Below are 72,089 nucleotides of genomic sequence, written 5' to 3'. Positions count from 1 at the left end.
GTTGCTGTTTCTCTGTAATCTCTTCAATAAGTGTCGGTTGAGCAGAATTAGCAGCTAAGGTTCTACCTTGTTCACACAAAACAATCTCAACTTCAAATTTTTCAAGGTCACCTAGCAATTCTTTCTGTCCGATGAGTAAACAGGCTAAATTTCCAATCGATTTCCGACTCAATGCATCGGCAATGGTGTTAGCTTTTCCTGGATGGTACAAAATTTACAAATCATAATCTTTTATCAGTTCTAACCATCTCCGTTGTCTCATGTTCAGTTCTTTCTGTGTGAAGAAGTATTTCAAACTCTTGTGGTCTGTATACACCTCACATGTCACCCCATAAAGGTAGTGACACCAGATTTTCAATGCAAACACTACTGCAGCAAGTTCCAAGTCATGGGTCGGGTAGTTCTTTTCATGCGGTCTCAGTTGTTGGGAAGCATACGCAATCACTTTACCATTCTGCATTAAAATACATCCCAAACCCTTATAAGAAGTATCACTAAATATGGTAAAACCATTCGTACCTGAGGGTAGGGTAAGAATTGGTGCAGTCACAAGTCGAGTCTTTAACTCTTGAAAAGCTGATTCTCTCTGATTAGTTCAGTCAAATGATATCCCCTTTTGAGTCAACTGAGTCAATAGTAGGGCAATCTTGGAGAAGTCTTTCACAAATCTCCTGTAATACCCAGCTAAGTCTAAGAAACTTCAAACTTCTGTAACATTAGACAGTCTGGGCCAATTCACTACTGCTTCAATTTTCTGTGGGTCAACTGTAATACCATATTTACTGATCACATGCCCCCAAAACATTACATTATCAAGCAAAAATTCACATTTGTCAGTTTAGCATACAGTTTCTGTTCTCTTAGGGTCTGCAAGGCAATTCTCAAATGATGTTCATGTTCTTCCGTGCTTTTGGAATAAATCAAAATGTCATCTATGAAAACAACTACAAATTCATCTAGGAATGGTTTGAAAATTCTGTTCATAAGATCCATAAATGCAGCAGGTGCATTGGTAACTTCGAAAGACATAACTAAGAATTCGTAATGTCTGTACCTCGTTCGAAAGGCAGTCTTTTCAATGTCACCTGTCTTGACTTTCAACTGGTGGTATCCAGATCTAAGGTCAATTTTGGAGAACAATTGGGCACCCTGTAACTGGTCAAATAAATCATCAATTCGAGGCAATGGATATTTATTTTTCATTGTTACCTTGTTCAGTTCACGGTAGTCAATGCAGAGTCTCAATGAGCCGTCTTTTTTTTTTCACAAATAAGACCGGCGCGCCCCACGGTGAAGTACTGGGCCTGATGAACTTCTTATCTAACAGTTCTTGCGGCTGAACTTTCAACTCTTTCAATTCAATCGGTACCATTCTGTAAGGAGCTTTAGATACTGGCTGTGTACCCGGAATCACATCAATGGTGAATTCAATCTTCTTATCAATCAAATCCCCTGGCAAATCATCTAGAAAAACATCTGGGAATTCCCTGACTATAGGAATACTATTCACTTCAGTTTTAGCATCAGTAGGTACAGTCAATACACAACACAAATACCCTTTACATCCCTTTCTAATCAGTTTAAAAGTTTTCATGGATGAAATCAGATATGGGGGAGGTACTACTCCAACTTCGTTAAACACAAATTCAGGCAGTCCAGGTGGATGGAAAACAACTTGTTTTGTTACACAGTCTATGGTAACATGATATTTCATTAACCAGTCCATTCCCAATATCACATCAAAGTGATCAATATTCAAAGGCAGTAAATCAATACACAAATGAACATCCCCAACAATAATTTCACATGTAGGGTATATATAAGCAGAAGTCATAGATCCTTCAACAGGTGAAGATACAGCTAACAGATAGTTCATAGGTTCCAGTGGTCTATTTAATTTTTGCGAAAAAGCATGCGATACATATGAATGTGTAGACCCCGAATCAATCAGAACATAAGCATTTTGAGCACAAATTGAGAGTATACCTGACACAATGGTCTCGGTATTCTACACATCTCCCGGTACAAGTGCGAACACTCGGCCTTGCCTCATAAGCTCTTTTCTAGTAGCTTTGGGGTTGGGTTTCGGTGGAGCAGTTGATGCTGCTGCGCTTGGTGCAGCTTTACTATTGCCTTGAGCAATGGAAGGGCAATCTTTAACCATGTGGCCTACCTTGCCACACCTGTAACAAGCACTAGAAATTTTATAACAGAACCCTTTATGTCTTTTCCCACATTCGGAGCAAGGTGGTATGGAACCACTCCCCTGACTAGAATTGGTCGTTGACCCTGTATTTTGCTTTTTGTTCAGTGAGTTAATTCGGCCTTTCTTAAACTTAAAACCTTGTATCTTACCGCACCATTCAGTCACTGGTGTTTCAGTCTGTTTTAATGCCTCGATGTTTGACTCAGCCATTATTGCTCGGTCTAGAACATCCATGTATTTTAGTAACTTCAGAACATTTATCCTGTCAAGTATTTCAACATTAAGGTCGCCTTCAACCTTCCTGGCCTTTTTGTAATCAGTATCAACAATATGTGGTGCATATCTGGGCAGTTCAGTGAATTTAGATTCATACTCTACTACCGACATGGTGCCTTGTTTCAGTTGTTCAAACTTAGTCACTTTGCGGTCCCTGACACATTGACGGAAGTATTTCTCAAAGAAGGCTCTCTTAAATTGAGCCCAATTCATGGCATTATTGGTGTCGCGGACCAGCATCCACCACCTTCTGGCCTCCTCTTGCAAAGTAAAAGTGGCCAATAGGACCTTGTGTGCTTCAGAACATAGAAACACTTCAAATAATTTCTCTATTTCAAGAACCCAGGCTTCGACCTTTAGTGGTTCAAGGCTTCTTTGGAATGATGGCGGTTTCATTTTACTAAACTTCTGTGTTAGAGCAATTATGTCATCATTCACATTCGATTCTGGCTGTACCGGAGGAGGTGGGGGCTATTGGTTCTATTGTTGTCTTAAGGCCTCAGGCAGTAGTTCAACTGTTCTTTCTAATCTTGCCATTCTGGCAACAGATGATTCTGTTTCATCGGCATTTCTTGCATTGTCCATTTCACTATATGCAATACAACGATAATAAACATAGGTAGTTGCATACTTTAAACATATTAACACATTATTCATGCCATGGCCACACACACTTTTCAATGCTCATGCAATGCCCTAATCACTTTTCTAGGACATCCTATAGCTCATTTGGACACGTGTGTACGGTATAACTCGTGGTTTAATATCGCTCTGATACCACTCTGTCACGATCCAAACTCGCCCCTATGGGTTTAGCACCGTAACCGGCCAATAATCCGTGATTACCGAAGGCCTGCTTAACAGTAATAACAGTAATACAGAGTACAGGGGCTAGCGAAAGCCAAAACAATAAATGAAAGATGTCCAATGAGCTGTGACAGTCTGTATGCAAAAGGACTTTTCATATATATTCACATTCAGAACAAAAACATTATATACATACATATACAATCATCCAGGACAAGGACCTAATCCCTATTAGAACAGTACAGTACAGTACAGGTACAGTCAGTCTATACAACAATAGAGACAGAAAGGATGAATCTAAAACACTCCAAAAAGCCCTAACTTGAAGGACTTGGAACCTCTCAGTGAGGCACAGTGGTTAGCTTGACAAAAAGGGAGTTAAATCCAATGCTCCTAGCTCCGATCCGGTGCCTGGACACCTATATATATATATATATATATAAACAGTGAGCTAAAGCCCAGTGAATAAAAGTTGTGTAAAGAGGTTAATGTTCTTTCAGTCATTAAACAGTCATATCAGTCATTTAGAAACCATAGCAGTTTTAAGTGGTATATCCAATAGCAAAACAGCACAGTAGGTCTTAACAGACCGAACAATCAGTTGATGGCCATCATAACAGTAAACAGAAGTGGTTCCAACATGGAAACCGACAGAGATCTCTGTGACAGTAGCAGCACAGTAGCAGTATAGTAACAGTAAGTTTCTATGGATACCACGAGTACAGTTCATCAATAGGACATCATTCATTCAGTAAGAAATATCATTTCAAAAAGCAGTACAGTAGATTATTCAGAAAATATTCATGATTGAACATATCTTTACAACATTGTTACTCACAGAGCACTGGGCTGTAAGCGGCTAATGAGCGTCCTCGGATGCCAACCCTACACAGTTACAGAATGAACACACACTAAGTTACACACTTGGGAATCAATGACTTAGTCCCTAACTTGACTTGGTGTGGTTCTACATCAATATCCTCATTAAGATGCCTTAAACATGGCCTAGGAATGCCTAGGATGGAAAGAGGATGCAAAGATGTATTTTAAAACACTTTTCAAAATTTTCAGAAAACAGAGGTCTTGCTCGAGCGTGGATTTCCACACTCGAGCAGACATGCAGACAAAGGATTCCCGCTCGAGCGTGACTTCCTTCGCTCGAGCGGATTGTAAACTACAGTAAAAGTACTTGATGCACAAAAATCACACTCGATGGGCGCTCGACCTCTGCTCGAGCGTGAGACACAAGTCCTCGCTCGAGTGTGCATTTCCTCGCTCGAGCGGACTGTAAACATATGAAAAGTACTGGATACACGCATTTCACGCTCGAGCGTTACTTCTCCCTCTCGAGCGGGATGTATGTACACAAAGTGTACGCTCGAGCGTGAAGTCTTACGCTCGAGCGTGGGTCCAAAATCTGGAATTTCCAGATTGAACCTCCAAGCTCAAATTCAACTTTTAAAACATCAAAACCGATCCTTTTGGGCTAATTTTTTGGAAGACACTATAAAACCCATAATATGACATGTTTCAAAGATCAATTTGCGAAATCAAAGCCCAAAGGTAGTTCAATTGAACACTATTTTTAAATAAACTTCAAGAACAAGCTCAAACATAACATGCATGTATTCAATTGAATTCAAAGCTTCAAATACTTGATCAACTGCAAGTTTTAGCTCAAGAACAGGGTGAATTCATGGACAATAACCCAAATATGGACATGCATGTGAGGATTTTATGAAAACAACCTCAAAACTCAAAAATGTAAACATGTATGCATGATACAAGCTTCAATTCAACATGTTAGAACCAATTCTAGACTCTAGTCACCAAACTTCCATGAAACATGCAAGATACAACTTAAATACAAGTTCAAGAAGATGATTTTCCTACCTTATGTCCTCAATTTCAAGTCTAGAAGCTCAAATATGCAATCTCTCTTCAATTTCTTCTAGTTCTCCAAGCAATTCTTAAAGAAGCTAAATGTAATTATGCTAAGACTATGAGATTTAATTACTATATTTTTCAAAACCTCAAGAAAGGTCAGCATAATTTACCCCTCCGCATATCACCAAAAGCATTTCTCTCACAAGCACTCGCACACACACATCCTTTTTTCTCATTTTTTTCGTTAAAAGGAAAAAATATCATTCAGTTATAACTTCAAAAGTTGTTAGAATGTCATAGAAAAATTTATAATTTTAATTATTAATATTCATACAATTTATTATTTATTTATAATTATTTCTTAGAACTTAAATTGGACTAAAATCTCCCCTAATAAAAACGTGAGAGATACTTCCACAAAACTTTTATGTTTGTAATATTGTTGGCATAAAATACTTGCAACATGTAGGTGTATAAATAAAGTGCTTAACTAGACACCCGTATTAAATTTCATATATAATATAGTAGTATAGACACAAATATTGACCAAGGAAGCTTTATTAAAATGGTGGCAGCAATTAATTTTGAAAATTTTAAGTGAGGGTTTGGGTGGGGTTGGAACAAATTCTAGAGGCCATTAGATGTGGAGGCATACATTTTGGGTAGGGGTCTATACAGTTGGGGCTCTTTTTGCATGTACAAATTTAGCCTATTGACATTCATGGTATTATAAAATGTTGGGTAAGTTATTTCTTTTCCTCTTATTTATTGATTTAAATTTGGTTTTGGTTTTAATTTTTTTAATTTGATCTATACATTTTAAATTTAATTTCAATTTAGTCTTTCCTTTTAAATTGGATGTTAAAATTAATAATTTTGTGAAAAGTGCCACTCTCTTGAATTATAAATGTGAAAAAAATTAACAAAAAAAACTACGTTGGAACTAAACTTAAATTGTGGAAATTAAATTATTCAAATTAAAATAATAAAAACTAAAATAAAATTTAAGTCAACTTATGAGAGTGAAAAAGTATAATTTATACCAAAAAGAAAAGTCATACTTTGATAACAAATCAGGCACAACATTAACTACTTTCAAAAGATCTCTTAAGGACAATCTATGTAAGTGAGGGATAGGTTAGTGTGTTGCCATCAAATAAACTAAACCGTAAAAATGTCTTGCAATGGGGTGAACTAAAACCAGTAGTAGTTGATATTATCAAAGTTTGATTTTACTTCAATCAGATATTGAAGATATCAAAACACAACTTCATCACTGTTTGTTTGTTGAAATGGCAAGGCAAGAGAAACAAGTGCAGTTATGGGTGGTGCTAGCAATCTTCATTGCTATGGCAACTACTGTATACACTGCTGATGATGATAACTTGCACCCCTTTCCACCCCCATGCCGATTCCCATTCCCATTCCGATGCCCATTTCCAATCCCATGCCGACCACGCCCATGCCCACCATTCCCAATCCGATGCCGACCATTCCCATGCCCATTCCCTCCACCACCCCCATCACCACCGCCTCCATCGCCTTCACCACCCCCTCCACCACCTCCGTCACCACCGCCACCATCGCCTTCTCCACCCCCGCCCTCACCCCCACCACCACCGCCTCCGTCGCCTTCACCACCCCCGCCCTCACCCCCTCCACCACCGCCTCCATCGCCTTCACCACCCCCTCCACCACCTCCGTCACCACCGCCACCATCGCCTTCGCCACCCCCGCCGTCACCCCCTCCACCACCGCCTCCGTCGCCTTCACCACCCCCTCCACCACCTCCGTCACCACCGCCACCGTCGCCTTCGCCACCCCCGCCCTCACCCCCTCCACCACCCCCGCCACCGCCTCCATCGCCTTCACCACACTACAGGAAATATAGAATTTAGCGGCGTTTATTTAGCGACGTTTTTTTAAACACCACTGTTTCTAACCTTTAACGACGTTTTATAAACGTCACATTTTATATTGATTAAAACGGTACCGTTTAAGGAATAGAAGTCGTTTTTTAAACGCCTTCACGTGTTACAATAGTATTCCTCCCCCCTCTCTTTAGCTCTGTGAAAATCAAAACCCTTCTCTCTCTCTCTGCGCCCTCATTTTGAATCTGGGAAACATTCAGAGTCTTAGAGATTACGATTCAGAACCCTTCTCGCTCTCTCTCTAAACCCTTCAGTCTCAGAGATTATGATTAAACCTTCTTCAGTTCGGTTTCATCTCAGATCCAGTCTCAGAGTGATTTCGAGTTCGAAGTTCTCTCTTTCTCGATTTCGAAGCTCTACCGCCACCACCATCTGCATCGTTGACTAAGGTGAGCACACCGTCTACAATCTCAGTTTCGCATTCTCTCTCTCTCTCTCTCTCTCTCTCAAGCTCTTCGTTCGATCGATTCTTCTCCTAGGGTTTACATATGTTTAAGATTTCAGATCTGAGTTTTCTCATTCAAAAATATATGTTTGAGATCTGAGATTTCTCATTCAAAAATATGTTTGAGGTTTTGAAATTTCTTACTCTAGTTTTGTTCTTTTGATTGACTCAAAGCTAGATGATGATGTGGGAAATGTTGAAATGGAACTTTTCTTACTTTCGAAGTTTGTGAAATCTTCGGTTTCTTCATGTAGCGAAATACATCTAGATGCAGAACAGGTTCAAGCATAAGTTTAAAATAATTTGGGTTCTGTTTTACGTAGATTTTATATATGGCCAGTGGCCACCAAGAATTTGTTTCTTAGCTTATCGACAAAACAGAAGGAAACAAATGAAAATTTTGTGGATTTTACTGGTATTTTTGGGTGGAATGGAAATAATGATTGTAAAGTATTATTCCAAATTTTTCATCTTATTGGCAATTGAATCGGTATTATTTTGGAACAGAGCAATCATATCGTGGCACTAAAGGTGCTTTTCAAGAGCCAGCTGAAACAGTCTCAGGTTGAACATCAGCTTCGTCGTGAAGTTGAAATCCAAAGTCATCTCAGACACCCTAATATTTTACACCTTTATGGATACTTCTATGATCTGGTATAGTTCATCTAGATTATCAAATTTCACAGCTTTTCCATGTTGTTAATCTGTTAACTTTTGTAGCCAACTGACTAATTACCCTTTTTTTCAACACAATTGTTGCAGAAACGAGTTTATTTGATATTGGAATATGCTGCCAAGGGTGAGCTGTACAAGGAGCTACAGAAGTGTAAATACTTTAGTGAAATACGCTCTGCAACTGTGAGTTTCGACACTATGGTTTTCTTTGTTTGTTTATCTTCTATTTGGCTTGTCATTCTTATTACATATTATGTTTCGGAACCTTCCAACTGTAAGTAAATTTATAATTTTTTCCACCACTTGCATCATGAATTTAAGGGATACACTTCGATGCCACGGGCAACATTGTTGCCATTTTTCATTCTATCTATAGAAAACTTGTCATTTTTTTTTTTTTTTGGGTGCATTGACTGTTATGCATTTTTTTTTTTTTTAGTGGAGAGTGTTGAGCATGATGCAAGTGTAGACATATGGAGCCTTGGTGTTCCACCTTTTGTAGCAAATTGCTCTAGAAGTATTTTAAATTCACTTAGCCTTTGTTGTGGAAGATGATTTGGAGCTTTCTCCTCTATATTGCAAATTTTTAAGGGGTTTGATTGTTAATTATTACTACAATGCTTCAAATTTTAATCCTTCAATCTATGGGGCATCACTGCAGAGACCAAGGTTTGTTCCGGGTATCACTTTCTGACTTTGTTATGTTTGTATTAAACTTGAAGGTATTAGTTTTCAGAAGTAGGCTATGTTTTTTGCAAGAACTAACATTATTAAGAATCTCACTTAAATATGTTGCAGTCTATGGGACTACATAAACATCGTAATGAATTTTCTCTGTGGACCCCAAACATTGGATAGTTGCTCCATTTTGAATTTTGAGTGGCTCCGATTCTTCAATGTGGTCATCACTGGCAGGTTTTGTTCTCTTCTCAAAATAATAAAACCTTTAAAACTTACATGCTATAGGTAGAATTGCTGGGGTTGTAGTTCTCATTTTTATTTCTTTATTTATATAGTCTACACTTAACCTATGAGTTGGATGCCTTAGAGCTATGAAGAGTGTATTGTTTCAACCAATGGTAATGTGTTCTAAAATGGGTTTAAATCCTTTTTTCTCATGCGAAGTTATATAGATATATGCCAAAAACTAGGTGAAAAGTGAGTCATTCCTATCAGAGTATTGACAGGTATGATGGGTAGGACCCATTGCCAAGTTGGATGCTAGTTTTTAATGTGCTTTCCTAATTTTAGGACTACTGAACTTTAAAATTTGAAGTTATATCTAAGGAAGCATTTATTCTTTTTTGCAGTGCAAAACCAAGTTTTTTCCATGATGAAAATCGTGCCCATCTTTTTGAGGTTGAGCCTGAGTCTGGGATGCTTCTTAATACTGATAATGGTACTCCTATGCCTCAGGTTGGTTTACATGTCCTATGTTCTTCTAAAGTTGACAGCATCCTTATCTTCTTTTGTTATGTGTTTTTACAATTTCATCTTCTATTGCCTAGGTGGGAGGTGCTTTAAGGCTACCATTAAAGAGCCTGAATAAGGGTTGTAAAGTGTTCCAGGTAATAAGTTATTTCTATTATAAATCTACCTTGTAAAATTTCTGGAGATTGTATTGTGTGCTTTTGGTTATGGGCATTTTCTCTATGTTGCTAAATTAAATTTAGTGCTTTTGGTAAACACTCTCATCTAATTCTTATTTAAACTTTGTGAAGGATATACCAAGCTGCATTTCAAAATCCATGTAATTCTTAAGAATGCGTGTCTCAGTTCATATTCTCTGAGGAACTGTTACTTGGACACATCTGTCAGATTAACTACTTACGGCGAAGGGATATGTTATATGTATTGATGAATGAAATTGGAATGGGAGTTGTAATAAGATTAATTAGATCCACCTAGGTGTGTTGGTTAGATGGATCGGTCCTAATTTAGATTTAGACAGTGAGAAAGACGATGATTTTGTTGTTCTTATTGTTATTATAGTATTAATAAGAATATGTTTGTTCAATTGCTCAATTGTCACTTGGTTTTGTCTGATGCATTTTTTGACAGGATAGAGAACAATGTTAGTTGTTCCAGAGCTCGAGAAGGAGGTTGAATTCCTTTGGGAATGTAGGGGTACCCGCAAGGTATGGATACAAGTCATTAATTTTTTGGTTAAATGGGATTGAGTGAATCAATTTCCATTGAGACATTGCATGTAACCTAATTGTTTCAGTGTTTCATATGATGGACACAATTTCAAAATCTAGGAGTCCACTATTTTGTTTAATTGGTGCCATCTTTGAATCTTCTTGGAGCAAATTTCAAATGAACAAATATGTTTTGAGAAATAGAATTTTCACAGTCAACCATAACCTCGTCTATATGATCCTCATCAGTGCTTTAACAATAGTATCTACTGGTGCAATAGGATTTTGTGGTGCTTGATTCCCGATGTGATGTCCATTCTCTTCACTTACGTTCGAGATACTTGAGAGTCTGTCTTCTTTAATAGGTTCACCAAAGCATATTACCTACTTCTCCATGGGATGGGAGAGCACAGGTAACCTGTCCATCAACTTAGTTTTTCTTTTTTCCATCCTTTTCTTTAAGAGTATGTCCAAATCACTAATTTAATGCAACCACCAATGAGTTAACTGAATAGTCTTTATGATGTTATTGACCATCCAAGAGTAGTTTTAAAAATCTAGTTTTTGAATTCCGTTGTCCCGAAGTGTAGCAATTGGTCTTTTTGGGGGCTTAAAATAAATTTTTTTGCTCTCACTGGTCCTTGGTGTGTTCTTTCTTTCTTGACAGGTGTTATTTGGGAGTAGAGCTTCTCAAGTCTGGCAGTGAAGGAAGTGAAACCACCCTCAAAACCCTTTGGCATCACACAGATGCTATTATGTGCTGCTCTTTGAAGGTATATGGCTTAAAATTTTCAGCTCTGTCTCTCTGTCTCTCTCTCTCTCTCTGACATGGGTCTTGAATTGTCTTCCTATGCTATTATTTTTAATTGTTTATTATTCACAGCTTCAAATTTAAAAGGTAATTGGCCTTCCAAAAAGCTGAAAGATTTGTATTTTGCCAGAGTTTAAATAACCAGTTAAGCTAAGGACGAAGGGGTTGGCCTAATGGATGAGGCACTCCCTTAGTAGGTGTAATGTTTGGGTTTAAGTCTTACTGCCACGAGTGCAGCTTTGCTTCCCCTATTCCCCTTGTATTGATTGTCAAAAAAAAACTCAGCTAATACAGAATAGAGGGTGATATGTCACAGTTAAAAATCCCAGTTAGTTTAGACCCCTGAAATACAAAAAGTAGATAGCTTTTAATTACGCTGCTTCTACAACTCATTATCTTTACAATTAACTGTACATGCAGGCATTGCCAGTTTTCACCTTTGCTAACCAGGCTGGTCTTGACATGCTTGAGACAACCTTGGTCGCCCTTCAAGACATTACTTTGGAGAAGATATTTGATGATCATGGAAGAAAAACTCTCTGCTCTGAGTTTCCACAAATTATGCAACAGGTTTGCAATTTTCTCTTGAATTAATAAATTGGATAAATAATAACTGAGATCAAGCAGATGAATGCCTCTTTAAGTTTCTATGAAAAGTAGCATGGTTCATCCTTTTAGTATCAACAACAATTTGTCGCAATGAATCATTCTTTATGGATGCAGAAACAAATAGAGATGTTGGTTGTTTGGTTGCTTTCAAATACTACTGAAGTCTCTATCTGCTATTTCCTACTATAGTTGCAGTTGTTGTTTGTCGGGTGAGAGAGATTGCAAGTTTTGTGTCCTGATGAAGAAAACACTGAGGTACTTGGCAGGTGTTGCAGGCCCAAGTGGATATGGATCAAACTCAACAGCTGAGCAAGTTACTCAACAAGATTGTTCTTTCTTACTCCCTTCTTCTCAAGCTGAACTCACTGCATTAGTCACTGGTTAGTCATCTCATCTCCAACCACACACAAACACACAACACATACACAAACTTCTTTATGATGAAGAACAGTGCCCATTTCCCCCCCTTCTGAATCTGGTCTTCATTTAAATTCTGGGTAATTTTTTACGTACAAATTCTGGGTACATATCATTTTTGTATTTGATTTAATGTTTTTAAGGTTCCCATAATACATTTTATGTGTAAGTGTGTGCACTGTACAATTTTCTTGTGATTATACCTAATTGTTTGGTCAATTTTGTCGTTTTCGGTGGTACCAAAGAACCCAGAATAGTTCCCAAAGGAGTTATTCAAACATTCAGTTTTTGTCAACTCATTCCTCAAAGTTTCAGTTCTTAAACCAATTAATTCATTCCTCAAAGATTCAGTTCCGAGTAACTCATTCAGGACACCACTTTCTTGCCCAGTACAAGCAATATCTTCTTTTTCAACAGTGCCAAAGTAACCCAAAACGTTCGCAAGGGAGTTACCTGCGGAGAGTTCTGTTTCCCTAGAAAAAAGACACCTAGACATGGATCCAGCAAAATTAAGTTGTATAATAACTTTTAACAGAGCATGTTTTCATGCATGCAAAACAGATCTGATGCTTGATTGACATGCCACTCACCTTTTGGGAGGCAAGTTTGGCTCCTTCAAATGTCGAACCTGTTGCTCAACACCCAAGCTGAAAGGCAGATGCATGCCATTTTGGAACTGCAAGATATGACTAGCTCGAAATCATATTTAACATGAACATAATAAGAGCACAATTGGGTGAGTATTACTGGCTCTCTTAGTAAGTTCATTACCTGATTTGTGCACCCCACTGCCAAGAATTGCTGCTTTCGAATATTTTCCTGTCAAAAGTAGATGTCATTACAACAAGATAAAACTTCAAAAGATTGATAAGAGATATCACTGAGTTCAAAATGTTGATGCATTTCAAGTGGAGATTATTATTTCAACTAAGTAGCTCAGATTAGACTACGTCGAATACAGTCAATATATGTAGTTTTCAAATTTTCTCCCTCCATTCTATAATCTGAAATAGAGTTATTCGAATTAATGTATCCTACACACATGCTTTTCTTTACAAATCAAGTTGAAAACTTTGGAGCCACACCCTGCATAATTGGGGGGGAATATTTTGTTAATCACCCTGCAATATGTGCCTACTTCTAGTTATATATAATATCCGCACTGTACACATGCAATTTGTTTTTGCTCAGATGAATAAAAATCTTGAAGTGAACATTGTCAAATTCAATAATACCCCATGTAAGTCCAGAGGCTTTGCATTTGCTTCATCTCTAATTTTTAGCCCTCTCTTGTGCATTTTGTGGAGATGTCTCAATTTGGTGCTCTGTTGGGTTATGATTAGGAATAGAATAGAAATGTAATTCACCCGGTTTAGTAGAATTTTGAGAATCTCTTTTTAATTTTTTTTCTCAAATAAATTTAATTAGTTTGACAACAATAATTCTTAAAATATATCTTTAAAAATTATTTTCTTAAAATTATTATGTCACTAACACAGTCAACAATAATGACTGTGTGCCCATCATCCAGTCAGGCTTAAGATGCCTTCCAAGAGGATCCACCAGCATTTGGCTATCTGTAAAGATGGATAGAAAAGACAATGGTTTAGCAAGGGTTTAGCTAAAAAATTGACACTGGTTGACTGCTTAGATGTGTTAGTGACATAATATTACTAATTATTGAATATCAAATAGCTAAAAAAGCCGGAACTCCAATACTTTTAAACCACCTATTTACTTACTTGAATATCAAATCGCTAGAAAATTATAAAAGATGAAAGAAACAAACGAAAATAAATAAATAAACAATGCACTATTAAACCCACAAAAGGTCTCTATCAAATACTTGAATCATGTAAGAAGACCAACACTAACTAAAATCTCAGTCACCATTTAAGTCAAAACCATATCACTTGAAATAATTGTATTAATGGAATTTTGGTTTAACAATTCCAAAAGACTCTTCCTACTTAACATATGTTTATGTAAATATGTACCTTTTTATAGCCTCTCACTTGTGTCTCACTGTGAGAAACGAAAGAGCCACCAGCAAATGGACTTTTTCTTGCCCCACTTGCATAGCACTGTTCTTAAGTTTTGAAAATTACTTTTTCTTGCCCCACTTGCATGAAAACATGTTCATGAAAATTACTTGAGAGCTTCTGGTCATCATGGTTGTTGAGGGAACCGGCTCACTGTAATAATGAAAGTCCTTTGCTGGTGGATATACACTTATATGCTTGTATGTTTGTTCTATTTTAATTTTCTCATCTTCACCTCAGGTATGCTGATAATATGCTTCTTTGACACACGCTGCAGCGTGATTTCTAACTCGCTAGCAATGGTAAACATTTACTGATTGTGGCATGCCATGTATCTGTGTTTTGTAGGTCCTAGCTCAATTCAAGCCACACAAAAGCAGACAAGAGGTGAGCATTGCTCTTATTAAATATAGGTTCACCTTTCAAAGAAAGAGAAGAAGAATAAGAAGAAAAAGAAGAACTAACAAGGTAAAAATGTAGATTTATACTTATTAATCTATCCTCTAAACTTTAAAAATTAGTGCTATGTTTTATTTTTATTATTTTTTATTAAGTATTCATATGTATAACATAATAAATATATTAAACTATATACTTTGCGCCCCCCCCCCCCCCATGTGTCATGAAAATTGTTGCGGATCTTCAATTTGGTGGGGGGGTTTGTGGAGGGGGAAAAAAGAAAAGGGAAACAAAATGTGAATAATATTTAGCTTACATGTTATTTACATTTCCCTTCAATTTTCTAGTGTCATGTTTCTTATTGGTTATATTATACATGATATTGGTGGCTAGTCCGAATTGTTTACACCTGTTGGTTATATCCTCTGTTAATGGTGCTCAGTGCAGTTTATGGCTGTAGAAAATTCTTTATCTTCAGTCAAAATGCTGCTTATCAAATCCCAGCAGTATTACAAAGTGTTCCTAGTTAAGTACCATAATTAGTACCATATGATTTAGCTCAGTAGTTTAGAAGTGCATACTGAGACTATACTTGTGTACGTGTATTTCTGATCACTTTGCTGTAATAATATTCAGTTCTGTCAATCATTCAGTGCATAGAAACTGATATGTAGACAATTGGCCTCATTTGGATCTTTTTTTCTAAATGAATAATTTTGACCTTTTCATCATTAACAGGAAGAGGCTACCAAAGGCAAGTCTGCAGGAAAGGCATAGTACCAGACTATGATCTCCGACAGCGATTACACCGAGTTTGAAAACTTCTCAAAGTGGTTGGGAGTCTCCCAGTGAGATTTTTCTGTCTTTGAGTTTTGTCTTGGTATAATATCTTTATCTAATTGTTTTGTTTCAAGAGGAGTTAATTTACTTTTTGTGGCAGTTTTGAGACAAGATTTGAGTTTGGTGGGTTATGTTTTATGACAAGATGGATGGATTTTTCATTTTAGCATATCTGGAATCAAAATTTTACAAATTGTAGTCTCTTACTTAAACACGGTTTGTTAGTTTTTTTTTGAATGAGAAATTGAATTAATGCTTCATTTGTTATTTGAATGAGAGTTATTATTTTAAATGTTAGTTTTTTTTTAATGTGAAATTGAATTAATGCTTCATTTGTTATTTGAATGGGAGTTATTATTTTAAATGTTAGTTTTATTACAGATATTTGAATGGGAGTTAATATTTTGTATGTTAGTTTTATTATAGGTATTTTTTTATTAATTGAATGAGAAACTAAATTCAATATTTTTTACAGGTATTCTTTTTAATTTAATCAAATAAAATTAGCATAATATCCCCAAAAAAAAAAAAAAGAAAAAAAAAAAGGAAGATATGACGGCGTTTCTACAAACGCCTCCTAATCCCTCAACAGTAACGGTAATATTTTTAAAACAGATACGACGGCGTTTCAAAAACGTCGCTAAATATTGTTGGTGACGTCAGCGTGTGTGTGGTGGGACATTTGGTGGCGTTTTAAAAAACGCCGCCTGTACTAATATCACGACGTTTTTAAAACGTTGCAAAGCTACAGCGACGGCCGCAGCTTCGACGTTTGGTACTAAACGCCACAAAAGGAATTAGGGGCGTTTTTTATACATATGGCGGCGTTTTTTAAACGCCGCTAAAAGTGCGATTTCCAGCAGTGCCACCCCCTCCACCACCTCCGTCACCACCGCCACCGTCGCCTTCACCACCCCCGCCCTCACCCCCTCCACCACCACCTCCGTCGCCTTCACCACCCCCTCCACCACCCCCGTCACCACCGCCTCCTTCACCTTCACCACCCCCTCCACCACCCCCGTCACCACCGCCTCCACCACCTCCTCCACCACCCCCGTCGCCTTCACCACCCACTCCACCACCCCCTCCACCACCCTCGTCACCACCGCCTCCGTCGCCTTCACCACCCCCGTCACCTCCACCACCCCCTCCACCACCCTCGTCACCACTGTCTCCGTCACCTCCACCACCCCCTCCACCGCCTCCGTCGCCTTCACCACCCACTCCACCACCCCCTCCACCACCCTCGTCACCACCGCCTCCGTCGCCTTCACCACCCACTCCACCACCCCCGTCACCACCGCCTCCGTCACCTTCACCACCCACTCCACCACACCCTCCACCACCCTCGTCACCACCACCTCCGTCTCCTCCACCACCGCCCCCGTCACCTTCACCACCCCCGCCTCCGTCAAACTGTCCACGACGACTACTCTCCTCAACATCCTGACTATTAGAATCCCTACACAACAATGTTAGCTACTAGAGATCACTAATGAAATAATACTGTAATGGAACCTGCATTACTAAAAATAAAGAGCCAGAGTGCTATACTTGTATCTTTTTGACAGCTTCATTAACTGTTTAATGGATGCACCTTATATATTTCTATTTCTTTTCATGCATGTTATTAAATTGAGCATTTAAAATATTCCTTTTCTTTTTTAGCTTAATTATTATTTTTAACGAAAATATTATTATTTTTATTAATTTTACTTTACTTAACAAAAATAAGAAATAATTTAAATTTAAAATAAATTAAAAATAAGAATTTAAATCAAGAAAATTAAAGACTATTGTATGCATCAAACTTTGAGAGATTTATTTATTTTCTTAAACAGTTTTTCTATGCTCCTCAGTTCCAATCCAACACTTCCTTCACCAATAAAAATAAAAATAAAATAAAATAAGTAAAACCAAGCCCATAGGCGAAAATGTAAGTTTTTTTTTTTTTAATCTTTTTATTAGAAAGAGTCTCTTTCATTTTTATAAAAAGACGTTACAAAAATATAGTGCAGAATATTCTTGTGAATTAATTGATTTTTTTAGTATTTTTACAAATTTTTTTTGATTATTTTAGTCTATTGTGAAAATAGCCTTATAAAGTTATGTATATGTGGCATGGAAAAGTTTTTATTTATTTATTGTTATCGAAGAGGCAGTTTTATTATAAATTTTTTTTTTAAGGTTCTTGATATTAAAATTTTATAAGATAAAAGACATATAATATTTTCATAGTAGTTAAGGTCCCTCAACATTTCTACAGAGAAATTCGACTTAAAAAAGTTTTTCCAGACTCAAAAGAAATTTCAATTTTTACAAACAAATTTATCTGATTTCACAGAGAAATTTCTCTGAGCTGGGCGAAATTTCTCTAAATCAAATTTTCTCTGTGAAAATGTTGAGAAACTTTAGCTAATAAAAAAAAAAAATCTTGAACCTCTTCTACTACACAAGGTTAGAGAGGGATGCTTTACTAATTTCCTCTTTTATTTATTTAAGTAGATAAACGAGCTACATAATATGGGGCAGCTCTCCTACAAAAATCCTACCTCAAAAATGGAGATGCCAAGAAAGGAAACTTAGGATATAATACAAGAGATTCCTATGAAAATGATTGTGCCAACTTTGCCATAGCATCAGCAACTGAGTTCGTCTGCACAGTCCAATCACGCTAAAGAAAGAACCTGAAATCATTAACAAGATATTGTATCCATGGTGAGCAATTAGTTTGTGATGTAAGTACCTAGAATAGGTTTTAAAAAATTGATCCAGAAAATAAATGAAAAGTTAAAATTGAAATAGTGTTATGTTATTAGGCAACGCTAGGCTTTAGGAAAATTGAGCATCATTGGATTCAAAAAAATTGATTTCTGCAAATATTTAACGTTTTTTATTCACACTGCAACAAAATTGGATTTTTACGACTTGCAATGCATGCCGTAAAAACTCTTTCACGACATACACACAAATATCATTATATAACATGCCATGGAAAGTTGAGCATCATTTACGACATACAGGTAAAGTTGTAAAAAGTAATAAATTAAACATTAGTGACATACTTTCTATGTCGTATATAACCAAAATCTTTAATACAAGTCCATTTTATTAACTACAAATTTTAATTACAAATACTCATTACATGGAGTAACAATAATAATATTCTCTCTCGAATAAATACAACAATAATACATGTCAAAATTCACATTGAGATACACATGAATCTCTCATTACAACAAGCTTTTCTCATTTACACTATGACGTATAATAGAAAATAAACTCTTCAATCCTCAATCCAGCATTCCAAACTTCGTTCCTGAAAAATGGTTAAAATAATCGAGATGAACACGAAGTCCAGTAGGAATCTTCCTTGATTCTAAACAATAAAGTCCCTAGATACTTTGCCAAAACACAAAAACATTTTTCTCTCTCTCTCTTTCTCTCTCTCTAAAAACCTCCTCCCCAGGCCTCTTCTTGGGCCGGCCAGCCGCCGCCTTCGGCTATGGCGGTCTGCTGGCCTAGCACTTTCCAGCGTTCGCTTGTCAGTTTTTTCCCACCTAGGTGTGTTTGTGTTGCTGCGGTTGGTTTGTTTTGGTGACTCGGGGGCCACTTTAGCTGATTCATCAGGGGACGTCCAGGATCTTCATTCGTGTGCTCTTTTGCGAGTAAGAGCTTGAGGGGTGAACTCTGGTTCAGGTTGGTGAAGAAGTTTCGATGCTTTGTTTGGACGAAAACATGGGTGTCGAAGTCGATCCAGACCTGTCTGGTTTTCATTCGAGCACTCCTCTTCGGGTGAGAGTTTGAGGGGTGAACTTCTTCTTAATGTATGGAGGTGTCCCAACGGTTGGTCGGTGTTTTGGTCAGTGTGTGGCGCTACAGTGGGTGTGAGTTAGCGGTGTTGGCTATGGAGTTGCAGCGGAAGAGATAGTGGTGGCAGTGGGTGATGATCTGTCTTCGGCAACAAGTGTTGGAGCTGGGTGATTGGTGTGTTCAGGTGTGTTCAGGTGGGTGATTGGTTGATGGTTGATTCCGGTGTTGGCCCATGGAGCTGTTGGCTATGGTGTTTTCCGATGGTTTGGCCTCGGGAGTGCAGCAGCAGCATAGGCGTTGTGTAGCCTTGGGAGTGCAGCAACTTAGGTGTGGGTCTTGGCGTAGTGAATACGTTGTGTTCAAGCGGGTGGTTGGCCTTGGGAGTGTAGCATCCTAGGCGTGAGTGTGTGTAGCAGAATAGGCGTAGGTGGCGTGGGTCTCGGGTAGTGTGGGCTCTGGGTGTGTAGTAGGTGTATAAAATAATTGGGTTACCGGCTTGGGTGTTAGGAGTGTTAATTTTAGCAGTTTGGGTGTTTTGGTGGGTTGATTTTGTGGGGAATCATGTATTTTATTTTCTATTAAGTCCTTAACTTTTTTGTTTTTAAAAAAAAAAAATTGTGAGGCCGAGGGGTTGGTTGTATGGTTGCGAGTAGCAATAGTAGGGGTATTTTGTACTTTCCGAATCTCTCTCAGTACATTTCATCTTCCTGTACCTTTAATTTCATGTTAATTAATGAAATTTTTCTTTGCTGATCGAAAAAAAAAGGTCCCTAGATACATGTGGTCCTAAAATGCTAAAGAGTGATATAAACATAAATTCATTGTGCTCTTTTCATACTCAAATTATAATACATATAAGTAATACCATTCTCATAAAGAAATTCATGAAAACTTTTCAAAGAAAAGCCCTTTCATTTGTTTTTGTATCAGTCAAATATATATATTTTTTAAACAGAGTATTTTCAAGAATCCCTTGCTAATTTTAACTAGAAGTATGAACATAACAACGAATCACTCTCCTACATGTCACAACACATCATAACCCATTATAATCTACATAAAAAGAACCCATACAATTCTATATATTCGACTTTACCCAATCAAGATTATTCACTTTCCATTATCTCAAACACATGTACAAATCTCATTATAATCATTCCACACAATCCAAATTGGACTCCGGCTCCATTACCAAGACTTAACATCATACTGCACGCTTTACTGGTCACTAGCTGGAAAGAATGCGGAACCTCACACTTTACGGGTCATAAGCTGGAAGGAACCCGGAACCTCACGCTTTACCGGTCACAAGCCAGAAGGAACACGGAACCTTTACACATTTTATCAATCCACACGCTTTACCGGGCGCTACTCTGGAAGGAAAGCGGAACCTTTATTAAGCGCCACGCTTTGTCGGCTCAAATATGACAGGAAACAGACCCCAAGGCAACATTACAATCCATCAATTTCTTAGAGTCATTGCTCATTTTGAATTGTGGACAAAGCCAACACATTCATTTATCATTCCCATTACTTATTAGCTCAATAAGACGTACTCATTATGTTCCACAACATTCTCTAGTACTTATCAAGTCATTTGTTGTTATAATCCCGACAAAACCAATAACAACATTCATTATTTTTATCACAAAATTCATCCAATAACACATCCACTAAGAGCATATGGCGCATTTTTAGAAGCATTCTCAATTCTTATACTCCAATGGTCTTTTAACTTTTCCACATAATTATCAAGTCTTCATACTCAATTTCATAACACAATAATCATCATAAATTATCCCCAATTAATTAATTTAATTACTCATCTTAATTTCTCCAACATAACCCTTCTATACAATAGTTATTTTTCAACCATTATTCATCATTATTTATTCTCATCTCTACAAAACATAAACTTAATTTCATAAATCAAATGCCAATTGAAGCTTTCTTCATTCCCAATATAGATTTCATAACTAGGGTTAAACATAAATTAGGGTTTTTCACTATTTGACACAAAACCAAATTCTCATGACCCAAACATTTTATATTTCACTTAAGTCATCAATTCAACTTTCATAAATTAAAAACCCTAGCTTCCTTCACATACCATTTTAAAAATCTCCTCAAAATGAGGGCTTTATATAATAGAAATCATCACCCATCTATCTACAAGATAATATTAAAGAGAAGCAAGGAAAATCCCTACCTTAAGCAAGGAGAGAGAGAAACCCGAAATTTTGACTTCAACGAAAATACGATCCGCTTGGATAGATTAAAAGCCCTAGGCGTGCTCTTCGTTTTGATATAAGGAACATGGGGTGAAAAGTGAAGGGAAGGCGATGAAACCCAAGCTTGAAAGCTTAAAACCCATAACAATGGTGGAAAAGAGGAAGAAGAGAGAAAGAGTAAGAGAGAATAAAGAAAAAGTGGACCAAAAATAATTTTTAAACATGTTGAGTTCGCACCCGTCGCTCGAGCGAAGAAAGCTTGGCTCAAGCGGAGAAAAGAAGCTCCCAGAATCTCTAAAAATCGCATTGTTCGCTCGAGCGAAAAAAAGCTCGCTCGAGCAAGCATGCTTCAAGCACAAAAACTCAAAATTGAAACAGACATAACTCTCTCGTTTGGACCCCGTTTTAGGTGGTTCTTGTGTCCAAATTGAAGCCTCGAAAAAACGCTTTCCAAGGGTTCTAGCCTTATATCCCAATTCAAAGTGTGGAAAGAGAAAATGGCAAAAGAGTGATGGCTGATCAAAAATAAAAACTCAAATTTGGGGCTTTTGATTTATTCTTATCTAAATACTTTGTTAAGCCTTCAATCAAGGTTCTAAACATCACCCAAGGATCCTCAATTACAACACTTAAGGTTCACTTGCCAACCCATCAATGCCAAGAGTCTGACAACCATACAAATTTTAAGGTGACAGGCACCAATTTACATCAACCCGATACGTATTAGAGTCCGAGCCATTACACCGTAGAAGGCTATTTTTAATATATTTATATCATACTTTGTATGCCGTATATAATATTTTACGGCATTTTCTTGCATGTCATAAATCATTACACATTTCACAACATAATTTTTTATGCCGCAGAAAGTCATTTTTAATATATTTATGACATACTTTGTATGTTGTATATAATCTTTTATGGCATTTTCTTGCATGTCATAAATCATTACATTTTTCATGACATAATTTTATATGCCATAGAAGGCTATTTTTAATATATAATATATATACAGGAATATAACCTTGCTAACAGTATGCAGACAGTAGCTTATAAAATGCAACCTGTGAACAAACCATGCAGAAGCAACAATTATGAAGCAAGTAAAAAAAATCTAATACCCATGCACCAAACAACCTGCATACTAACTTCCATCCTCAACTTCTGTCATATCAAGCTGATAATAATCTCAAACATACAAACCAAGAAAAGTATTCAAATCATAAGATTCACTAATCTCTAAAATATGACTTTAAACATCCAAAAAGCATAACTACAAATCGTAAATCAATTAGTTTAATATTTAGTCCAAAAGAATGAATTGACTAGGCCATGTGTAGACACCCCATTTTTGACCGTTCTCAAGACTTGGACATCACCGCTCAAACACTCGGTGATTACTCATGTTTGTGTTTCGTTTTGAGTTCCCAGAGGTCTCGGCTACGCGCCTTGCCTCAAGATCTCTCAACTCGACTGTTCTGTGTTTGGTTTTGCACCAAACACTTGTGTTTGGTTTTGCACCAAACACTTGTGTTTTTGCTTCTGAGGGTAGAAAGTAGCTTGTTAGCTACCCCTGACACCCACCGGCCTTGGTTTGAGGCTACTGGCCATTGGTGAATTATACCATTGGCCGGTCGGCACTCAGTATGGCCGGCCGGCCATCTGTTTGGCCGGTGACCTCCTTTTCTGGCCGATAGCACTTTTTTACCTTTTTCAGGCATGGTGCATGCCAGCTGTGCCAGCTGGAACGCACCAAACCTGCCCCGGGGCATACATGTGGTTGTTTTGTCCTTTTTGCACCCTTTTGGTCAAAGCTTCTTGAGGAAGCTTGACCCTTTGTCAAAGCTTCCTCAAGAAACTTGCCAGCTATCCTAGCTTCCTCAGGAAGCCTTGCCCCCTTTGACCCCTTTGATCCCTTTTTTTGTTTAGCTTCTTTGAGAAGCTTCAAACCTTTGTTTTGTCTATATACAGAGCCCCTCCTCCTCCTTTGTTGGGTTCAGCAAAAAAAAAAAAAACAGAGGGATATACATATATACATCTGAGATATACCTTCTCTCTCTATATCTCCCTCTCTTTCTCATCATTTGTGTGTGTTTGAGGGCCTTAAGGTGTATTTTATCCTTAGTTTTGCACACAAACACACACTACTACACCATACTTCGAATTTGAGAGGCTTTGAGGGTTTGTTCATGAGGTTTTGGACTGGTTTTGATCAAAAGAAGAAGGCTGCACTTGCTGTTCATCAAGGGTTCTTCAAGGGTAACTCTTTTACTTTAGATTCTCCAATTTTGCACTAGACTTTTGCCTATCTTGCTCATTGTTTTAGACTTTGTGTATAACTGAAAAAAGTCTTGTATTTGCATGCTTAAGATACTTCATTAAGGTTGTTTTGGTGTTGGGGGTCGATCTCCCCCTCTTAGGCCTTGTTTGGCCCTTTTGGTGCTCTCTTTGCTAAGCTTTGGTTACCCTTGAGTATTAGCCTTCTCACCACTAAAATCCAGTGGATTTTCAGTGGTAAAGAAGAGGTTTTGAGGTCTTGCATAGGGGAGGGACACCCCTCTCCTTTATCTCTCTTTTGCCCTCATTTTTTGCTCATAAGGGTAGCATGTATGCTTGGTTGTATTTGGCCCCATTTCAGAAGTTTTTGGATGTTATTTGGTCACTTATTGCCTCTGTTATTGATCAGATTTGTGGTCCCTTACATGCATAGTATACTTGTCTTGCATTCCTTCATTTTGCCTAGAAGTAAGCCATACATTTAGGCCATGATTCTTGCATGCTCTAGCTTAACTCCATGAAGGTCTTAGCATTATTTTGCCATGCTCAAGGACTGTTGGGGGCTGTTTTAGTCATATTTTCCATGTTTAGGGTAGCCTCTTTGCATTTTGGCTTGTGAGCCGTGAGCATGTGGGTCTCTAGCATGCTTAGCCTAGCTTATTCTCATGATTTGGAATCATTAGGGACCATGTTTCAATCCATAAATCATGCTTGTATGCATACACTCATCATCTCTTTCATGCTTTAGGGGAGTTGTTTTGTTGTTCCTTGAAATGAGCATTGTACATGCCTATGTGTTTTAGGCTTTGAGTTGCCATAACAGTGGGTTTTGGGACTTATTTTGGTACATTAAAACTCTGTTTTTGGTTGCATGATGCATGCCATGAGTGTTTGGGGTAGTTGTAGTAGAATGCTCCTTGTTTTGGGCCTATTAGTATGCATGTTTGCGTGAACATTTATCCATCCTTTTTGGCATTTTTTGTTACTGTTTTGGGAGTGGGTTGAGGTCTGCCCTTTGTGTCTTAGGTCCACCATTGCATGATCATGTTGCATTGGTTTCATGTTTGCATTGTATCATACTTGCATGCTTGCATATTATTAGCTAGTTGCATTTCATGTCTTAGCTTACATGTTTGATTGCATTGCATTGCATCTTACATGCCTAGCATTGTACATTTGCATGTTTAGCTTGCATCACATTTGGCATGCTTTGCATCTTAGCCTCATGTTGCATCTTTGAGCCAAGTTTGTATACATACATTGCATTGTTTGGTTTGGGGTGTCAAACCAAACTTGAGGGGTGAGGAGTGTCCGTACTCCAAGTGACGAAACACATCTCAACCCTCGATAGCCAATGCCCTTGACTTCAATATGATAGGGTGTTGGCACTCATCTCTTTTGTTGCATTCATTCACATTGAATTGCAAACTTGGCCTCTTAGGCCATCATGCATCGAAATGCGCAATTGATGGCCCGAGGGTCGAGGGTCATGCTCCCTTGAGTCCCTTGCATGATAGGGAGTGTGTCCATGCTCACATTTGCTCAAAAAAATTCCATGCCATACATTGCTTGCCCTCTGCTGCTGTCAACTGCAGGTTCTGCCGAAAATTTTGGCCGGTCAGCTACCAGGAGTTCCGACCGACCAATAATTTGTGGCCGATAAGCTTGATCACTGGCCGGTGACCATCCCCTTTGGCCGATGATGTCCCCACTTGGTCGGTGATGCTCTCCAGTGTCCATATAAGCATCCTTGGGGCTTGTGAGAATTTTCAGAGGAGCATGGCAGTGCAACCAGAGGCAACAGTGCTATGGCAACGAGTTTCCGGGTGAGACGAGTCAAGCATGCATCGTCCGCGCACCTCGAGGCGGGGCTGCAGCCACCTTTATTCTGCATTTAATTTGTTAATTAATTAAAAAATTTTGTAATTAATTATTTAGCTTGAGAGTTAATTAATTAGGTGGTTTGTAATATTTATTCGGACCCTCCGAGCGAGGGCAATTGTATAATAAGCATGCGTGAGTGTGCGTATGTCTCCCAACCCCACGTCTTTCTTCCCTTTTATTTACTAGCTTTCGATGGTTAGCCTAGGGCATGTTTCAATTAGCATACAGTATGATAGCATGCGTGCATCCATACATTTGTCTTATATGCACCGTGCTCGGCGCATCATACTAACTGCATTTGTATTTCAATTCCAAAGTTGAATACATGTTAGTTGTAACATCATCACATGCCATCTTAGAATAGCCGAGCCTATTTAAGTTGCATCTTGTATGTGTTGCATTAGCCATCTTAACATGAGCTAGGATCCTGCATTGATTACTAACTAGCTTTTGTTTTGTCTCGGAGTACTAGGTAAGCATTTACGCTTTAGCATATCGCATGCGTGTGAGTGTTCCATAATAGCATGATTACCATGAGGCTAGCTGCTTATGTGATATAACTGTTTGAGTGCCTGTGGGTGGAGGTCGAATTACCTAATTGGAATAATGCATTAAAACTGTGAGTTTTAAGCCCACTAAATAGTGGCAAAACCATCTTTTCTAAAGCCCACTTGAGTGTGGCAAAACCTGCATTTTAGCTTACTTACGAGTAGCAAACCATTTTCAAAACAAGCATGAAATGTTTTGTTCCAATTTAGGCGATTTGGTCTATACTTGTTTGCTGTGCGCATAACATAGTAATTTTAGGCTAATAACCGGAATAAGAACACATAACGTTTTCAAAAACGGATATCACGGTTAGTAGAGGCCGATCTTCGGATCAGGCGAGAGGGGGTGCTCATAGCTAACTTTCCCCAATCGTACCCAAGCTCCCGAGCCGAGGCAACTTTGGTGATGACGGATACGTGGCCTTTGGCACCGAGTCAGGGTTTCCTAAATTTCCCATAAAAAATATTTAGGTGGCGAATCTGTATCTGGCAAAGCAGTCTATGTTTGACACTTCTTTCAAAAAAATCTGTTTTCAAAAACGATTTCCAGATCTGGACTCTTTGATGATTCATCGGTCTTGCATTGTACTCTGCGAGATTTGATACAGGACTGTGACACCAATTGAGTCCGAACTGTAGCATGAGGCCCGAGGGCGCGTCTACAGTTTCTGGCGACTCAGTTGGGGATTTAGAGAGCTTGACTCGAACTCGTGATATCCTGTTTTGATTTCATTTATGTGTCTCTTTGCATTGCATGTGCATTGGTGCGCCTAGGACACCGTGTTTGCCATCTGCTATTCCTGAACGGTTTGCCGGAGGCTTGACTTTGTCAAAGCATGCCATAAAGCTGACCAGTTGTGGGCTTTGGCAGTATGGGAACACAAACCCCGGTTTTATCGGGACACCCTTTTCGACCATTCGACCTAGTGCATATCGAAATCCATAGTAACTATTCCAAACTAGGACAGGTTGCTTACCCGATGTTAGGTTGTTTGAAAACTACTGCGTGCATAGTGAAACCCTAGCTCCTGACAAAAATAGGACAGGGAAACCTTACCCCAACTTAGGGGTGTTTTGGCTCTCTTTTACTTGCTACGTGTTTTTAGAGTGTATCTATGCAGGGAACACACATATCAGTTCGCAAGTTTGAGTGTGAGGCCTGCAGGAATCGGTGTTTTTAGGAATTAGTCATCTACGGGTATCAGATTCAGACTTAGGGGCAACGATTTGGAAACAGTGATCAGTGATTAAGGAACAGTACATTCAGCTTGTTGGCAATTTGTTGTGATACCCAGCTGTGTGTTGTGTTTATTTTACGTTGTTACGTTGTCCAATTGTCTGTTTATTTATACGCTTTATTTATCTTTTTACTAGGTAGTCGAGCACAATTGCTTCTGACCCGGTAGATATTCCCCAAGCACTCTGGACTAGAGGTCGTCGACTCCATCGATCTGAGGATCTGGTAGACGGACAACCGGTGTACCACTCTCTACCCCCGGTTACTAGACGGAGGACAGCTAGGCAGAGGGCATCAGTTCAACAGTCAGTATAGAGGGCTTTGTCTACCCCACCTGTGTACAGTAGGGATCAGGATTCTGCTTCTCCCACAGAAAGGGAACATATACCGATAATTCAGTCAGAGCAGAACAGTATGGCCAATTTAGAGGAGATGGTGCGCCAGCTCCAAGAGAGTATGAAAATGATGCAGCAGGATGCTATCCGACAGGCAAATTCGCCAAGCAGCAGGCCACGGTTATGAATGAACAAGCAGAGTTAATCGTGAGGTTACAGCAGCAAACCGGAGCATCTGCTTCGCAGCAAGCTCCTCCCCCGCCAGGAATTCTAACCCCCGGGGAGACAGCTAATGTTCATAATGATACGGACATTCCCAGGGGACCACCTTTACCCCCGATCCTATCCCAAATCCAACCCCAGTTATCCAAAACACCCACCAACCTACCGGACTCTCCCTTTGAGTTCGAGACAGACCCCACATCATTGAAGTTGAGCAAGCTCGAAAAGCTGTTCAAGAGATCCCAAGGAGTGAAGACCATCCCTGACATCGAAGATGGATATACTGACGCAGCTGTGACGCTGCCTGACAGATTCAAAATGCCGCACATTGATCGATTTGATGGGTTCGGGGACCCCATGGTGCACCTGAGACTGTTTTCAGACATCTTAAGGCCAATGGGCCTCAGCAGACTTCAGAAGCTGTCTCTGTTCGGCCGAACCCTGTCTGGTGTGGCGGACATATGGTATGCCAAATTAGAAGATGATGTCAAGAGAAACTGGGATGAGATGGCCGAGGCCTTCATTACGTAATACTCATACAATACACAAATCGAGATTACAACCCGTGATCTCGAGACAACAAGGCAAGAGCCTAAAGAAAGTTTCTCAGAATTCATGACCAAATGGAGGGCCAAGGCTTTGATGATGACCTTAAGGCCTACAGACAAAGACCAGATTCGGATGATTGTGCGCAATCTTCAGCCGAAGTTGATGCAAAAGATGATTGTACTCCCCTTCCCTACCTTTTCTGATCTACATGAAATGGGGGTGCAGATTGAGGATGCCTTAAAGCAAGGCTTAATTGATAATGACCGGGAGTAACCCCGAAGAACTTTCAACCGCAACACTAATGCAGGCCCGAGCGGTACTACAACTACAAGAGCCTCCGAAGTGAGCATGGTCACCACCAACCCCCCTCCAAGAACCATGGCAGCTGCGCCATTCTCCGTCGCGTCCAGGAGCCATACCCAAACAGCCAAATACCCACCCAAAAACACAAGAACCTTCGCTTCACTATATATGCCCCTATCCAAAGCTCTGGGGGTTTTAATTAGAAAAGGGCATTTGAAGCCCCTAGAACCGCGGCTCTTACCAGAAAGACTTCTCCCTACCCACAACCCAGCCAAATATTGCGCATTTCACCAACAGCACGGTCATGACACCAATCTGTGCTTCCGATTACGTCATGAGATTCAAGATCTCATCGATAATGGGGTGATTCTGCCTCCCAAGAAACCCAATGTTACAACAAACCCTCTCCCCACACATAACCAAGCTCCACCGCCTAAAAGGATCAACTTCATCCAAACTGGGGTCGTGCCTTACGATCCTAGCATCTATATCACTCCTTCCCACCTGCCTAAGCCGGAGGTATTCCTTCCCGGCTGCACCGACTTGTGCACGATGGACATCTCCATGACCCGACCTAAGCCAACGATGGTGACTATCGAGAACAGGAGAGAGGAGATCCCAAAGGAGAAAAAGGTTGTTGAGTCAGAGTCTGCAGAATCTGGGAGTCGTGTTGAGAAGACATATAGTCCGGGTGACTACATTTCATCAATAGGCCAGGATGGGCCAGATGTGGAATTGCCAACAGGGGGAGAACTGTGTGTGATCCAAGGGGATAGTCTGGGACAAGGAACAGATGATTCAAGGGCTGTGGAAGAGGACCTTGCCAATCTCCAGTTTTACAGTGACCAAGATCCAAGGGGTGCAGCAGTCAACTGGTTTGATTATGAGGAATCAACAGAGGCTACTGGGTGGTTGGATGATCAACTGGATGTGGTGGAAGAGTTCCAACCAGGACAGGGTCCGGCAGGGGCACGAATGTCGGTGACAATCGAGAGAGTCGGAGAACAGAATACATCACCGGAGAACGCCAGTGTCAAGAATTTTGCTCGGGATTAGAGCATTCTGAATGCAGGAATTATTGAGCAGCCAGCTGTATTGATACGGTCGGAACAGGAAAGATTTGAAGATCCCGCGAGAATCAGAAAGGCAAAGGCCCATGTGGGGACTGAAATTGCTGTGTGCACAGGAATAGAGAATGCTGCGAGCATAGGGATAGAAGGTACCGCGAGTACGAGAACAGTCATACCAGAGTCGGACAGGTGTCTGTCGACTGCTGATGGAATGTGGTGGGAAGATGAGGATTTATGTCTTGCCCACACGGATGAAGATTGGGGGAATAACCAACCAGATGATACCTGGTACATCGGCGAAGTTGATCATATGACTAGGAGTGGCGGTATTTCAAGCCCCCACATCTAAATCAGCCAGAAGCGTCTGGGAAAGATAAGGAGGCAGAGAAGCAGAAAGAAAAACAACTTGAAGAGGAGGCTGTGCTCAAACAGTTAAAAAAGATACAAGCAGACATCTCCATCTGGGGACTGCTTATGGCATCACGAGTGCACAGACAGGCTGTCCTATCAGCCATGGACAAGGCGAAGCTTTCGATAGAAACCACGCCAGAACAGCTAGTAGGATTAATTTTTCCAGGAGGGGCTACCCCGACGCTGACTTTCTCCGACAAGGAACTGCCACCTGAGGGGGCAAACCATAACAAACCACTCTACATCTCTGTGGAGTGTAAGAATAAATGGATACCAGTGGTTCTTGTTGATACTGGATCCGCCATCAACGTCTGCCCGGCAAGGACAGCGTATGCGATCGGCTTAAAAATCGCGGACTTTTTACCAACAACCCAAGTAATTCGGGCATACGATAATACAAGTAGAGAGGTCATGGGGACGGTGAAAATTCAGACTAAAGTTGGGCGAGGACAGCATGAGATAGATTTCCATGTCTTAGAAGTTCCGGCAACTTTCAACCTGCTTTTGGAGAGGCCGTGGCTGCATCGAGTGAAGGTCGTCTCGTCCACTCTGCATCAGATGGTGAAACACCCCTATGAAAAGGGAGTAGCCATTGTTTTTGAAAATTCATCGATCCACCCACCTCCAGAGGTATCTACACCAGTCTTAGAAATTGAGCACGGCATGGAGGACGTGTTTATATCAGGTTTCACCCTTGTTGAGGCTCGGGTTGTACAAAACATCATGACTGCTAACAAGGGGATATACGTCAGTGCTCAAGCGGTATACCTCATGAACAAACTCCAACACATTCCCGGGATGGGGTTAGGAAGAAGCGGCCGGAAGGGCGTCGCAGCATTGGCCGAAGTGCCACATAACCCTCATACCTTTGGCTTGGGTTACCTGCCCACCAAGGAGGATTGGGTAAGGAAAGGAAAGGAAATGGCTGGGAGAGCTAGAGTGAAACAGATGCGGAAGCCTTTTGAGTTGATGCACCGGCCCATCCAGGGTACCCTAAACGGACTCTTCGTCCGGAAGGGGGAAGATTTTCTATTCTGTGGTTTTCCGGAGCCGTGGCTGAACGCGGAGAGAAAGCGCGTACCGGGGTTCGAGATTTTCTTTGACCTACAATTATCTGGGGACGATGTTGCCGAAGAGCAGACAGACCCGACAGTCGAAGCTGAGCATAGTGGGGAAATGGAGTCTGAGGACACCGAACTTGAAATGGGGGTAGCACTGGCATGTCTACTTTCAGATCCTTCGATCGAACAGAAGTGCTTGGGGGATAACTTCTCGGTGTCCATGATCGGGAATGAAACGGCTGCGGGCCTACCATCAACCATTTTGGATGCATCCATCGTATCCTCTCTCGTTTGGCAATACGAAGAGGGATTTTTGTCAAATAGTGCCGGGTCAGGTAGTGAGCCGGAATCTGATTCCACCGAGTCATGTGAGTCGGAATCAGGTTCCAGCTCAACTGAGTCTGAGTCCGGTATTCCTGGGGATGATAACCCGGATGCCACAATCCTGTCCAGGTCGTCTTTTTCTTTCTCCTTTGAGTTTGTTGTAACAGAAGAATCGGACGGTTTGGAAGTACTTAATGAGAATAATGTGGATGTGGTTTCTGAGTACTTTTCTGTGCCTTTGATATATTTCTTAAATCAGGACTTTCAAAATTTTGACGAAAATGACGAGGGAGAAATTCCTCCGGTTTTGCAACGATTAATTGATCAAGAGAAGGAAAGATTTGTTAAACCTTTAGTTGGTGAAATCACTACTGTGAATATTGGTACTGAGATGGACCCGCGGTTGGTCCAGATCGGGTCCACGTTGTCTTCGGAGGAACGCAAGCGCTTAGTCGCTTTATTAAAAGGTTTCAAAGATGTTTTCGCGTGGTCCTACGAAGACATGCCTGGAATCGATCCTGAGATTGTACAACACCGGATCCCTCTTGACCCCGAGGCCCGACCTGTCAAACAGAAACTCAGAAGGATTCGTCCAGACTGGGCCATCAAGATTAAGGAAGAGGTCACCAAGCAAATCGATGCAGGCTTCCTGCTGGTATCCGAATACCCGACTTGGTTGGCCAACATTGTTCCAGTGCCGAAGAAAGATGGCAGAATCCGAGTATGCGTGCATTTCAAGGATTTGAACACAGCTAGTCCAAAGGACGACTTCCCCTTGCCACATATTGATGAGTTGGTGGATTTCACGGCAGGGCATGCTTTGCTTTCGTTTATGGATGGCTTCTTAGGTTACAATCAGATAGTGATGGCACCTGAAGATCGGGAAAAGACTGCTTTCGCCACCCCGTGGGGGACATACTGCTACAGAGTGATGCTGTTTGGGTTGAAGAATGCTGGAGCTACATATCAACGGGCCGCGACCACAATATTGCATGACATGATCCACAAAGAGGTTGAGGTGTACGTGGACGACATGATTGTCAAGTCCAAAGAAAGAGAGGGCCACTACACCGCCTTGCAAAAGTTCTTTCAAAGGATCAGAGAATTCCGGTTACGTTTGAATCCTCAGAAGTGTACGTTTGGTGTTACAGCAGGGAAAATGCTGGGGTTTCTTATTACACAGAGAGGTATCGAAGTCGACCCTTCCAAAATCAAGGCCATCCTAGAAATGCCACCACCAAGGACTGAAAAGGAGGTGCGAGGCTTTCTGGGTAAAGTGCAATTCATAAGACGGTTTATCTCAAAATTAACCTTGACTTGTGAACCACTTTTTGGTCTCCTGAAAAAAGGAAAGAAATTCCAATGGGACGGCCGATGCCAAGCTGCTTTTGAACAGATCAAGGAATACTTACAGAACCCGCCCGTGTTGTCACCGCCAGAGCCGGGGAGACCGTTGATATTGTATGTTTCGGTAATCGAGACCACAATGGGCTGCATGCTCGCGCAAGAATTAGAGGACAAAGTGGAGAGAGCCATCTACTATCTGAGTAAGAAGATGCTAGAGTATGAGACTCGCTACACACCGTTGGAGAAGGCTTGCTTAGCTTTGGTATGGGCTACCAAGAAGCTACGGCACTACCTGTTAGCTCACTCCGTAATGTTGGTTTCATGACTTGATCCCATCAAATATCTTTTCGAGAAACCGGCACTTACGGGTAGGCTAGCTCGTTAGTTGCTGTTGCTTTTCGAATTCGATCTGAAATATGTGACGCGTAAGTCAGTCAAAGGAAGAGCAGTATCAGAATTCTTAGCCGACCATCCAGTTGAAAGGGGCAAAGCAGTTGAGTACTTATTCCCAGATGAGGCCATTTTCCATATCGACGATGAAACTTGGACGATGTATTTTAACGGAGCGTCAAACCAGTACGGGTATGGGATAGGAGTGTTGTTGATAGCGCCCGACAACTCCCGTATTCCTCTAGCCTTCAAACTCCGGTTCAAAGTCTCGAACAACGAAGCAGAATACGAGGCATGCATTGCCGGTCTAGAAGCAGCCCTGGAACTAGGGGCAAGATGGTTGGACGTCATCGGGGACTCGAACCTTGTTGTGTCTCAAGCAAAAGGAGACTGGAAAGTCAAAGAAGAAAAGATGATGATATACCACCGGACCTTGGACTTGTTAATTCCTCAGTTTGAGAAGCTAAATTTTGCTCATCTACTAAGAGAGAACAACAGGTTCGCAGATTCTTTAGCAACTCTATCTTCCATGATAGACATCCCGTCCGGAGTCCGGATGCGTCCAGTCATCATTGACTAGAAATTTACGCCAGCCTACGAGTCGATCGCCGCCATAGATGAGGTTCAGGACGAAAACCCCTGGTATTACGACATTTGAAACTTCTTGGAGAAGGAAATGTATCCACCGGAAGCAAACGCCAAGGATAAAAGGGCAATCAGAAGAATGGCTGTTCAGTTCATCATCTGCGGGGGTAAGCTATATAAGAGAGGTCATCTAGGAATGCATAAGCTGTGTGTAGAAGCTGAGGAATCAAAGCGCCTGATGGAGGCCATCCACGGAGGAGAATGTGGGGCACATATGAATGGGGTAATGCTAGCGCGGAAGATCCTCAGACAGGGTTACTACTGGTCCACCATAGAGGAGGATTGTATCGGCTTTGTTCGGCGATGCCACAAATGCCAGATCCATGCAAATCGCATGAACATTCCGCCATCGAAGCTGTACAATATGACTTCGCCATGGCCATTTTCAGTTTGGGGAATCGATGTGATCGGGGCTGTGACTCCGAAGGGGTCGAATGGGCATGAGTTCATCCTGGTCGCGATAGATTACTTTACGAAATGGGTCGAGGCCCAATCTTATGCGGTGTTGAAGGCTTCACATGTTGCGAAATTCATCAGAAACAACATCATCTGCCGCTATGGGGTCCCAAGCGAGATTATTTCAGACAATGGTTCCCATTTCAAGAAGGAGGTGATTGATTTGTTAAAGAAATACAATGTGGCTTTTCATAAGTCGTCCACATACCAGCTGCAGACCAACGGAGCAGTTGAGGCCGCTAACAAGAACATCAAGCACATACTGCAGAAGATGGTGGAAACCTACCGGGACTAGCCAGATAAGTTACCGTTTGCTCTGTGGGGCTACTGGACTTCAATTAGAACTTCTACTGGGGTGACTCCGTATTCATTAGTCTATGGGATGGAGGTCGTTCTACCTATCGAAATTAAGGTTCCGTCATTGCGAGTATTGGCTGAGTGTCAAATAGCCGAAGTAGATTGGCAGCAGAGCAGATTCGAGGAACTCATGCTCTTTGATGAGAGAAGACTAAAAGCATTGTACCATGTTCAAGGTTATCAGCGCAGAATTGCCCGGGCTTTCAACAAGAAGGTTAAGTCCAGGAATTTGAAAGAAGGAGATTTGGTACTCAAGGATAACCGAGCTCCCATCCATGACCCAAGGGGCAAGTTCAGACCCAATTGGACTAGTCCCTACATCATTAAGTCTATTTGGTCAGGTGGAGCTGTTGTTCTGATGGACCTAGATGGCCTAGAGTTCTCCCAACCGATCAACATGGACAAATTAAAGCAATATTACCCCTGAGAGGCTCGCTAGGCCGAAAACCCGAAAAGGCGACCTAGGCAAAAGTTAGAGCACGGAAAATTAGAAAATATAAAAACTGAGCTCACAAGGTTGAAAACCCGCAAAGGGTGGCCTTGGCAAAAGTTAGAGCGTAAAAGGAGAGCGAAAATACTCGAGTGAACCCAAGCCTGAACTACGTAAGACTTGATTCCCATCTTTGGGATACGTAGGCAGCTTCATCCTGAAGTTCAGCCATAAACTTTTCCCCGATCAACTTTGTCCATTTGATCGTCTTGGGCCATCTTTGTCTATTCAGCATCCAAGAGCTCAGTTATGATCTCCGGTGCAGTGCTTGGCAGACTAGGGGCAACTTTCCAGTTGCTGGGATTCGGGGTTTGTGCATCTCAGTGACAGATCCCAGGCGTGTCCAGTTCTGATCCATATCGAAAATATTTTTGAAAAGTTTTCATAAAAGTTGACTTTGTTCAAATTAATCTTTTTACAACTAAGACCATCTCTGGACCAAAACGGAAAATTTTCAGTACCACAACCTTCAAGTTCATTGATTTCAGTACAGAGTCCTCCTGCTCTTGCATACAAATTGAAGTTGCTTTTTTATTACATTCATAAGGAAAACTTGAAAGTACTAATAAAGCAATAAATCCGGGGCATAGTCAAGTCAAGTGTTCCTGCGCCCCCTCCCAGAGCTGGTCGAAGCCCCCGGTGCCAAGCTGGGCCCAATCTGCGCCTCCTCATTAAGCCAATCTATGCACTCATCAGACAAAGTACAACTGAAAGTAGGAGCGGGGGCCAGGAGTTCTCTTGTCCTCCACGCTGTGGCCTGCCGAACAAGCTGCGCACCTCGAAACGGAAAGGCAGCAAGATATTCTATCCCCTCTACGGGGCAAATCTGGTCATGGCCGAACTGGCGTCGGAACCGGAATAGGAAATAGAACACACAGTGAGTAAAGCCAATCAACTGAATCCCAATCTGTCGGGACATGCTGTAGCCCATTGCCGGTAGATTGAGCCAAGGGCACCGCCAGGCAATGACGTCGGCAGATAAATTGCACATCCAGTTGAACCACCAACCCTCATCAAGGGCGTCGACCAGACGTTGCCTGAAGAAGTAGCCGCGAGCTACGTATGCTGGGCAAGAGTCCACAACCTGCAACTTGCCCATCAACCACACCTAGGAAGGGATGAAAAATGAGAGAATGAAGAATAGAGAAATGTACGATGAGAGAAAAAGTGAGAAAAGGGTTTTGTGAGAAAACGAGTTTGAGGGTCGAGCGGCGTGAGTAGTACACATGTGAGATTGGGTGGGAAACTTTACCTACAGCAATATTGGATTCCCCGCAAATCTAGTCATCTCTCGACGATAAAAGGCGTCTAACCCCATCAACGTCTCAGCTAGAGTCATGACAACGCAACTCTTGCCCTCTTTCAAGCCCTGGGTAACCTCGATCAATCGATCGGAGCCTGAGACAAATAGAAAATGAGATAGCATGCACAAACATAGGGTGTGTCACCAGAAGCCTTGCCAATGATGGTTGTTGCGATCGCCGGCATCGGAAAACTGATAGATCAAACTGGGAATGTCCAGCATTCCGTCATAAATTAGAGACCGAGCGTCACGCATAGTGAGTCCACACATTCGCCCTAAGGTTTGGGCATGGCCAAAATTAAGATGGGGCAGGATCTCCTCGTCACGCTCAAATTCCAGTAAAACTCAGAAATCTTCAAAGGTAGGACACACTTCTTGCCCGCTAAAGCTAAAGACATGTGTCACCGGATTCCAAAACCATGCCGTCGCATGGAGAAATGGGAGGTGTAACGGGGTACGACCCAGAGTGAATAGTGCGTTTATGCCGAAACCCCGGAAATTCAGCTTTTCCGAGCCATCCAAGTTGTTAATCCAAGTTGTGAGATTTTGGGCAAGAAGCGCTTCCATTTGGGGCAAATCAGTGTTGAATTAGGAAGAACCACGAAACTGAGGCCTTTTTGTAGAAGATAAGGTTGAGTGAAGGACAGATGTCAGCATTCTGCTGATTTTGAAAATTCATGGCCGGCCGGCCAAATATAGTACCGACCGGCCACCACTTTTGGCCGATTGATCAAAGTTTCTGGCCGATGGCCATTTCTCAGAGCCGATGGCCTTTATCTCTAGCCGGTGGTCTTCCTCTTCGTTCTCTGAGCTGTTTATACTGAGGATTGGGGAATTTCACCACCTCCAATGCTCTCCGGTGATCGATTCTTGCGGAGTCACGCCTATTTGCTTATCGAGTTGTTGTACATTTGCTTATTGAGTTGTATGTCACTCTCTTCAAGTCTTTAATTTGCTTATCGAGTTGTACTCACGCTTGGTTGGTTATATCGAGTCTCTCTGTTTTGCTTATCAAGTTGTAAATGGGTTCACTACCTGATTATTACGATGTGAACACTCTATTTTCAAACGAATTTCATTCACATTGTTGAGATGCGATGCATAGAATGTACAAATACAACACCTTTTTGAACAAAATAGCAGTCTCATTCCCATCACATGCTTTGCAAAAATATGCAGTTTTGAGAAAAAGTAAAACCTGCCTGAGGCAGTGCAATGTGCTTAGACTACTAGTAAAAAGGAAAGTAAAGCAAAAAGAGAGTAGGGCAGCAAAGTATCAGAGTTGATACCGGTAACCCATCCCTTGAGGTCAATACATCTCTCGCGCCTTTGTTGGGATCCATTGTTTGGTGTGGCACCTCAAGTTTCTCAAGGCAGTGCAAGGAAGTACACCTTTGAAACGTTCGTAGACCTCTGAGTTGACCTCAAATTGTGTCTACTATGAGCAATGCTCCGTGCGTGCAAGGAGCATCCCCTCCCGTATCCTTTGTGTATCTTGTGAACTCCACAAATCACTTTAATTATAATGTATTGCAGTACTTTGTATTTCGACATCTTGGATAGCTTGCCTTTACCATACTTCAAGTTCCTTTCTATACACATTGCTTGCGTAGACCGCATGCTTTACTTACATGTGTTCAAGTTCCTTTTTATACACATTGCTTGCGTAGACCCTATGCTTTACTTACATGTGTTCAAGTTCCTTTCTGTACACATTGCTTGCGTAGACCGCATGCTTTACTTACATGTGTTCAAGTTCCTTTTTATACACATTGCTTGCGTAGACCGCATGCTTTACTTACATGTGTTCAAGTTCCTTTCTATACACATTGCTTGCGTAGACCGCACGCTTTACTTACATGTGTCCAATTTCAAGTCCCTTTTTATACACATTGCTTGCGTAGACCGCATGCTTTACTTATATGTATTCAATTTCAAGTTTCTATACACATTGCTTGCATAGACACGCATGCTTTACTTACATGTGTTCAATTTCAAGTTTCTATACACATTGCTTGCGTAGACACGCATGCTTTACTTACATGTGTTCAAATTTCTTCATACACATTGTGCACGTTATCACGTGTTCTTTACTTGCATGTGTTTGTGCCTTCACAGCATTGTTACGCGCCCCACTCGACTTGCGTTGTCACGCACTTTCGATTGCATTATTAGGCATGTTGCTAACAATATTGTACCTGTTAAGTTTGCTTTCTTTGCAGGCACGATATTGTATGTACGGTTCATTTGAGGCTGGTGCAACCAGACGAACCGGACAGGTACTGTATTCTCCGAGTGAGACGTATTGAGAATTGCATCCTTTTTGCATTGTAGTGTAGTTTGGTGTATGCTAGCTTAAAACTGTCGCATGTTATGCTTCGTTACAACTTTCTTTGCATGATCATAAGTTATGCTCGGCTTGGTGCATTGTCTTGCATTCTGCCCTTGCCCTCGGGCACATATCTTTATCTACAGCTTGTATGCCTTGTCTAAGTCTTCGGCCTGATCAAAAATGGGTCGTCTCTGGGCTTTGACAATCACTCCCATCATTGTTATGACTTTCGAGTTCTGTCAAAGAGGGGCAACTGTAGACACCCCATTTTTTACCGTCCTCAAGACTTGGACGTCACCGCTTGAACACTTGTGTTTTTGCTTCTGAGGGTAGAAAGTAGCTTGTTAGCTACCCCTGACACCCACCGGCCTTGGTTTGAGGCCACCGGCCATGTTTTGAGGCTACCAGCCATTGGTGAATTATACCATTGGCCGGTCGGCATTCAGTATGGCCGGCCGGCCATCTGTTTGGCCGGTGACCTCCTTTTCTGGCCGGTAGCACTTTTTTACCTTTTTTAGGCATGGTGCATGCCAGCTGTGCCAGCTGGAACACACCAAACCTGCCCCGGGGCATACATGTGACTGTTTTGCCCTTTTTGCACCCTTTTGGTCAAAGCTTCTTAAGGAAGCTTGACCCTTTGTCAAAGCTTCCTCAAGAAGCTTGCCAGCTGTCCTAGCTTCCTCAGGAAGCCTTGCCCCATTTGCCTCCTTTGACCCCTTTTTTGGTTTAGCTTCTTTGAGAAGCTTCAAACCTTTGTTTTGTCTATATATAGAGCCCCTCCTCCTCCTTTGTTGGGTTCAGCAAAAAAAAAAAAAAAACAGAGGGATATACATATATACATCTGAGATATACCTTCTCTCTCTATATCTCCCTCTCTCTCATCATTTGTGTGTGTTTGAGGGTCTTAAGGTGTATTTTATCCTTAGTTTTGCACACAAACACACACTACTATACCATACTTCGAATTTGAGAGGCTTTGAGGGTTTGTTCTTGAGGTTTTGGACTGGTTTTGATCAAAAGAAAAAGGCTGCACTTGCTGTTCATCAAGGGTTCTTCAAGGGTAACTCTTTTACTTTAGATTCCCCAATCTTGCACTAGATTTTTGCCTATCTTTCTCATTGTTTTAGACTTTGTGTATAACTGAAAAAAGTCTTGTATTTGCATGCTTAAGATACTTCATTAAGGTTGTTTTGGTGTTGGGGGTCGATCTCCCCCTCTTAGGCCTTGTTTGGCCCTTTTGGTGCTCTCTTTGCTAAGCTTTGGTTACCCTTGAGTATTAGCCTTCTCACCACTGAAATCCAGTGGATTTTCAGTGGTAAATAAGAGGTTTTGAGGTCTTGCATAGGGGAGGGACACCCCTCTCCCTTTATCTCTCTTTTGCCCTCATTTTTTGCTCATAAGGGTAGCATGTATGCTTGGTTGTATTTGGCCCCATTTCAGAAGTTTTTGGATGTTATTTGGTCACTTATTGCCTCTGTTTTTGGTCAGATTTGTGGTCCCTTACATGCATAGTATACTTGTCTTGCATTCCTCCATTTTGCCTAGAAGTAAGCCATGCATTTAGGCCATGATTCTTGCATGCTCTAGCTTAACTCCATGAAGGTCTTAGCATTATTTTGCCATGCTCAAGGACTGTTGGGGGCTGTTTTAGTCATATTTGCCATGTTTAGGGTAGCCTGTTTGCATTTTGGCTTGTGAGCCTTGAGCATGTGGGTCTCTAGCATGCTTAGCCTAGCTTATTCTCATGATTTGGAATCATTAGGGACCATGTTTCAGTCCATAAATCATGCTTGTATGCATACACTCATCATCTCTTTCATGCTTTAGGGGAGTTATTTTGTTGTGCCTTGAAATGAGCACTGTACATGCCTATGTGTTTTAGGCTTTGAATTGCCATAACAATGGGTTTTGGGACTTATTTTGGTACATTAAAACTCTGTTTTTGGTTGCATGATGCATGTCATGAGTGTTTGGGGTAGTTGTAGTAGAATGCTCCTTGTTTTGGGCCTATTAGTATGCATGTTTGCATGAACATTTATCCATCCTTTTTGGCATTTTTGGTTACTGTTTTGAAAGTGGGTTGAGGTCTGCCCTTTGTGTCTTAGGTCCACCATTGCATGATCATGTTGCATTGGTTTCATGTTTGCATTGTATCATACTTGCATGCTTGCATATTATTAGCTAGTTGCATTTCATGTCTTAGCTTACATGTTTGATTGCATTGCATTGCATCTTACATGCCTAGCATTGTACATTTTCATGTTTAGCTTGCATCACATTTGGCATGCTTTGCATCTTAGCCTCATGTTGCATCTTTGAGCCAAGTTTGTATACATACATTGCATTGTTTGGTTTGGGGTGTCAAACCAAACTTGAGGGGTGAGGAGTGTCTGTACTCCAAGTGACGAAACACATCTCAACCCTCGGTAGCCAATGCCCTTGACTTCAATATGATAGGGTGTAGGCACTCATCTCTTTTGTTGCATTCATTCACATTGAATTGCAAACTTGGCCTCTTAGGCCATCACGCGTCAAAATGCGCAATTGATGGCCCGAGGGTCGAGGGTCATGCTCCCTTGAGTCCCTTGCATGATAGGGAGTGTGTCCATGCTCACATTTGCTCAAAAAAATGCCATGTCATACACTGCTTGCCCTCTGCTGCTGTCAACTGCAGGTTCTGCAGGAAATTTTGGCCGGTCGGCTACCAGGAGTGCCGACCGACCAATAATTTGTGGCCGATAAGCTTGATCTGTGGCCGGTGACCATCCCCTTTGGCCAATGATGTCCCCACTCGGTCAGTGATGCTTCCCAATGTCCATATAAGCATCCTTGGGGCTTGTGCGAATTTTCAGAGGAGCAGGGCAGTGCAACCAGAGGCAACAGTGCTATGGCAACGAGTTTCCGGGCGAGATGAGTCAAGCATGCATTGTCCGCGCACCTTGAGGCAGGGCTGCGGCCACCTTTCTTCTGCATTTAATTTGTTAATTAATTAGAAATTTTTGTAATTAATTATTTAGCTTGAGATTTAATTAATTAGGTGGTTTGTAATATTTATTCGGACCCTCCGAGCGAGGGCAATTGTATAATAAGCGTGCGTGAGTGTGTGTATGTCTCCCAACCCCACGTCTTTCTTCCCTTTTATTTACTAGCTTTCGATGGTTAGCCTAGGGCATGTTTCAATTAGCATACAGTATGATAGCATGCGTGCATCCATACATTTGTCTTACATGCACCGGGCTCGGCGCATCATACTAACTGCATTTTTATTTCAATTCCAAAGCTGAATACATGTTAGTTGTAGCATCATCACATTCCATCTTAGAATAGCCGAGCCTATTGTAGTTGCATCTTGCATGTATTGCATTAGCCATCTTAACATGAGCTAGGATCATGCATTGATTACTAACTAGCTTTTGTTTTGGCTCGGAGTACTAGGTAAGCATTTACGCTTTAGCATACCGCATGCGTGTGAGTGTTGCCATAATAGCATGATTACCATGAGGCTAGCTGCTTATGTGATATAACTGCTTGAGTGCCTGTGGGTGGAGGTCGAATTACCTAAATTGGAATAATGCATTAAAACTATGAGTTTTAAGCCTACTAGATAGTAGCAAAACCATCTTTTCTAAAACCCACTTGAGGGTGGCAAAACCTGCATTTTAGCCTATTTACGAGTAGCAAACCATTTTCAAAACAAGCATGAAATGTTTTGTTCTAATTTAGGCGATTTGGTGTATACTTGTTTGCTGTGCGCATAACATAGTAATTCTAGGCTAATAACCGGAATCAGAACACATAACGTTTTCAAAAACGGATATCATGGTTAGTAGAGGCCGATCTTCGGATCGGGCGAGAGGGGGTGCTCATAGCTGACCTTCCCCAATCATACCCAAGCTCCCGAGCCGAGGCAACTTTGGTGATGACGGACATGTGGCCTTTGGCACCGAGTCAGGGTTTCCTAAATTCCCCATAAAAAATATTTAGGTGGCGACTCTGTATCTGGCAAAGCAGTCCATGTTTGGCACTTCTTTCAAAAAAATCTGTTTTCAAAAACGATTTGCCAGATCTAGACTCTTTGATGATTCATCAGTCTTGCATTGCACTCTGCGAGATTAGATACAGGACCGTGACACCAATTGAGTCCGAACTGTAGCATAAGGCCCGAGGGCGTGTCTACACCATGCAACTGTAGTTCCTATTACATCTTGAAGATCACACATTTCATGAGTAGAACGAAACAACGGCACGTTGACTGTTACATGGTTCATCCATACTTTCCAACACAAAGGTCCAAAGGTCACATGATGTGCCTTTGACTTGGGATCCCTTGATGCAATTTGGCCTTCTGCAACCACCAAGTTTGTTCCCTCCCAATGCAACAACTTGCATTTGACATTGTTTAAGCTCGACACGCCATTACTTTGATCCTACAAAAATTAAGAGTATATAAGTATACTGCATAACATTCATCCCATATTAGAACATTAACAATGCCAAAATACAACATGACAATAACATATAAGCTAGGTATCATACCAGCATGCAGTGTTTTACAAAGACTATATTTCTTGGAATTAAATGGCCATATAAATGATTAAGGCTTTATAATATCCAAGATGTCCTCTACTTCTTATAGACATTTGTTTAATATTGTCAACAATCAATTTTCTTTTAAGAAGTGAAAATTATTATGTTTTAACTCTAATTTTTATACGCAGTTTGACAATAAAATAAGGAAGTCAGACATATCCTTTGTGCTGCATAAACTCTAAACTTTTCACTATGGAAGTTAGACAGAGTTATTGATATTCAAATGAAAACTTCAAAGAAAGAAAAGGAATGCAACTGGCTTGTGGAAATCAATGGAAGAGAAGTAACAAGCATGAAATGAAGGAATATTATATAGAATGGAATCAAGAGCACACATCAATACTCTGAATAATTTTATGGACATATTTTCTGATTTTAGATATTGTCTGGTAGTCAAACATACTAAAACCATAAAGAAAAGCCTGAAAATCAGCTTCTTGCATAAGAAGGCATAGGGAAAAGCACATTTCATCTCTCATATTTCCTTTATAGATGTGCTAGCTTAAACTCAGAAACTGTCAAATAAATACGATGAATATCATATAACCTGAAATTGAATGATACCACAGTATTTGGTATAATATTTCGTATCATGAAATGATTCTTTAGCATTTAGGCATCATCTAGATTTATCTATCCACATCACTAAGCACAAGTTAAAAACATGAGAACTTCGGGAATGAATAGAAAAGACAGGATGTTGTTCTTATTTGCTATCATAAAAATAAACCTCCATATTACAAAAGCAACTTCAACATTAATATACCAAATAAATAAGTCATTGAATAATTATTTAGTTTTTTACTTGATCACAAGTTTACATTAACTACCACAATTCAGAAACTCATCATGATTAAGTTGAATCATCAAAAGCATCATCCTAATTGGTATTGTCCCACTCAAACAAACATTCATAGGGAACCCACAAAGTCCTTGTGGACAATTGAAATCCAGAGAGAGGTCAATTAATTATCTTTCCTCAAGAATTGTAAGCGTAAGCTTTGTGCACTAAACCAATTTCCATACTTGTAGCATGTTAAAAATGCGAGATGGTCCAAAGAAAGGGTGGTAGTTTAAGAAATTAGGCATTCAAGTCCTATCGCTTGTTCAACAAACAATTCAAATGGTTTTGTCCAATGTGTGTTGATGGGTATTATTTTTATTCTTTCTACCATTGTCTATTGTGTTATCATGGTTTTTACCATTTCTTGCTTTCCTCTTTCAATAATTATTCCATCCATCATACATAAAGATATTAATTTAAGAGGTTAAGACGTCTCTAAACCAATTACCATATCATAACAATTGAGACTTCTAAAAAGAGCATAACTTACCGTATTTAAACCAGTTGGAAGGTTTGCAATTGAAAAACCAGCACGTTTAGATATTTTCATAGCTTCAATGCTTTCTGTAACAGAACCAACTTTATTCACTTGAAAAACCATAAAAACACTTCATTATGCATATAGCTACCACATAATTCCAACAATTAAAGACATGAAGAGTAGATAAACTATATCTAAAAAGAAGAATAAGACAAAGTTCTTCAAAAATTCTAGGGACCCAAATGAATTACCAATTATTCTACACAATACTCATCTCATAGATTTTTCAAGGAACAAACAACACCTTGTGATTTATTACAAATATTTTTGTATATCAGTGGTTAACATTTTCATGACAACATACTTAAGCGTTATAATGTATCTTATATCTTTAGTTATGTAAGGTGCTCCAAATCTATGGGGTACAATGAAATTATGACACGTGTCAATCTCCTATATGCCTACCTGCTCTATAGGAATATCAAGGCATAATAATAACTTTAACCATGGTCTTCAATCATAAGGAGCATAAGTGATGTGGCGAGGCAAAATGTTTCCTAACCTTGGCCATTCTTTCATAGTGCTGCTAAGCACAACCCCCAATACACTTGCACCTTCCTAGGATTGAGAATGGAGCCCGAACAACCCAAAGTGCTCGGCATGCCTAGGCTTTGCACCTCAATGTCATGCTATGAACCAATGGGAACTTCTAGGTTTCTTGGTTTGGTGAGTAGAGTTCTAGGCCAGCCAAAGTGAACCATACCCTCAATTTTGTCAAGGACAGCAGATCGCATTATAGTCAACTATATAGAGGGGATCATGTTGTTCTTAGTAAAAGTGATGTGCTTGACACTTCCTTACTTTGTCAACCTATGAAGCACTAACACGCTCTCTTCTTCCCAAGTATTAGTTTCCCAGACTTCTAGCATATGGACAAGTTCTGGACAAGTGTCCAACATGTCAAAACACACATTTGAATCTTTATTTTTATTTTTTTTGGAATCTCCTATATGTCTTTGACATATTATGATATATCGGGGATGTGAAGTGAAGTTCCACATTGCATAGGTACTAAAGTAATGTGCCGTATAAAAGCATAATGGAACCCTCACCTTAATAGATGGTTTTTGGGGTTGAGTTCTATCCAAGACCGTGTAACATGTTATCAAAACCAGAGCACCCAATTTTCAAAGATTAATTAGGCAAAAAGTAATTAACCTAAGCATGAACCTTTTATTACTTAGTTCATTCTCAAAATCATGTTCCTTAACCAATTCTCATTAAGTTATCAAAATTTGACTTACCTTGTAAAACGCATTCGGAGACCAATATCTTATTAAACTTGAAAATGTACCCTATTTTCTGTTATTATTGAAACCTTGACTTAAAATGACAAAAGAAATGAATTTCTAGTGGAAATGACTTGCATTGAAAAACATGTCCAAGTTATTAGTTTTTACCAAAATCTCACCTTAAGTTTAACAACACTGAAATTCTCTCAAGTACAACACTCAACCTCACATGGAACACAACCCTAAGTAAATGAAAGTAAATACATCATAATACAAAAGAATAAAATACAACACTTACTTTACAGACCATAAAATAATTTACAACAGGATATATCTGAAATAAATAAGGCACATAGGCCCAATTATCTTATGGTCTATACTAACATGCTCAACAAGTCAACAACAAAAATAGTCTACTCGGCATTAGCACCTATAAGATAAGGGGTGAGCAAACCATACGCCAACAATTCGAAATCAATTTCACCAAATTCTCCTTTACAACCATTTTACCAAAATGCTCTTATGGTTAATAATATAGAATAATCTCTAAGTTAAAAATCACACTTTGTCTTTATAGATCAAAATTACCATTTTCTCCCTAAGGGTCCAATTTTTCCATTTTACTCATATTAACTTCATTAAATTAATCCTACGTGCTAAAATCAACCATTAGTTCATTTTTACCCAAAATATTGACTTTGCTCCTAATGACCTAAAATGCACCATTTTTTTCCTTTTTACACCAAAAGTCACCAAAAAATTGAAATAATAAAAGTATAAACTCAAGGTACAAAAATATCACATTAAATCCTTAACCTAGTAAAATTAGTAATAAAAAATAACCAAAAAAAAACATTTTAAATACCAAAACAACTCCAAGTCAAACCATCTTTTTAACAAGTCCATTTTTCATACTAAGCAAGGTAACTAAATCAATTTCTCCAAAATTCATAAACCTTATTAATAATCAATAATTATCCAAAGTTAGCTAATAAACATGAATTTTATAAAATTTACACTAATCTCTGTGCCTACTTCAAGTATATCTTTCTTGCAAGTTAAATTTAATAATACTAACTAAGAAACTAATATCTCCATCAAAATTCAGAACAAAGCAAAATTCAACTAGCAATTTGAAACAATTTCTGTAAGAATAGAGACATTCAAACCATCAAAACATGTTACATAACCAAATCAATAGAAATTTTCATTGACAAGCTAGCAATTCAAAATACCTCATAAGCTCCCATCTCTCTATAAATCGTTGCTGCTTGAGATTATAAAGTTGAAATGAAATTGCAATGGAGAAAAAATTAGCTTAATTGAATAGAAATCAAATCAAAATCAAAACCCTAGAAATCAAAATCAAAACTCTAGAAATCAAATCAAAATCAAATAGAGATGAGAGAGGAGAAACTAAATTAATCGAATAAGGGATGCAATTCAAGGCCTCACCGAATTAATTAAATAGAAAGCGGATGTAACGCCCTCAAAATAACAACATTAAACCCATCAGATAAGACATGCATTTACATATAAACTAACCACATTCCTTTATTCCTTAGAGTTCCATTACATAAGTATTACATGTTAACATCATAACAAAATGCCCTACGGGCTTACAGCTTTCCAAGTTAACACTTGGTTACAACAAAAGAGTACTAACTCATACACATTAAGCCCTTGGCTTGAAGTTACATGTAATACATCAAAAGTTAAACGACAAAAGTATGTCCGCCACTAGCCTCCCAGCTATGTCCTTGGAGGTGGCATGCTACCTGCACCTGAAAATGATATTCCCATATAGGGTGAGCCACAGCCCAGTAGAAATACACTAAACCAACCATGAACAATGACTAAAATATTAGCAATTGATAGATGGCCAACACTGATACAACCACATAAATCACATATTTATGTCATACAACTTATGAGTCTAAGTTACCTTTCATTTTCCCTTTTTCAACAGATAAGCATGCTAGCTCTATCATCATTTCCACAGATATGTATAAAAACTATATCTCACATTCAGATAAGCATAAAAGCTATATCCACATTCTCAACAGATATGTATAACCACAATATCCACAGATAAGCATATGAGCTATATCCACACATCACAAAGATAAGCATATAAGCTCTATCTTCACTTCTAGACAAGCATATGAGCTGTATCTGCGGAGTTCATCCCCTATCTTCTCCCAACACTAACCGGTTTAGAGGTACATCCCCTATCTTCCCCTAAACCGCGGAGTACATCCCATATCTCCTCCTCTACACATAACGTATATAAACACATTGGTTCTATATACAATCACCCAATACATACAGTTAATGTATTCTATCAACCGTCAAGTTCCATGACACATTTCATTGATTAGTTTCAGTTTACCTAATCATCATGCATTGTCTACAACAATCACGACTATCCTCCACCGATAGCCCAAAGCAGTTATTTCTAAACAGAAAATAAACGCACAATGGATATTCAATCAACATTTCATTTCTTCATTCTTCTTAATTAATTATCCCAATTAATTAAACAATGTAATTAGGTCAATTCCCATAATTAACATTTCAACCCTTAGGTCCCATTTTCATCAATGATTCAACAATCATTCCATTTTTCTATGCCAAACATGCATCTAGGTTTATTATGAATTAAAACCCCAACTTTTGTAAAATTGCACAAAAGCCCCAAACTTTCACAAAATTACCAAACCAAGCCCAACATCTCAAAATACCAAAATTTAAAGACAAAATCCATAGAGAGGAGTAGGATATCCCTACCTTGAAGTCTAAGCCAAAAAGGAGATGAAGACTCGAAGATCAACTTGCTCCAAATCCAAACTTTTTCAGATTAAATCGAAGCTCTCAACACCCTCTATCTTTTTAACAAAGACCCTAGGCTAGATTCACACCCTAGGGAGATCAAATCTTAGAGAGAGTGCAAGTTTAGAGAGAGAGGGTGTCGGATTTAGGTTTTGCTCAAAGAAAGGAACTGAAAAAGTGATGTTTAAGACACTACTGTCCGCTGATATAAAACACGCTCGCTCGAGCGAAGACTTGGTCGCTCGAGCGACCAGACACAGAAAACTGTCGCTCGAGCCAAGAAGTTCTCGATCGAGCGAAGAAAAACCCAGACCGCTCGAGCGAAGGAAGCTCGCTTGAGCCAAGAAAGACAGCTCTCAGGTCCAGAACCAGGTGCAACCGCTCGCTCGAGCGAGCCACTCTGGCTCGACCCACCAAACACGAACCCCACTCTCGCTCGAGCGACCAACTCCTCGCTCGAGCGAAGGTCCAAAATTCTGGGCAGCAACACTAGGCTCCCAAACACAACCAACCTGTAACAAACCTGCCCAACACACCCTATAACTCATTATACAAAGTAAAGAGGATACAAACACGATAATAAACAACTACCAACATCCACGGACACATGTCCGGATCACTGTACAACAAGGGTAAACCCGGGATCGCTATAACCTCCCCCCCCTTAAAGAATTTCGCCCCTGAAATTAAGCACAAGTTTTCAAAAACAAGTTTTCCTTCATTTTAAACAATGTTACACTTGAACATTCAACAATTTGACCCATTACCGGTCATCACATCCCTTTAACAAGAGACATATCACAATATGTAAACAACATATGTACTTTCAACATGCATCAACATTATGCATTAATTTTCCAATTTCAACAATACATTCAACACATATAGTGTCACAATCAACTTCCATATGAGGCAAGTTCCCAAACATACTTCCACTAAACCAAAACATTTTCAATGTTTCACAACTTAAGACATATATAAAAGCTCTTAAGTTCAACAAAATGTAAAATTTAAATACAAGATCACATATCAACAAACAAGTCCGGATATTTCTCTCGAACTTCCAACTCACGTTCCCAAGTGGCTTCCTCCACTCCGTGATGTTTCCACAAGACTTTCACCAAAGGAATGGTCTTGCCACGCAGGACCTGATCCCGCCTATCCAAGACCCGAACCGGTCTCTCCTCATACGAGGCATCCTCATCTACCTCTAAATCAGTCCAATCCAACACATGTGATGGATCTGGCTCATACTTCCGAAGCATACTCACATGAAACACGTCATGCACTCCGGACAACTGCGGCGGTAAGGCTAACCGATAAGCAACCTCGCCAATCCTCTCAAGGATCTCAAAAGGACCAATAAACCGAGGGGATAACTTCCCACTCTTCCCAAACCTCATCAAACCTCGCCTAGGTGATATCTTCAGAAAGACATGATCACCCACCTCAAACGCCAAAGGCCTCCTCCTACGGTCGGCATAACTCTTTTGTCGACTCTGGGCTGTAACAAGCCTCCTACGGATAAGCTCAACTTTCTCCGTCGTCTCCCTAACCAACTCCGGACCCAACAAAGGTGCATCACCCACCTCGGCCCAACAAACTGGAGACCTACACGGTCGGCCATACAAGGCCTCAAACGGTGCCATACCGATGCTAGACTGAAAACTGTTGTTGTAGGCAAACTCTGCCAATGGCAAGTGCCTCTCCCACGTCCCACTGAAGTCCAGGACACAACCCCGAAGCATATCCTCGAGGATCTGAATAGTACGCTCGGACTGCCCGTCAGTCTGAGGATGATAGGTCGTACTAAAGGTCAACTTAGTGCCCAAGGCACTCTGCAAACTCTGCCACAACCTAGCAGTAAAACGAGGATCTCTATCTTAGACGATCGTCACTGGGACCCCGTGCAATCTCACTACGTCCCGAACATACAAGTCGGCAAGATGATCTACCGAATCTCTCACGCGCATAGGAATAAAGTGCGCCGACTTAGTCAACCGGTCTACAACCACCCAAATAGCATCACTACCCCGCTGAGTCCTCGGAAGACCTACAACGAAGTCCATAGTGACATGCTCCCACTTCCACTGGGCAATAGGCAAGGGTTGCAACAAACCCGCTGGCCTCTGATGCTCGGCCTTCACTTGCTGGCAAGTAAGGCATTTCGATACGAAAACAGCCACATCTCTTTTCATACCCCGCCACCAAAACTGGCGACCCAAATCCTGATACATCTTAGTACCTCCCGGATGCACCGCAAGGCGCGAATGGTGAAACTCTCGGAGTACTTCCTCTCGGCAAGACTCCGGTACAAACAAACGGTCTCGGTATCTCACACTCAGGTCGGAATACACCGTCAAACCCTTCTCAACTTTCCCACTGGAGATCTTCTCTCGGAGTGATTCTACCTCAAGGTCACCTTTCTGTGCCTCTAACACTCTAATCACAAGTGTAGGCTGCGCAACAACAGAAAACAAGGCCGCAGCCTCAACAGATTCGCCCAGTAGCAAATCAAACTCGCCAAGCGTTCCCAACATCTCCCATTCCCGGATGGCTATACAAGCTACATCACTAATAGATTTCCTACTAAGGGCATCGGCCACAACATTGGCCTTCCCCGGATGATAGTGCAACTCAAAATCATAATCCTCGATGAACTCCATCCACCTCCTCTGCCTCAAATTCAAGTCTCTCTGTGTAAACAGATACTACAAACTCTTGTGGTCCGAGAACACCTCGAACTTCTCACCATAAAGGTAGTGCCTCCAGATTTTCAAGGCAAAGATCACTGCTGCTAACTCTAGGTCGTGGGTGGGGTAATTCTTCTCGTGTATTTTCAACTGACATGAGCCATAAGCTACCACTTTCCCTTCTTGCATTAACACACAACCCAAACCCTCTCGTGAGGCATCACAATAAACCGCATAACCCAACCCTCTCTCCGAAATAATCAACACCGGAGCGGTGGTCAATCTAACTTTCAACTCTTGGAACGACTTTTCACAAGTTTCACTCCACACAAACTTGACTCCCTTCCGAGTCAGTCTAGTCAACGGTGACGCTAACCTAGAGAAATCTTTCACAAACCGACGGTAATACCCAGCTAATCCCAGAAAACTGCGGATCTCAAACACACTCTTAGGCTGTGCCCAATCTTGCACTGCCTCAACCTTGGATGTATCAACAGACACCCCTTCCCCGGATACCACGTGGCCTAAGAATTTGACTTCCCTCAGCCAGAACTCACACTTCCCAAACTTGGCATACAGCCTATGGGCTCTAAGCAACTCAAGCACCACTCTCAAGTGTGCCTCGTGCTCCTCCTCTGAAGGTGAATAGATAAGGATGTCGTCCACGAAGACGACCACAAATTGGTCTAAGAACTCCCGGAAAATCCGGTTCATCAAGTCCATAAAGACTTCCGGTGCATTGGTAAGCCCAAATGGCATCACCAGAAACTCATAATGGCCATACCGCGTACGGAATGCCGTCTTCGGAATATCCTCTTCCCTGACCCTCAACTGGTGGTAACCCGATCTCAAGTCTATCTTAGAGAAACAACGGGAACCCTTCAACTGGTCAAACAAATCATCTATACGGGGCATAGGATACTTATTCTTAACCGTAGCCCGATTCAACTTCCGATAGTCAATACACAATCTCAAGGCACCATCTTTCTTTTTAACAAAGAGGGCCGGTGCCCCCAACGGCGAAACACTAGGGCGAACAAAACCCTTATCTAGCAACCAACTCTGCTGGAGCAAAACGGTAAGGTGCCATAGAAATCGGCGCCGTACCAGGCACTAAATCAAAAGAGAACTCTATCTCTCGGTGAGGTGGCAAACTAACAAGATCTTCGGGAAAGACATCCGAATACTCACAAACCACCCTCGGCAATATAACCTGGGTCTCACCACTCTCACCACTCTCAAAGCTAGCAAGTAGACTACTAAGTTCACTTCGCCCTCGCGAATCATACCCCGGTGGCAAAACACTACCAACCCGGTCTCCCAAGAAATGGAACCACTCCCCGCTCAAGGTACATAACGTGACCCTCTGGCGGTAGCAATCAATAACAGCCCGGTATGACGATAACCAGTCCATACCCAAAATAACATCAAAACCCTTCATGGGCATGACAACAAACGGAAAAGGAAGCCTATAATCGGCGACCTCTATATCACATCCTCTAACACCCTGTTTCAGGATCAACTCACCACCCAAAGGCGATACCACACAAATAGGAGATGCTAACTGTGCTAACTCCAATTCCAAAACCGATGCAAATGCAGCAGATACAAAAGAATGAGATGCACCCGTGTCTATCAACACACTAGCAACCGAGTTGCAAAACAGAAAAGTACCTCTCACTACTGATGAGCCGGTACTAAATCCTGCGCGGTAACAGCATACACGCGCCCCGTAGGCCCCTGGTCTACCTGCTCACCTCTCGGAGCAAAAGACTGCTGCACAGACTGGGACGACGAAGCTCCCGGATTGGCCCTCGAGGCCTGCACAGACTGAGATGGCTGAAAACCTTGCGTCTGCCTAGAACCAGACGCTCCCGAAGTGGCACTCAACTGTGGGCAAAACCTCTTCAGGTGCCCAGGCTGTCCACACTGATAACAAGTCAAGGGCTGCCCCCTGCCCAAACTCTGACTCTGCGGTCTAGCTGAAGAAGAAGCAGCTTTCTGACCCCCACCCTTCTGCGGGCAAACAGAAACCTTGTGACCCAGCTGGCCACACTTGTAACAAGTAAATTCCCCCTGACCACCTCTCCCGGAGCCTGCACTCGGCACTGGGAAGGTCGACCTAGCAACACCACCCTGCGACTGCTGAGGGTTAGAACCCCTCTGCCTCCTGCCATCACTCTGACTATCCTGGCTCCTCTTGGAGCCTCTCTGCCCCTCATCCTCCTCCTACATCATGAGCTCCATATGAGCTGCAGCATCTACCAGGTGCCTATACTCTCGGATATAAGACCCACCAACTCTCAACTTGAGGCCCCGCCTCAACTTCCGCTCAAACTCATAGCAACGACGTTCCTCAGACGCCACCAGTTCAGGTGCAAACCTGGACAGACTGGTAAAAGTAGCCTCAAACTCGGCCACTGACAAGCCCTGTTGATTAAGCCGGCTAAACTGATCCCTCAGCTTCTCCCTAGCTGCTGCAGACAAAAACCTCTCCTGAAAAGCATTCACAAATGCCTCCCAAGTACCACCAACACGAGACTTCTCGTACTTCCACCATTGACCCGCATCTCCCTTCAGCTGGAAGGATGCCAAGGTCACTTTCAGTGCTCCGTCCTCGATGCCAAGCATCTCGAACGTCTTACTCATTTGCTCTAACCACTCATCAGCCTTCAGTGGCTCCTTCGGATCCCCGACAAACTCATCCGGATTAGACCGGAAAAACTCCCTCTTCAAGAAAGAAGGCCCTGTCTCAGCTACCTGATTCCCAACTCTAAGAATACCCAAAGCTCCTGCTATCTCTCTGGCCAAGGCACCCATGGCCTGCTGACCCACTGGCTCGGCCACATTGGCCTGCCCAACTCCCTCTTGCACTGCCGGAATCTCACCCGGTAACGGTACTTCCTGCCTCGCAGGTCTACCACGCCTAGCTCCTCTTCCTCGTCCTGACATCCTAATAAAGGCAACACAGAACGTTAGCACATTCACAAATGTGCCGAAACTAAACACTCACGTCCTAATGCATGGACGATTGTAATTCACTCCACATAAACACATAAACACATAAGCACTTACGAATTTCATTTCCGGATAATGATAGTCCCGAGACGTTACTAGAGTTCCGGTTAGAAACAGCATTGATCAAGTGCCTTTCCAACAAGACTCCCAGAAACTCAAGGATCCAATCAACATCCTAGAAATTAAATCCCATACCCACATAATCACATAAGCATGTTATCAATTTACTCTTTTGTTGTAACCAAGTGTTAACTTGGAAAGCTGTAAGCCCGTAGGGCATTTTGTTATGATGTTAACATGTAATACTTATGTAATGGAACTCTAAGGAATAAAGGAATGTGGTTAGTTTATATGTAAATGCATGTCTTATCTGATGGGTTTAATGTTGTTATTTTGAGGGTGTTACAGCGAAAAAAATAGATATGCAAGCAACAATATATACCAAATTAATCAAATGGAAACTGAATAAGTTAGAAACTCACAAAGAAAATCAAATTCGTGGAAGGGGCTCAGAATTAGAATCGAACTCCAAGCTTGAAATTAGAATCAAATGCCAAGCTCAGAATCAATCGATTGGTGCTCGTGTAACTAACAACATTGTGGCTTGGAATCAATCGATTGGTACTCGTGTAACTAACATCATCGTAGGGGCAATGGCTAGTGGTGGTCAGTGGTGGTGCTCGTGTGTTTGTGTGAGATGTCGATTGAGAGAGAGAGAGAGAGAGAGAGAGAGACGTATATACAAGAATGGAAAAAATGTGTAAGCTATAAATTGTTAAAACTCTGATAAAAAAAATTGTTATTTTAAAACCGATTGGTAATAAATTTGTTAAAAAAATGACAATATTAATAAATAAAAAATCCGGGATGCAAAGAATGTGTAATTATAACAATATTAATAAATAAATAAATAATTTGGAGTAGAAAATCTTAGACAAAAAGATTTAAGTATAAGTTTATAAATTATTTTTATATTAAAAATTTCTAGATTATAAATAGAATATCTAGTTTATTGGGAAAAAAAATCTCATATCTATTAGAAATTTATAAATATTTAAAAACATCTAGAATTTTTTTATTATCATTTATAATTAAAATATAATTTCTCTAGAGAATGAGAGGGAGTGTGGCATAAGTTTTTATATAATTTTTTTTTTACTTTTTAAATTAAAATAATTTACATATACTTAGAAGGAAAATATTTTTAAATTTCCTAAAAAAAATCACTAAATTCAAAAAAAATATAAAATTTAATATTTTACAACATGAAATATATGTTGTCTTAAGTGCAAATATTTTATAACATATTTTTGTATGCCATGAAAATATACATTTTTCACGGCATACTTTTTCATGCCATAAAAAAATCAAATTGATTTTTTTTTTTTTTTTTTTTGGTAGAAGTTTTCACGACCTTTATTAGCATGTCGTGTAAAGTTATAATATTTTACAACATGAACTATATGCGGTCTTAAGTGCAAATATTTTACGACATATTTTTGTAAGTCATAAAAACATATATTTTTTACGGCATACGTTTGCATGCCATAAATATATGAATTAACAACTTACATTGTATGTATGTTATTATTGACAAAACATTAACGGCTTGCAAAAAAAAAAAAAAAAAATTGTTGTAGAATGTACTAATTACGACATGCATTTAACGCATGCCGTAAACATAATGTCATAAATAGTTAGTTTTGTTGTAGTGTCACTTCTATTAGACTGTTTAAAAGTTTTGTGGTTTAAATTTATATGATCAAGACATATAAAAATTTTTTTACATCTATTATATCATGCATTAAATATTGAATTTCCATATTTAAAATTATTCTTATATTCGATTTCTAAGCTCTCATTCCAAATTTGAGAGTCTCATAGGGTCTTACAAGAATTAACTTAATTCTAAACTCAAAATTAAAGTCTAACAATGAAACTATTTTAAATAACATAGGGATGCTTTATAAATTTTGAAAACTTAAAAGGATTTAGCTTCTTTTTTTATTTTGTTGCCTATCACACTAAATTATTTTTAAAAGCTTCATGAAGGTTTTCTTGATATTTTCTTCATGAAACCTAATGAATTATAATCATAATAATGAAGATCAAATATAATACAAACTTTTTTCCAAAGAAACTCTCAAAGTGGGAGAGAATGCCCAATTAATAAGCGGGTTGAGAATAAGACCCACACATAGATGGGGATATACGAACTACTGGCTTCCTAGTAAGGTGTAGGAGTTTTAACTAAACAAGTTAACATCGTTGGTTTCACTTTTTGAATCAAGTAAGTATTTAACCCCTTAATTTACCGGAGACACACAACCAGCATGATTTTCGTCAAAAGACAAAATATATAACCACTGAGTAAATTTAAATGCGCATATAATTTTAACAAAAATGAAACATAAATATGAGGTAGAGAGTGGGTCTTATACATAGTAGACTCCACATGTGGAACGCACAATTTGTTAAGATTAGTCCACCCATGTCATAAATGTGGGTCTCATATAGTTACTAGGTTGGTTTATAGATGTATTTGTGTTGTAATAGTAAAGTTTGAAATTTACTAGGATTTTGAAAAGGCAAAAACAAGCCAACTTATTGGCTTATTGGCTTATTTGGGTCACATTACCTTTCTACTTTTTTGCACGTTTTTCAAAAAAAAGCCAAAAAGAAAGAAAACCACTTCACAAAATAGGCCCTAATATGTGTAAGATTTGGTTATCTAATTGTATGGAATTAGGATTCATGGGTAAACTATTATAATTAGTCATGTGAACTATATGAGTTTCTTGAGAGAGACTAAGTATCAAAGCTAAAGGTCAGCGATCCTATGTGCGGTTGGCAGAGGATCCTGTTATTGCACATAGAGGACTCGCACAAAATAGAGAAATCCTGATAGTAAAGGGGAAAAAAAATCAAAATTGAATGAAGGCAATGCAGTGGAGGCATCGTTTGGATTTTGTGGCTTTGGCTTGTTAAAGGGTTATCATCTTATGTGACAAAAATCATAAAATCAACGGTTTAGAATAATTCTGTTATATTGGTGTGTGTGTGTGTGTGTGTGTGTGTGTGTTTGTATGTAATAGAAAAATTCAAGGTGAAGGTGGTTTCCAAGGTTTTCAGTCGTTGCAGATTCATTGGTATGATCAAAATTTTAAGATTCTAAACAAGTTTAAACGGATTGGGTAGATTCAGCAGTGATCTAAGTGATTGGATTTGACCGTAGGTGATCCAGGGTAATCCAAGAGTAATCTGATTCAATCAACATGGAAATATAGTCACTGTGGGGTAAATTAGATGTCATTTTTCTAATTGGACATCATAATTGGCAATTTATACAAGCTCGTGGAGTATGTTGTTACAAGAGGGAAGTTGTTGTCAAACATTAAGCAAGAAGTACAAGTCATGGTTGAACATTGTAAGCAATAGTTGTAGAGGATATACTAGCCAAAGAGGAAGACAACGTGTTACAGATTGTTCATAAAGAGGAAGCTTCGGGCATAGAAATTGAGATAGAGGTCACGACAAGAAGGTATGCGCCGAGGTAGGACGCAAGTCTCTTTTTTTTATTAAGGTTTAATTCGTGGTAGTGGCAGGCGCGACGAGAAGCTACAAAGAAAACGTTTGGGCAATATTGCATGAAATGCAAATACTATGGGCACACAATTTAGGGGGTGCAATATCTTTTGGGTGAACGTGGAGTGCAGATACCTAGGTTGGAGGGTGCACATAACATTTATCCCACATGGGTGGAGGGGATGATTGTTAGGATTAGTCCACCCATGTGATAAAGGTGAGTCCCATACAATTATTATGTTGATCTATATATATATATATATATATATATAGATTTGGGTTAGAATAATAAAGTTCGGAATCTTCTCGGAAGCTTAATATATATAGGATTTGATTACCTAATTGTATGGATTCAGTACTCTCATAGATAGACTATTATAAATAGTTATGTAGAGTATAAGGTTTTCTTGAAAGAGATTAAAAGAGTGATGAGGGACAAAATAGAGATGTATGGGGTAAGAGAAAAAAAATACCAAGGGCACTGAGGTGAGTAAGGGCTCAACTACCCTTGAGCATGGGGGTTCAGATAGTGGTGTAAGTTTTGAGTGTTTTGGTTATCTCACATGTATTCTCTATTTTGGATAAATTACACTTTGTACCCCTACATTTCGCACCGAATCTCACTTTGACTATACATGAAATCATGATGGTCAACACCTTGCACTTCTGGTCAAATCTCACTTTTGTCCCTCCACATTAAATTGTGACAATCAATCCCCGGTAGTTTTGGTCAAATCTCACTTTGGTCCCTATATAAGTGTCAGTGTCTCATTTTTGTTACTCAATTGTTTAAATCTGTAACATAATCTACTCATGTGATAAGAATGTGACTACGATATCAGGGTAAGAAAGAAAAATCATCTATTTTTTTCACCAATACACACTTTATCCTAAAATTTACGTCAAAATTTGATTGTATGCAGATTATGAATAATTAAAAAGATGAACTAGAGTTTTATATAAATTGATCACGAAACTCTATTTTTTACGGTAACAAAGCCTTCTATCTATTCATCTTTCATTCTCTTTGATTTCTTTGTCACATTTTTTTTATTATTTCAAAAGCCCTATTTTCTTGCCTTTTTCGTTTCAATTTTTACCATACAAACATCTATATTAGCCTTGTTTGAGAAGTTGATTATTTTAGTAGCCTATTTTAGTTTTTTGTTATTTTAGTATGCTAAAATTTTTGTGTTTGAGAAGAGGGTAGCATTTTTTTGTAATTAGATGTGATACTTGTGAGAGAAAAAATGAAATGATTATGAATTTGATGTGACATTTTGTCTTATTGGCTATTTTTGCATATTTTATCTTTTTGTGGATTTTTTTTTTCCCAAAAAAAGCCCAATTTTGGCTTCCTAATCACCTTATTGTATTGTATAACTCTCATGTACTTATCACGTAAGATAAAGTGTATTGGTAGGAAACATGGATAATTTTCCTCTTTTACCCTTATTTCGTAGTCATATTTTTGCCATATAACAGGATTTTGTTAAAGATTTAAAAATGAAGTAACAGAAGAGGGATATTGACACTTGTGTAGGGATCAAAATGGGATTTGAGTAAAAGTGCAGGGGTTAACTATGACGATTTCATGTATAGGGACCAAAGTGAGATTTGGTGCAAAGTGTAATTTACTCCTCTATTTTTATCATAGTAGAAGCTCTCTCTCCTGTGTATGTAGATAATTTAGGCTGAATTATGTAAATCTGTGTGTGAATGTTTTTCTTTTTGGTGTATGTGTAGATATGCTTCTGTTTACGTTGGTGAGATATGGTATAAATCCCAGCACCATTTATCTTACAATTATGTCTCATTTTATAAAAATTTTCTATGTTCAAACCACAATTGATGATTACTTCTCTACATGACACCTGTCTTGCACTTGTGATGCAAAAATAAGAATCAAGATCCTCTCCTTCATCTTTCTCTTTAACTCCCTCCTTGTTAGGTCATTAGGCCCACTTTTGGATCCAATTTTGATAATCCGAAACTGTTCACATTTTAAGATTTGTTAAGTATATCATACTTGTAAAAAATTAAGTTGATCAGATATTAGAAACTACGTATTCGAATCATCGAACTACAAACCATTTTTTTTTAAATTTAATAAACAGTTTTCTGAACAAATGTTTTCTGATATCCGATCAATTTAATTTTTTACAGGTATGATATACTCAACAAATCTTAAAATATAAACGGTTCAGATCATCAAAATTGGATCCAAAAGTGAGCCCAATGGCCTAGCAAGAAAGAAGTTAAGGGAAGAGATGAAGGAAAGGATCTTGATTTCAAAAGTAAACCTACCAATTATTCAATATTCTAAAACTAAGTAGGATAATGTAGTGCTCGTAAACTAATGACAACACTAATAATATAGAGTAAATGGAGCCAACTTGACCCAACGGGAAAAATTGTTGCAAGATGAGATCTATCCAATCCATTATTTACGTGAACTTATTGATTAAAAGTAGAGAAATGTTATGGAGCATGGTTTTATATTATGTACCAATTTATCTTGCTAGCAATGTTAGGAATTTAGAATATTTATTCAAAAAAAATAAAAAGAACAAATTTTGAATAGTTGAGATGCATTTTAAAAATACGTCTGTCATTATATAAAACTGAATCTATACCATTCAATAACATTTCGGATATATTTTATAGCGACCCCGGTCTTTTCCCATTTGATTATTGTATCCGGACTTAGGTTCCGTAGATTCTGTCATTGTATAATTGTTGTTGTTGTCCCTTATTTTCTCATTTGGACTTATAGGATGTGTTGGGCAGGTTTGTTTCAGGTTGGTTGGGTTTAGAAACCAAGTGTTGCTGTCCAGAATTTTGGATCTTCGCTCGAGCGAGGAGTTTGTCGCTCGAGCGAGCTGTTGTTTTTGGTTCTTCGCTCGAGCCGGGGTTTGGTAGCTCGAGCGAGAGTTTGCGTCTGATTTGGACCTGTAGCTTTGCATTCTTGGCTCGAGTGAGCTTTTCTTCGCTCGAGCGAGTTAGTTCGTTCTTCGCTCGAGCGATAGTTCCTTCGCTCGAGCGTGTGTCTGATTACAGACCTGAGGGTTTGAGTTCTTCGCTCGATCGAGTTTTCTTTCGCTCGAGCGAGCTTTTGGGTTATTGGCTCGAGCAAGGCTTCCTTGGCTCGAGCGTAGAATCTCTGTGTCTGGTCGCTCGAGCGGCCAAGTCTTCGCTCGAGCGAGCCTGTCCAGTTTATATACGCAGCAGCGGGTTTTGATCAGTCTTTTTCATCTTCTTTTGATTCCAAACCCTAGGTCCGACTTCTCTCTCTCCCTACTCACCTTCTTTCTTAGGTTTGATCTATTTAGAGTGTGTTTCTACCCTAGTTGCTTTATTAAAAACATAGAGGGAGTCGAGGGCTTTCATTTAATCTGAACATTTGGCGATTTGGAGCACATTGGTATTTGGGCACTCATCTCTGTCTTCACCATTTGGGTTGTTTTCTTCGAGGTAGGGATTTCCTACTCCATTTTATAGGTTTTGTTCTAAGTTTTGGCATTTTGATATGTTGGGGATACTTTGGTAAATTTTGGGAAAAACCTTAGTTGTATTATTAAATTAATTTCTATAATTAATTCATCGAATTGGGAAAAGATGGTTAAATTCATGGAACTGGGAAAAGATGGTTAAATTCATGGAATTGGGGAATTCATTGATTAAAAGGCGTAGTTGGATAATTTGAATCATTTGTCTATTGAATTGTTGACATAGTTATTTTCAGTTTAGAAATAACTGTTTTGGGCTATCGGTGGAGGATAGTCGTGCTTGTTGTAGACACTGCATGTGGATTAGAGATAACTGAAACTAATCACATTGGTTGAGTCATTCATTTTGACTGCTGAATTAATACAGACGTTATGTGTATTGATTGTGTGTTATATGTTATGTGTTTACATACATTGTTTTGTGTGGGAGGAGATAGGGGATGTACTCCACGGTTTAGGGAAAGATAGGGGATGGACCTCTAAACCGGATTTTGTTTGGGAGGAGATAGGGGATGGACTCCATTAGCATCACTTTTATGTGTGCTTATTTATATAGAAGTGTTTTTATTGATACAGCACTAAAATGTGTATCAATCTGGAAGTATGAAGTGTTTTGATTTGAGCTTGAGTCTCATTTGTTTATTGACATTGGAAGAATGTGAATATTATATAATTCACTGTTGTAAGTTTGGCCAGGTTCTGAGCCATATTAATAAATTTGGAAAGTAAAACGTGTCTTAGACAATAGTGTTATGAGACTGTAAAAAATGAAGTAATTGATTATCTTGGTTAACCATCTATTGAATGCTAGTGCTTTATTCATTGCTTATATTTGGTTTAGTATATTTCTACTGGGCTGTGGCTCACCCTTTATGGGAACATCATTTTCAGGTTCAGGGGATAAGCTACCTCCAAGGACTTAGCTTGGAAGGACTTGGATATTGAAGACTAATTTTAGTTATTTGTTTCTTTATTGTTAGTACATGTAAACACTCAAGCCTAGGGCTTTATTTATATTTGAGTTAGAACTCATACTTTTGTGTCCAAGTGTTGGCTTGGAAAGATGTAAGCCGGTAGGGCATTTACTTTGATGTTACATGTAATGCTTTGTTTAGTAAGACTCTGATGGATATTAAAATGAGTTATTAAAGTGTTTTCTTTAAATAATGCATGTCATTGATATATATATAATGGGTTATTTTGATGGCGTGACATATTTTAGATTGCTTTTCTGGTTCCAATAATTTTCTATTTATCTGACAAGGTTGAGGCAAAGAGTTCACGTTGGCTATCACTAACATACTAACCTATCATTGCAATTGTATTAAAAAAAATTCAAAAAAAAAAAAAGAAAGAAAGAAAGAAAAACAACCGAAATTGGATGATGTTATTTAGGCCTAAAAATTAGATTCACTTTTCAAACCCAATGATGTGGTATTGTCTTAGAATATCTAGGCAATCTTAGCAAAGAAAAAATTTATTGATGAATAAATAATACAAGAAGTACAAACAAAATACATCATATCTTTTTTAATTATCAATTAATTATCTCATTTACACATTATTAGTTCTAGAAAGTGAGTCTAGAAAATGAACTTGTATATAATTTTCTATTAAAATTAGCAAAAATTGAAAAGAACAATTTTTTTTTTTTTTTTTTTTTATTTGTCTCAGGTTTACAAATAAACCATGTCGTTGGAGATCATGATCCATAAGAAATCTAACTTCAATAATTTAATTCATTCATTTTTTTAAATCATAGTGTGTAGTCATTCATGAAAAATATTAAAAAAATCAAATTGACATAATAATCATAATCATATGGTTTCATTATATTTGTTGTTAAAAAATAAAAATAAAAAATGACAAGTATAGTGTGACATTATTCTCTCTCTCTCTCTCTCTCTCTCTCTCTCTCTCTCTCTCTCTCTCTCTCTCTCTCTCTCTCTCTCTCTGTGTGTGTAGAAAAAAGAAAGAAGATAAAATCATTTGATTATAATTTTAGATCAATATCAATTTTTCATGGATTATACCTAAAAAAATAACTAGTCAAATCATAAGAATCGGATTTGTAACGTACCCTAAACAACACAGTCTATATCAACTGGAGACAAATCATGTTTTTGGTTTTTATTTTTTTTATTTTAATTTTAAATTTATGCTTTTTTATTTTTTATTTTTTTAAAAATTTATTATAATTTTTAAAACCTCAAACAAGGTCGGTGTAATCATGGTGACGCAGTGGTGGCTAGGGGGCCATAGCCCCTGCATCCATTTAAAAAAAACGTTTTGGAACTCTAATTCTTGAGCTCTCTCATTACCATGTCATTAGTGATCCATTAGAGTACCAAAATTAGTACTCTTAATCATTGGTGTCATTTAAACAATGCTAATTGATATGCTATATTTATTTGTAAATAAATATATATATTTTCCAAAAGAGATGGCTCCCACAAATCCCAACTTCTTTGTTTTTTTGGCTGAAGTTTTAAATTGTTTGAAATTTTAGCTAGAGTTATAGTCTAAATTGGTGTTAGCTATAAATTATTGTACTGGTTGATTGTGAACCGCTAATATATTCTTAAATAAAAAATGATTATATCTCATTATGATGCTTAATCATGTTTCAAAATAATGTTTGTCACCACTCATTGTGGTGGTTTTGATTCTAATCAAAATGATTTTTGATTATGAATGTAATTGTTGCTAGTTATGAGTCAATATAACTATGATCAATGTGGAAAAAGTTATTTGTATATTACAATTTTTTTAATTTTTTATTTTGTATAATATGTAACAATACTTTATAATCTTGTTTTGGTACCTTTTGGTTACAAATTTAATGATAATGTTCAAAATTTATACCCGCAAAATTTTTATAGTAAAAGTAAATGTTTTAGTATAAACATACATACAAAATTTTTGTGAAATGTGATAAAATAATGATTAACCAAAAGCATGGCACTCACACATCCTTCTTTCTCAATTTTTTTTTCATTAAACGTTGAAATAAAATGTAATGAAAATGAAAAAATTATCATGCAGATATAATTTCAAAAGTTGTTAGAACTTCATAGAAAAATTTATAATTTTAATTACTAATAGTAGAAAATTTTATTATTTATTTGTAATTATTTTTTAGAACTTAAACTGAAATTTTCCCTAATAAAAACTTGAGATATAGATTAGCATAAACACTTGAAACATGTAGGTGTATAAAGTGCGTAGTTAGACACTCAATAAATTTCATATATAGTATAGTAGTAGATACACCAAAGAAGCCTTATTAACTTGGTGGCTGCAATTAATTTTTTAAGTGAGGGTTTGGGTGGGGTTGGAACAAATTTTAGAGGCCATTAGATGTGGGGGGCACTACTAAAAAAAATGGGTATAAGACACGAATCTTTTGCGATGGTATATTTTTTTGTCACAAAAGGTAATCTTTTGTGACAGTAATATCCTGTTGTCAATGATCATTTTTTGCAATGACAATTTCTGTCTCAAAAAAAGGGAAGTATATGTTGCATGGTTTTTGTGATGACAAACCATTAGCTGTCATGGAAGGCCTATTTTTTGAGATGGCTTTTTCTGTCCGTCGTAGTTTTTTTCTTTTTGCCATGGCCTTTGTTGTGTTGTGGCTAATAGACACACAAAATAAATAAATAAATAAAAGACGCTCCTTTTTCTAAAACTCGTGACGTCCAATATCCTTAAATTTCGTCAAATCCTTGGCACCTATGATTTTTCTTTTTCCCTCTATCTCATTTTCATGCTCAACTTTCTTTCTCGGTCTCTCTCCATCTGCATCTTCCATCTTCCATCTTCGTGACCCATCATTATAAGAAAAAAGACTTTTTTGGGCCTTTTTTTCCCAACGTTTCTGATAAACTCTGGCGTTGTTAATTTATTTCCGACATTCTTAACCAAACTCCGTAATTATAAATTTATTCTTGGTGTTTTTTTATAAATCTTGTTTTTCCTAATCTCAATCTCGACGTTTATTAAAAAATGCAACAAATTTAATAAACCAACCAGTTACTATAAAATTAAGTAAAACTACGTCATTTTATATTCAGTTTGCCTCAAAACAAATTGAATAATGCTATATGCACCAATTAGTATACTAACTAGTATACCAATTGATGATATGATATAATTTAAGACGCTTTTGGTATTTGTAATTCATATAATGAGTGTGGTCTGTAACGCCCTCAAAATAATAACATTAAGCCCATCAACATAAACATACATTTAGATACAAAGGATCCATATTCTTCAATTCATCAGAGTACTTCATTACAAAAGTATTACATGTTAACAACAAAAGCAAATGTCCTACGGGCTTACAGCTTTCCAAGTTAACACTTGGTTACAAAAGAGAGTACTAACTCGATTACACATTAAGCCCTTGGCTTGAATTTACATGTAATACAACAAAAGGAAATAAGACAATAAAAGTCTGTCCGCCTCTAGCCTCCCAAGCTATGTCCTTGGAGGTGGCATGCTACCTGTACCTGAAAATGATATTCCCATATAGAGTGAGCCACAGCCCAGTAGGAATACACTAAACCAAATATGAACAATGACTAAAAGATTAGCAGTTGATAGATGGCCAACACTGATACTCTCACTTTTAACACTTTACAGTTTCATGACGTACAAGTCTATGTTACAGTCCATTTTCCAATTCTTTTCAACTCTCAATTTATAACCATGGCTCAGAACCTGGCCAAAAAACTTATATGAGATAGTAACTCATATTAAACACTTTCCCACTTCATATTAGATAAGCATACTAGCTATATTACACACCAACAGATAAGCATACAAGCTATATCATTACTTCCGTAGATATGCATAAGAGCACTATCACACTTCGAAGGACAAGCATATGAGCTGTGTCAACACATTACTAAATAAGCATATGAGCTCTATCTATGGAGTCCATCCCCTATCTTCTCCCAACAACATCCGGTTTAGAGGTCCATCCCCTATCTTCCCCTAAACCGTGGAGTACATCCCCTATCTCCTCCAACGTGACACAATGCATATAAACAATAATTATACACATCATCACACAACACATAAATTTAATGTATTCTTTCAACCGTCATACTCAATGACACATTCCTGTGATTAGTTTCAGTTTGCCTAATCATCATGCATTGTCTACAACAATCAAGACTATCCTCCACCGATAGCCCAAAGCAGTTATTTCTATACAGAAAATAAATGCAACAATGGATATATAATTAACATCTCAACTAGGTGAGTGATAAATAATCCAACTACACCCTTTAATCCCATACCTTTCCACATCAATTCCTCATTTCTCATAATCAATTATGCGAATTAATTAACCGAAGTAATTAGGGCATTTTCCATAATTAACATTACAACCCTTAGGTTCCATTTTCATTAATGTTTTAACATTAATTTCACTTTTCCTAGCCAAACATGCATCTAGGTTTTATATAGTTAAAACTCTAACTTTTGTAAATTTACACAAAAGCCCCAAACTTTCACAAAATTACCAAACCAACCCTAACACCTCAAAATACTAAAATTTAAAGACAAAACCCATAGTGAGGAGTAGGTTATTCCTACCTCAAAAGATGACTCCCAACCAAGAAGGTGAAGAAAGCGAAAATGCTCCAAACCATGAATTTCTCGGATCAAAAGATAGCTCTCGACGATCAACAACCTTTTTGTAAAGGCCAAAGGTGAGGAAATCACTCCTACTAGATCAATACCTAGAGAGAAGGTAGAGTTCTAGAAAGAGGAGCTCTCAAATGACTATTTTGGAAAAGTAAGAGAGAGAAAGAATGAGAAAAAGTGATTAAAAACTGCCCCACAGCCAACTGATATACGACATTCCCGCTCGAGCGGAAAACACAACGCTCGAGCGTCAAGAACAAAAACTAGGTCTGCTCGAGCGCAAAAAGGCCCGCTCGAGTGCCAAGACACAAGAATAAAGCACATCCGCTCGAGCGCGAAAATCAGTCTGCTCGAGCGTAGAATTCCCCCTCCCAGAACATACACCGAAAAGGTACTACCCGCTCGAGCGTAAAGAAACCCGCTCGAGCGTAAAAATCACACCTGCAGAAGTTTTGCAGGGACACGAAAAACTGGGGGTGTGTAATACCCGCTTGAGCGCAAGAAGACCCGCTCGAGCGGACCGCCTAAAAACTGGGCAACAAGGGATTGAAACCAAGGCCTTACCAACCTGTAACAACCCTGTCCAAAACATCCTAAAACTCAATCAAGCGGAATTAAAGGACGACAACAAGATAGATACAACTACCAACATCACGGAACCGAGTCCGGAATACAACAGAACAGTAAAGGGACAACCGGGATCGCTATAACCTCCCCCCCTTAAAGAATTTCGTCCCCAAAATTAAACACAAATTTTTCAAAAACAGGTTTTCTCCATTCTCAACAATATTGCAACATGATATTAAACAACCCGACCCATTACCGGTCAATCCCATCTCTTTTCAAGAGGCATTACACATTACACGTAACAACCTGCATTATCAACATGCATTCCTTTGAAATCTACCAATTTCAACCTGTTTCTCACAATTTCTTAACACATGCAACATCAATATTATGCTTGCATTTCCACAGTATACTCAATATATGGAATGTTAAAACAAACTTCCATTAACCAAAACATTCACCATGTTTTACAACTTAAGACGTATACAATGCTCTTAAAGTTCAACAATATTACAAAAATTCTATTACATGGTCACACATCAACAAACAAGTCCGGATATTTCTCACGGACTTCCAACTCACGTTCCCAAGTGGCTTCCTCCACTCCGTGGTGCTTCCACAAAACCTTCACCAAAGGAATGGTCTTGCCACGCAGGACTTGATCCCGCCTATCCAAGACCCGAACCGGTCTCTCCTCATACGAGGCATCCTCATCTACCTCCAAGTCGGTCCAATCCAACACGTGGGATGGATCTGGCTCATACTTCCGAAGCATACTAACATGAAAGACGTCATGAACCCCGGACAACTGCGGTGGCAAAGCCAAACGATAAGCAACTTCCCCAATCCTCTCGAGGATCTCAAAGGGACCAATAAATCGAGGGGATAACTTCCCACTCTCCCTGAACCTCATCAAACCTCGCCTAGGTGATATTTTCAAGAAGACATGATCACCTACCTCAAACGCCAAAGGCCTCCTCCTACGGTCGGCATAACTCTTTTGGTGACTCTAGGCTGTAACAAGCCTCCTACGAATGAGCTCAATTTTCTCCGTCGTTTCCCTAACCAACTCCGGACCCAACAAAGGTGCATCACCCACCTCGGCCCAACACACTGGAGACCTACAAGCTCGGCCATACAAGGCCTCAAACGGTGCCATACCGATGCTAGACTAAAAACTGTTGTTGTAGGCAAACTCTACCAATGGCAAGCGCCTCTCCCATCTCCCACTGAAGTCTAGGACACAACCTCGAAGCATATCCTAAAGGATCTGAATAGTACGCTCGGACTGCCCGTCAGTCTGAGGATGATAAGCCGTACTAAAGGTCAACTTAGTGCCCAAGGCACTCTGCAAACTCTGCCACAACCTAGCAGTAAAACGAGGATCTCTATCGGAGACGATCGTTACTGGGACCCCGTGCCATCTCACTATGTCCCGAATATACAAGTCGGCGAGATGATCTACCGAATCTCTCACGCGCATAGGAATGAAGTGCGCCGACTTGGTCAACCGGTCTACAACCACCCAAATAGCATCAGTACCCCGCTGAGCCCTCGGAAGACCTACAACGAAGTCCATAGTGACATGCTCCCACTCCCACTTCCACTCGGCAATAGGCAAGGGTTGCAACAAACCCGCTGGCCTTTGATGCTCGGCCTTCACTTGCTGACAAGTAAGGCACTTAGACACAAAAACAGCCACATCTCTCTTCATACCCTGCCACCAAAACTGGCGACCCAAATCCCGATACATCTTAGTGCCTCCTGGATGCATGGCAAGGAGTGAATGATGGAACTCTCGAAGTACTTCCTCTCGGCACGACTCCGGCACAAACAAATGGTCTCGGTATCTCACACTCTGGTCGGGATACGCCGTCAAACCCTTCTCAATCTTCCCACCGGAGATCTTCTCCCGGAGGGATTCTACCTCAAGGTCACCCCTCTGTGCCTCTAACACTCGTGTCACAAGTGTAGGTTGCGCAACAACAGAAAACAAGGCCGCAGCCTCAACAGATTCGCCCAGATGCAAATCAAACTCGCCAAGTGCACCCAACATTTCCCATTCCCGGATGGCTATACAAGCTACATCACTAATGGGTTTCCTACTAAGGGCGTCGGCCACAACATTGGCCTTTCCCGGGTGATAGTGCAACTCAAAATCATAGTCCTCAATGAACTCCATCCATCTCCTCTGCCTCAAATTCAAGTCTCTATGTGTAAACAGATACTTCAAGCTCTTGTGGTCCGAGAACACCTCGAACCTCTCACCATAAAGGTAGTGCCTCCAAATTTTCAAGGCACACTACTGCTAACTCTAGGTCGTGTGTAGGGTAGTTCTTCTCGTGTATTTTCAACTGACGTGAGCCATAAGCTACCACGTTCCCCTCTTGCATCGACACACAACCCAAACCCTCTCGTGAGGCATCACAATAAACCGCATAACCCAACCCTCTCTCCGGAATAATCAAAACCAGAGCGGTGGTCAATCTAACCTTCAACTCTTGAAACGACTTTTCACAAGTCTCACTCCATACAAACTTGACCCCTTTCCACGTCAATCTAGTCAACGGCGAAGCTAGCCTGGAGAAATCTTTCACAAACCGACGGTAATACCCAGCTAATCCCAGAAAACTGCGGATCTCAAACACACTCTTAGGCTGTGCCCAATCTTGCACCGCCTCTACCTTGGATGTGTCAACCGACACCCCTTCCCTGGAAACCACGTGGCCTAAGAACTTGACTTCCCCTAGCCAGAACTCACACTTCCCAAACTTGGCATACAACCTATGGGCTCTAAGCAACTCCAGCACCACTCTCAAGTGTTCATCGTGCTCATCCTCAGAAGGCGAATAGATAAGAATGTCGTATACGAAAACGACTACAAATCGATCCAAAAATTCCCGGAAGATCCGTTTCATCAAGTCCATAAAGACTGCCGGTGCATTGGTAAGCCTGAATGGCATCACCAGAAACTCATAATGGCCATACCGCATACGGAATGCCGTCTTAGGAATATCCTCCTCCCTGACCCTCAATTGGTGGTAACCCGATCTCAAGTCTATCTTAGAGAAACAACGGGAACCCTTCAATTGGTCGAACAAATCATCTATACGGGGCATAGGGTACTTATTCTTGACCGTAGCCCGATTCAACTTTCGGTAGTCTATACACAATCTCAAGGCACCATCTTTCTTTTTAGCAAAGAGGGCCGGTGCTCCCCACGGCGAAACACTAGGGCGAACAAAACCTTTATCAAGCAATTCTTGGAGCTGAATCTTCAACTCACTCAACTCGGCTGGGGCAAAACGATAAGGTGCCATAGAAATCGGCACCGTGCCGGGCACTAGATCAATAGAGAACTCAATCTCCCGGTGTGGTGGCAAACTAACAAGGTCCTCGGGAATGACATCCGAATACTCACAAACCACCCTCGGCAACACAATCTGGATCTCATCACACTCACCACTCTCAAAGCTAGCAAGTAGACCACTAAGCTCACTCCGCCCTCGCGAATCATACTCCGGTGGCAAAACACTACCAACCCGGTCCCCCAAGAAATGGAACCATTCCCCGCTCAAGGTACATAATGTGACCCTCTGGCGGTAGCAGTCGATAACAGCCCGGTATGACGACAGCCAGTCCATACCCAAAATAACAACAAAACCCTTCATAGGCATGACAACAAAAGGAAAGGAAGCCTATAGTCGGCGACCTCTATATCACAACCCCTAACACCTTGTTTCAAGATCAACTCACCACCAATAGGTGATACTACACATATAGGAGATGCTAACTGTGCCAACTCCAATTCCAAAACAGATGCAAATGCAGTAGATACAAAAGAATGAGATGGACCCGTATCAATCAACACACTAGCAACCGAGTTGCAAAACAGAAAAGTACCTCTTACTACTGATGGAGTCGGTACTAGGTCCTGTGTGGTAACAGC

The 72,089-nt window shown here is 39.8% G+C and overlaps 1 protein-coding gene and 2 long non-coding RNA genes across 5 annotated transcripts; 2 read left to right on the top strand and 1 right to left on the bottom strand.

The window, feature by feature from the left end:
* Positions 1-8,327: 8,327 nt before the first annotated feature.
* LOC145823355 (uncharacterized) lies at positions 8,328-9,796 on the top strand. Its single transcript, XR_014365637.1, has 3 exons — positions 8,328-9,142; positions 9,538-9,643; positions 9,736-9,796. It is a non-coding gene; the product is annotated as an uncharacterized LOC145823355 (long non-coding RNA).
* Positions 9,797-9,930: 134 nt separating this feature from the next.
* On the top strand, positions 9,931-15,655 carry LOC145824679 (homeobox-leucine zipper protein ATHB-15-like). 2 transcript variants are annotated; one of them, XM_082925052.1, is made up of 5 exons: positions 10,648-10,781; positions 11,036-11,141; positions 11,600-11,749; positions 12,055-12,168; positions 12,767-15,655. In XM_082925052.1, the coding sequence occupies exons 1-4, from the start codon at positions 10,768-10,770 to the stop codon at positions 12,160-12,162; spliced, it is 378 nt and encodes a 125-aa protein (XP_082781178.1). In that variant the 5' UTR covers positions 10,648-10,767; the 3' UTR covers positions 12,163-12,168; positions 12,767-15,655. The 2 variants fall into 2 exon arrangements, with proteins under 2 accessions (XP_082781179.1, XP_082781178.1); XM_082925053.1 differs by lacking the exons at positions 10,648-10,781; positions 11,036-11,141 and adding an exon at positions 9,931-10,365.
* A 27,107-nt stretch (positions 15,656-42,762) lies between these two features.
* Positions 42,763-55,547, bottom strand: LOC114317205 (uncharacterized). 2 transcript variants are annotated; one of them, XR_014365635.1, is made up of 3 exons: positions 55,304-55,547; positions 44,996-45,069; positions 42,763-43,498 (listed from the first exon to the last, which is right to left on the bottom strand). It is a non-coding gene; the product is annotated as an uncharacterized LOC114317205 (long non-coding RNA). The 2 variants fall into 2 exon arrangements; XR_014365636.1 differs by lacking the exon at positions 55,304-55,547 and adding an exon at positions 47,514-47,548.
* Positions 55,548-72,089: the final 16,542 nt, after the last annotated feature.

Source organism: Camellia sinensis, chromosome 4, assembly GCF_055761805.1.
Source record: "Camellia sinensis isolate YWXY chromosome 4, ASM5576180v1, whole genome shotgun sequence".
Lineage (NCBI taxonomy): Eukaryota > Viridiplantae > Streptophyta > Magnoliopsida > Ericales > Theaceae > Camellia > Camellia sinensis.
This window is presented reverse-complemented; position numbering and strand designations above follow the sequence as displayed.

Excerpts from the sequence above, each read along its gene's own strand:
- LOC145824679 (XM_082925052.1), top strand. Across the intron at positions 11,142-11,599 it reads TTATGTGCTGCTCTTTGAAG|GCATTGCCAGTTTTCACCTT; the intron begins GTATATGGCTTA and ends CTGTACATGCAG. Across the intron at positions 11,750-12,054 it reads TTCCACAAATTATGCAACAG|GTGTTGCAGGCCCAAGTGGA; the intron begins GTTTGCAATTTT and ends GGTACTTGGCAG.